General features: G+C 37.1%; 1 protein-coding gene, 1 non-coding gene and 1 pseudogene across 3 annotated transcripts; 2 read left to right on the forward strand and 1 right to left on the reverse strand.

The window, feature by feature from the left end:
• Positions 1-4,466: 4,466 nt before the first annotated feature.
• LOC140853497 (small nucleolar RNA R71) lies at positions 4,467-4,573 on the forward strand. Its single transcript, XR_012136567.1, has one exon. It is a non-coding gene; the product is annotated as a small nucleolar RNA R71 (small nucleolar RNA).
• Positions 4,574-12,540: 7,967 nt separating this feature from the next.
• On the reverse strand, positions 12,541-49,770 carry LOC105056381 (putative 3,4-dihydroxy-2-butanone kinase). 2 transcript variants are annotated; one of them, XM_010938556.2, is made up of 20 exons: positions 49,575-49,770; positions 48,292-48,365; positions 48,137-48,200; positions 42,711-42,823; positions 42,587-42,634; positions 42,216-42,287; positions 42,041-42,130; positions 38,855-39,028; positions 38,549-38,632; positions 35,955-36,010; positions 19,533-19,663; positions 19,370-19,462; positions 18,844-18,908; positions 15,075-15,218; positions 14,939-14,982; positions 13,948-14,031; positions 13,706-13,773; positions 13,497-13,609; positions 13,326-13,421; positions 12,541-12,911 (listed from the first exon to the last, which is right to left on the reverse strand). In XM_010938556.2, exons 1-20 carry the CDS (start codon positions 49,612-49,614, stop codon positions 12,780-12,782), a joined length of 1,785 nt encoding a protein of 594 aa, XP_010936858.1. In that variant the 5' UTR covers positions 49,615-49,770; the 3' UTR covers positions 12,541-12,779. The 2 variants fall into 2 exon arrangements, with proteins under 2 accessions (XP_010936858.1, XP_073103491.1); XM_073247390.1 differs by lacking the exon at positions 49,575-49,770 and adding an exon at positions 48,474-48,542.
• On the forward strand, positions 28,879-32,482 carry LOC140853342 (uncharacterized; annotated as a pseudogene).
• Positions 49,771-72,089: the final 22,319 nt, after the last annotated feature.

Genomic DNA, 72,089 nt, shown 5'->3' on the forward strand with positions numbered 1-72,089 from the left:
TCCTTGTATATCTTTGCATTTTCATAGGCTTCATTTCTAAGTTCTTCTAATTCATTCAACTGAAGCTTTCTATGGTTTCCAGCGTCGTTCAAATTTGTATTTAGTTGTTTGATGGCCCACATGGCTTTGTGTTCTATCTCAATAGGCAAGTGACATGGTTTACCAAACACAATCCTATAAGGAGACATTCCTAGATTGGTCTTGAAAGCGGTTCGGTATGCCCAAAGTGCATCAATTAATTTCAAAGACCAATCCTTTCTATTGGCACTAACAGTTTTTTCAGAATTTGTTTGATTTGTCGGTTTGACACTTCAACTTGTCCACTAGTTTGAGGATGATATGGTGTGGTCAATTTGTGGGTGACATTATACTTTTTCATCAATGTTGCAAAAGGTCGGTTACAAAAATGGGTTCCCCGATCACTAATGATTGCCCTAAGAATACCGAAACGGGAGAGAATATTTTCTTTAAGAAACTTAATGACCATTTTGCTATCGGATGTTCTACATGCAATTGCTTCTACCCACTTTGAAACATAATCAACTGCTACTAGAATATATTTATTTCCAAAGGAATTTGGAAATGGTCCCATGAAATCGATTCCCCAAACATCAAAAACTTCAACTACCAAGATTGGGTTGAGTGGCATCATGTGTCGCTTGGTGATTCGACCCATTTTCTGACATTGAGCACAACTTTTACAATATTCATAAGCATCCTTAAACAAATTGGGCCAATAAAAACCACATTGGAGAACCTTAGCAGCAGTTTTCTTAGACGCGAAGTGACCCCCACATGCTTGATCATGACAAAAAGATAAAATATTCATGACTTCGTTATCTGGGATACATCTTCTAATAATTTGATCAGGACATTGTTTAAAAAGATAAGGATCATCCCAAATGAAATACTTCACTTGGGCAAAGAATTTATATTTATCCTGCTTAGTCCAATGAGAAGGTATCTTGCCTATGGCTAAATAATTTACAATATCAGCAAACCAAGGTTCAGTAGACACAGACATGAGTTGCTCATCTGGAAAAGATTCATTGATGGGTGGTTCACTAGATGGTGCAACTGGAATTCGGGACAAATGATCTGCTACAACGTTCTCAGTGCCTTTCTTGTCCCTAATTTCTAGGTCAAATTCTTGAAGGAGCAAAATCCATCTGATTAAACGTGCCTTGGCATCCTTCTTTGCTAGGAGATGTCTAATGGCTGAGTGATCGGTGTAAACAATGGTGTGGGTCCCAACCAAATAAGATCTAAATTTCTCTAAAGCAAAGACAACGGCAAGGAACTCCTTCTCAGTTGTGGTGTAGTTAAGCTGCGCATCATTTAAGGTTTTACTTGCATAATATATCACTCTAGGCAGCTTATTTATTCGTTGACCTAAGATTGCGCCCACAACATGATCGGACGCATCACACATTAATTCAAATGGTTCAGACCAGACAGGAGGATGAATGATTGGAGCCGATACAAGTGCATTTTTTAGAAATTCAAAGGATTCCAAGCACTCATGAGTAAATTCAAATTTGGTATCCTTTGCCAAAAGATTAGTCAGTGGACGTGCTACTTTGCTAAAGTTGGCAATAAACCTTCTATAGAATCCAGCATGACCTAAAAATGAACGTATTTCTTTCACAGATTTAGGTGGTGGAAGACTTGCAATTAGATCTATTTTGGCCTTGTCCACTTCAATCCCCTTTTTAGAAATGACATGGCCAAGAACTATTCCCTGTTTGACCATAAACTGACATTTTTCCCAGTTGAGAACTAGGTGCTTCTCCTTACATCGTTCTAGAACTAATTGCAGGTGATTCAGACACTCGGAGAAGGTTAGACCAAAAATAGAAAAGTCATCCATAAAAATTTCTAGAAATCGTTCTATCATATCTGAAAACATGTTGATCATGCATCTCTGAAAGGTTGCCGGTGCATTACATAGTCCAAAGGGCATTCGTCTATAGGCAAAAGTACCAAATGGACAGGTGAATGTAGTCTTTTCTTGATCTTCAGCGGCTATGGGGATCTGGTTGTAACCGGAGTATCCATCAAGAAAACAGTAAAACTCTTGTCCGGCTAGTCTTTCCAACATTTGATCAATAAATGGCAAAGGAAAGTGATCTTTCCTTGTCGCAGCATTCAACTTTCTATAGTCTATACAGACCCTCCATCCCGTTTGGGTCCTAGTTGGGATAAGTTCGTTTGCATCATTTTGGACCACTGTTACCCCAGATTTCTTGGGTACTACTTGAACTGGGCTTACCCAAGAGCTATCAGAAATAGGATAAATTATTTCACTATCTAGGAGTTTCAGAATCTCCTTTTTAACTACATCCTTCATAACTGGATTAAGCCTTCTTTGGGCTTCTCTTGTTGGTTTAGCCTCTTCCTCTAAGTATATTCTATGTTGAACTATAGAAGGGCTTATTCCTTTGATATCTGCTATGGTCCAACCTATTGCTTCCTGATTTGCTTTTAGAACTGACACTAACTCCTCCTCTTGCTTGGGATCTAGGTCTGATGCAATAATTACAGGCAAAGTTTCTTTGGGTCCTAGATATGCATACTTGAGATGTTCTGGGAGGGGTTTCAGTTCTAAAATGGGTGCTTCCTCTATCGATGGTTTAGGTGATGGTTTCACCATCTCAATGATTGGTTCAGTAGGAAGTGTCGATTCTTGATTAATCTTATTTTCTTTAAGTATTTCATTGACATCCTCAGACTCATGGATTAACCAGGGGTTAGACTCTAGGTCGACTTCATCATCACTAATGTCAATGGATTCATAAATACCATCTTGGACTACATTGACATCAGCATGAGAAGAGGATTCCTGTTCTAAGTTAAAAACATTAAGCTCAATGGTCATATTCCCAAAGGATAACTTCATTAGACCATTTCGACAATTGATTTCAGCATTGGCCGTAGCTAAGAATGGTCTTCCTAAAATGACAGGTATATGTCCTTTAGGATTCGCAACTGGCTAAGTCTCTAAAACAATAAAATCTACAGGAAAAATAAAATTTTCAACCTTTATCAGAACATCCTCGACCATTCCCTTAGGGATCCTGAGAGATCTATCGGCTAACTGTAATGTGATCCCAGTAGGTTGAAGTTTTTCTAATCCTAGTTGTTCATACACCGAATATGGAAGGATATTCACACTAGCTCCTAGATCTAGCAAGGCCTTTTTTATATTGGTTTCTCCAATAACACAAGAAATTGTTGGAGCTCCAGGGTCCTTATATTTAATTGGCACATGGCTAGATAGGTATGAACTGACACTTGCAGCCAAAAATGCTTTCTTTGGTACATTAGTGATCCTTTTCCTAGTGCAGAGATCTTTTAAAAATTTGGCATAAGTTGGAACCTGATGGATTATATCTAAAAGAGGAATATTAACTTGGACTTGTTTAAATACCTCTAAAATTTTATCTAAATGTTCAGATTTATTGGATTTCAGTCTGTTTGAAAAAGGAGCTCTAGGACTTTTAAGTACTGGACTAGGTGAATTTTCAGTTTCTGGTGCTTGAGGTTGAAAGGTAGTAGTTTTAGAAGGTGACTCGGCAGATGAGTCATCTATATCATCAAGTACAACTACCTTATTGTCTATTTGTTTTCCTGATCTTAAGGTATGAATGGCATTTACACCATTAACTTGGTTTCCTTGTTGGGGTCGTGGACCATTTTGGTTCCTAGGATTTGGCTCAGGTTGGCTAGGTAACCTACCATGTTCTCGTTCACTAATGGTCGAAGCCAGCTGACTTACTTGCATTTCCAGACGGGCTATAGCTTGGGTGTTATTATTTATGAGTTGACCCGTGGTTTGCATAAAGCTGGTATGTGTCTTCATCATGGCTTCTAGGCTTTTCTCTAAAGAGGTAATTTTCTTGTCATTATCATGGAAGCCTGGCGGGTTGTTCATTACTGGGTTGGACCTTAGATTTTGCTGATTGAAATTTGGATTGCCTACATTAGGATTCTGGGACCATGAGAAATTTGGGTGATTCCTCCAACCTGGGTTATATGTGGGTGCATAAAGATTGTTCAATGGTCCTTGATAGGTGGCATTCACCTGTGCACACTCATTCGAGTAGGAACATTCTTCTAAGACATGGTCTGGTGCATTGTACCCTTTACACATGGGTGCAGATATTTGATTTACATTGGCTGGTCTCTGTAATTCTAAGGCTTCCAATCTACGTGTTAAGGTTGCAATCTTGGCCTCTGATGCTAGGGTTGGTTGAATTTGATGCATTCCTCCTCTTGAAGGTGTAGCTTTATCAGGTTCCCTAGTTGTTTCCCACTGTAAATTTTTCTCGGCTAGGTCTTCTAAGAATTGCCAAGCTTCAGTAGTTTCTTTGTCCATAAATTGGCCTTGGCACATGGACTCTAGCATGGTTCTTGAGTTTGAATCTAACCCCTCATAGATGATCTGGCATAGTCTTCAAGTTTCTATTCCATGGTGTGGGCATTGGGTCAAAAGATTCTTGAAACGATCAAAGTACTTCCAAAATGATTCACCAGCTAGTTGGTAAAATTGATTTATTTCATTCCTAATCCTAACTGTTTTATGATGGGGGAAATACTTTTTTAAAAATGTTCTCACAAAGCCCTCCCAGGTAGTGACAGAATAGTTTGGCAGACTATAAAGCCACTTCTTAGCATTGTCCTTAAGGGCAAAGTTGATTAATCTAAGTTTGACCTCATCCTCTGTTAATTGCAGTTTCATGGTTGCACATACCTCCTCAAATTCTCTAATAAATATATAAGCATCCTCTAATCCTGTGAATTTTGGAAGCATATTTATGATTTGAGGTTTGATTTCAAAATTGTTAGCTGTGGGTTGTGGCAACCTGATACAAGATGGTTGGATGGAGCCAACTGGATAACACAAATCCTTAAGGGTCATGGGTTGGATTGGTTCAGCCATTGGAACAACAGGAATTGACTCAATTCTAACTAGACGACCCGACACTCTTCTCCACACACGAAGTGTACGGTTCTCGATGTTTATACAAATTTTTTTTTTTAATAAAATTTTTATGTATAAGGAAAAGAAAGAAAAGAGAAAAAGTTCTAAAGAGAAGATCCTAAGGAGTCCTAAATTTAAAGAAAAGTAACCAAATTAATTTAAATTTTAATTTTTTTTTTTTTTTTCAAACAAGTGAATCAATAAATTAAACTCAATCTATCCTAGGGTTAACCTAAATCTAGACAGCTCCTAACTGTTCCAAGATGACCCTTCAAACCTTCCAAGTGGAGATTGATCAACTAGTTAGCCAGGTAAGTATAAGAGGTGGGAGGTTCACTCATCGTTGCCTTTCTAGACACCAAACGAGTTGGCCAGGCCAGCAACTGAACCAATTTAACAAACCACTCTCAGGGACTTGCCTAGACACCAACTAATCAAACAACTCAAACTTGGTAGAACTCTTAGGGTTCCTTGTCCTATTGAGCTCGAATTCCTTAAGGTTGACGTCTAATTGATTTTAAGATTAAAAGTCTAGGTAATGCAATATGATGGAGATGGTTTTTGGGCTAAGGAAGGGTAATGAAATCCCCACCTTATCTTGTTAATGGGTTGATGCCCTTAGATTAATTATGAAAATGCAAATACAAATAAACAAGATGACCAAGAATGTAAAAGATTTTAATTTAGAATTTTTTTTTTTATTTTGATATTTTACTTCACGATTATGAAATGTCTTTTGTTTTGTTTTTTTTTTTTTGTGATTAAGTAAATTCAAATGATTAGGTCTAAAAGCAAAAGTAATTAACTAAAAATAATAAAAAAAAAATTAGAAGCGTACCTGAGTTTTCCAGCAATCACCAACTAAATATAGAAACCTAAAGAAAAAAGAAAGAGAGTTATAACGCACGAAGAACAAATATTTGAAAACAATTTAAAACGCCAAATCCCCGACAACGGCGCCAAAAACTTGATGTTCAAATCTTAAAATTTGTAAATAAAACCGCAAGCACACGGTGTGCAGAGTAGCACGACCAGCGAGTACGGGTCGATCCCACAGAGACTTGATTTTAAAAATGATTTTCAAATCTATGCTCAAGCGAGCTTTAACAAAAATCGAAAGTCGAAAGTTGTTTGCTAAAGACAATAAGACTAAGGATCTAGGATTTTTGAATCCACTAGATCTAGATTAGGAAATTCTACCTAGAATTTTTCTTATTGATCCTAACGACTACTCCTCTTGTCTTTCCCAAGCATAGATTATGAAGGGACTAAGGCCCAACGATAACCCATCAAGATTCTTTACAAGGGAGTAGTAACTAGGATCCCTTAGGGTTTTCTCCTCCTATGCACTGAATCAAGCATGAACTATGAAGGAACTCTGACCCAACTGTAGTTCATCAAAAATTCTTGGCAAAAGAGGAAGAAAAAGAAATCCTAAGAAAAAGAAAGAACCCTATGTAAAATCCCTACTCATGATCTAGCTTCATCGCAAACCCTAGAAGGGATGCTTAGCTAGACATGATCTAAATCTTCTTGCAAAATTTAAATACAAAAAAATAAACTACCCTAATTTCATAAATTAAACTATCCTAATTGCATAAATTTAAACTGCATAATTTAAACTAACCTAATTGCATAAAATTAAATTGCATAAATTAAACTATCCTAATTGCAAGAAAAATAAATTGCATAATGTAAAGAGATGAAATTGCATAAAAATAAGATTTTATATATAAAAAAAAATTTATTACAAAAATCTCAAAGCTCGAGGCTTGAAAAGAGAGCTAAAAACCCCACTATCTAGGGTTACAAGCTTGATCGGAAGGAAGAATACATAAAACAAGGGCCTTTGGGGGCTTTTTGTAGGCATTTGGGGGTTATAAGGTTTTCAAAACTTTCGATGTGGGACTAAGAGGTTTTAGAGAGTTGTTAGGGAGGTTTATGGTGCGCCGATGGGTCCATGGTCCACGCGCCTGTTGCTGTGGACCAGGCGGCTAATCAGATCACCAAATCAGTTGATTTTTTGATCAATTTTGATCTGATTTGACTCGGGTTTGACCCAATTGAGTCTTCTTTCTTCATTCTTCAATTCCTGGGTCAATTTAACTCCGTTTTGCATAAAATTTGCGCCGTTGGAATCCTCTTTCCTTGTTCTTTCTATTGATGATCTCTTCTTCTGCAAAATATAATAACAAGTATCAATTTCTTAATAAAGTTAGATAATTTAGATATTAATTGATACTTTTTATGTCAATTTGTGACATAAATCAGAAACCATTCTAGATCAAAATTCAGATCTATGCATGCTTTCATATATCAACTATATATTGTAAAATCAAACCTAAAATTAAATTTTAGATTCAAAATATTCATCTATACATCTCATGTATCAAGAAAAAATCAGATTTTGAAACTCTTTTCAAAATATGTATGTCAATTTCATGCATATAAAATCCGTAGCTCTGATACCACTGTTGGAATTCGTATGTAGGGGCATGCATATATGTTTCAAATTTTTATTTTCTAAACACTGCAGTGCAAAAGTAGATTAAAATATTTTTAATCTATATCATGCATGAATAAAAATATAAACCATAAGGATCTACTTCATATGCTGAAATTGTACATATTCTGAAATTTAACATGTGATCGAATCACATACCGTTTCGTAATTTCTTTCTTCAAATCTGGATCTGAAAGAGAAGAGACTTTCTCTTAGCCGCACAAGTATCCGACCTCTATGGATATCCACTCGAGATCAGCCTTTAACAGTCTTCTTAAGATTGAATTTTCTTCACTAAGAAAATTCAGCCTGCGAATCTGAACGAAATCTGGATCACGATCAACTCTTTAATTTTTTTCCTTGATCTTCTTCTTCTCTTCTTCTCTTGCCTTTCTTTCTTTGTATATGCTGCTACCAAACATCAGAAACCAGCACTCAAAGGGGGACGCCAAAGCCCTTATGGGCGTGTGGATTTGGGATGCCCAAAGGTGGGGCGTGTGGGATGCGCAAGGGAGAAGAGAGGGAGAGAGGAAGAGAGGGCGTAGGAGCTTCTAAAGGGGCATGGGGCTTGCTGGTTTGGATGCCTAGGGACCTTAGGGGAGGTCCCTTTAAACACACATAGGGATTGAATCATATTCAATTTCATAATATAAATCCTACTTGCATTAGATTTTCTAATAACTTAAGTTATTTAACTTTCTTTAGGAATCCTTTTAGGTGCTAACTCTTAGAGCCCTTGCACCCATATAAACACATCCCAAAGTGCACCCATACGACGCCCCAATTAGGATCCACATACCCTCTAAAGGTGGGACACGTCCAACTTGATCAAATCAAGGTGGCGCCCTAACTAAACTATCAAGGAATTGAATTAAGGACTTGCACTCTTAATTCAATTGATCCAAAACTTTAGACACCCAACAATTGGAGTTCAATGAATCTAATTCATTTAGGTTATTAGCAGATAATTAAGTTTGAATTATCTTATCAAATAAGAAATCCAAACGTAAAGAGAAAATTAGATCCAATCATGTGCTAGCAAGGTTACCTTAAACCTAATCGGATTTCTCTAAACCCAATTGATACTTCATAAGTCCAATTGCTAATTCCAAACCTAATCCCTTTGTTGTGTGACCTCAAAGGTTCAATTCTATTTGGTAGTAAGGTATACAATGATCTCTATCAAAGTATCATTAAAACTCTTTTCAATGGATCGGAATAATTTCACTCTAACTTATCAAGGATTGTCGATCCAGAATAATTCTAGTGAGCTCTCATAATCTACCAGTGATACCTAGTAGTATATAGTGGCAATTCAGTAGAACCGAAAATAAATCTCAAGGTGTAGTTAGCGTGTGATTCAATCCCTCTATCGTGAGTCCCGACTAGATGGCAGGTCATGGATAAATCGTCAAACCTCAACATCAGTCATATGATAGATTCGGTCAGCTTAAGTCCAATTATGATTTCTATGAAAATTTTTTTCCATCAATCATACTACTGTGGTCACAGATTTTTGGATTTAGCTTCTCAAATTTCATAGGACTACTCTTCTCTATCAAAGTCTATAGATCCCATCTTGATGCGTACTCTACTCCTACAGTGGACCAACTGTCCCTCACATCCACTACAAGAGCTCATTGAGATCTATGTTTATGTGACAGTCAAACTCCAGCAGTCTCACTACAAGTAGTAGTATAATTTTAGGTCAGAGGACTATTCACACAACTACAGCATCAAGACAATCACTGATGATTGAATAGAAATCCAAGTGATCTCTCGTATGGTCACGCTTAATACTAGTTATTCTCTAACAACTACCCACACTCATCATCCAGTGTCTCTATACTGTAGACTAGAGACTCATCTATCTCGAAAAAAATGATCTATGCGTCGGTCTATCTGGATCAATCACCATCCTCATGATGATCTTATGATCGGAAGCATTTAAGAATTAAATATATGTCTCTAATTTTCAATACTTTGAGAATATGTATCGAAAGTTAATTCCATGAACGATTCAAGGACACATCACACTTGAATAAAGAATAAATTTATTCTTTTATTAATCAAATCAATATATTAAGTACAAAATTATGTCCTAGATTTATTACAATGTATCAGCTATATTAGCTTCTAGGACATATATCTAACACTATTTATAGACGTACTTAATGGCTCAAATTAACACTAAGAGTCCCATCACTACTGCCGATATCGATGCGTGGCAAAATCTTGGTCGATCATTTCTTCGGCCGTTCAACACACTACTGCCATGATCCGGCCACGTCAGTTGGATCCACGATCATTATTCTGACAATTCGATCTTCTGTACTCATTATAGAAGATCTTTTCGAGCAGCAGGCGGCAACAATTATGATGCATATTGCGAAACGACAAATGGTTGGTACAACTTTTCGAGACAACAATTGCTACGGTAATTAATTCAGATGGTAAAGAATACGGCGCAACGAGCACACACCCCAAAGACCACACTTAAAGGTTGAAATCCCAAATTACTTTCTTCTCCCGACTTATTAAAATAAAGTCAGACTTGAGAGTAGGGGACAAGTGTTGGGATGAATATCTGAAGCGACTAGAATGGCCGATGATGATATCAACCGACAATCCTCTGAAAGATCGACTAGAATAGTCGATGAAGATATCGACCGACAGTTTTACTTGGAGTATAACCGAGTAAGTCAGGAGACAATTCATATAGCCCAACTATTCTATAATTTAGCATTCTATAGACTATCTTATTCGATATTCAGTTGGGACACCTCATCTGCAAATGCTTGAATATTTGGAATCGTGATTCTCGGCCCCAAGAAAGTAGGAAATGAAAGATGGTTGCTCAACGTGGGTATTAACTGTCGATAATTATCAAATCATGGGCAAGGCTAACCATCCACTAATAGTCCATTACTCATCTATAACTCCCATGTTCGGGAGTAACGATTGATGACTATCAGATAACCGCACCTCCATCCTATAAAAGGGAGGTAAGAGGGGGATCAGGGTAAGTAATTTTTTAAATAATTTTGATCTTCATTTCTGTGTCATCATCGCTATAATTCTTTCACTGTTCTCTTTCTTCAGCTGACTTAAACATCAGAGGGTTTCATATCGGATAAACTCCGATAAGTAGACTTCCTGTGCAGGTCTATTCTATGTTCATCGATCAGGTGCCTTCTCCTTCGCGGCAGTCCGAGTACCTCGCAAGAATTTAGCGGCAACAGGAAGGAAGATATAATTTTGGAAGGAGGTTTACTTGAAAGGTGCGGACAAGGAAATCCAGCAAATCATGCTGCAGGGCGAAGGGCAAAGACAACTACATCTCACATCTCCATTTCCATCTCCCTCTCTCTTTCTTCTATCTTGTTGGCGGGAAAGATGGGCATTCCTTCTTGTTTATTTATTTAAAAGTACCTCAAATTCTTTATTTCACGGTGTATATAGTTAGTTTTTAAGATAAATTATATATCTAGTTTTTTATTGTTCAGTTGTACTCCATGCAATAATTCTTCAAGTATGGATTTTCATGGTGCAAAACACATGAATTTGCTCTAAACTAAGAGGTTGCATCAGCGATGGAACAAAGTATTATCTAAAGACACCAAACGTGCAATAAGCCTAGTTAGGTAACTAGCCTTGGCAGCCTCAAAAAATACAATTTCTTGTACCTGGTTATGTGGAGAATTTTGAAAAGTGGCGACAGATGTAGTTTTTGGGGTGATAAATGTATGACCAGGGGGGATGGTTGGCAAAGATACAATGCAGCCAGAGGCAGTTCAAGCGGTGCGGTGAAAGAGTGCAAATTATGGCCAGATTGGAGCCTGTGCATGCTCAAGCACACCAAGCTGAGGCAGTGCTGGATTCGACGGTCTTGTACGACCTCAATAGCGCTCCGTTATCTCAAAAAAAGCACACGCACGTGCACGCACCCACAGGAATACGCCGTGCACACACTTTCAAGCGACTACCGGTGGATCCATGTGAAAGTCTTCTGATTGGACGACCATTAGACTTTAACCCAAAGCAGCTAAGCTAGTTTCGGAAGCACGACGATAAAAAAATTAACAGAATACCGTGCTCCTACGCTCAACTTCTCGCTTTGCCACCACAACCATCACCTCCTTGATCATGAGTGTAAAAGAGTTTCGCCTTTACATACGGACCATGTCCATTGCAAAGGAGTTACGATAAAGGTAGCGACAGGTTACCGATGAACTGCTAACATGAAGGCTCAGTGGATCGATGGTTATTGCAAATTTGTTTGGCTGACTCGGAAGAGATTCTTTTACTGATATACAAATGATACCAGCATACTCGGATGCTCTCCAGTCCTGACTTGGCCCGGAAAGGATTCGTCTTCCCATCACCATACCGGACTGTAGAAGATTTGACTTCCAGTCACCATCACAAAAAGTAACAAGGTGTTTGAACCCTTCCCGATCCGACTTGACCAGAGAGAGCCTGTCTTCCGATCACAACCGTCTATGTTAAGATGTTCTTTCACTAATGCACCAAGGGTATTTTCGTCAAAATACATATGCGTGTACATATAAAAATATATATACCAAGGGTGCCAACGGACACGGATGATCCTTGGTTCCAGCTTGGAATTGAAATCGTGATCGGTTGCCAAATCATCAAACAAAGTCCCAACAGAGTCAACTCCTCTCAAATCCCAGCTTGGACTAAAGAGAGCCTGTGCACCAATCACAAACGCACGACCGGCCACGTGGATAAAACCCAAAGATGCTGCCTCCCGTGCAATGATAAGCCTTATCCAAACATGACCAACGTGCAAGCCCGTTCCAGTCCAAGTCAGCACGCGTGAGGTTCTCAATCCAGGTGCCGACTACTACAGTTGGCAGTCATTAATGCCATCGGTAGTCTCTAAAGATTGATATCACGGATGTAGATTCTCTGTAGCCTTCACCTATATTTTAGATAGGAATTCTTTTATCCTAGTCTCTAAAAAAAAAAACAAATTAAAATAAATTTAAAAAAAAATCCATCAGGGAAAAAAGATACAAGAGCATCGTAGTTTTAACAAGATCCTATTTAATTGCCTCAATGAAAACCACAAATTCAAATCTTTATTACCATAACGGACTCTCACGGTATATTACACTAACCAGCCACCGGACTTGACAAAACTCTAGCTTTCTCAGCTCATGCATGGCACAAGCGGAAAACAAATGAGCTAAAAACGGAAAATTTGTGAAGAACCACTCTGTAAGGTATGAAATTGAGATTCTGAAGTAATACCCATAGTTACTGTTAGCTCTGCGATGGCTGCAACTTATCCTTGACGGCAAGCGCTGCTGCTCTGTACCATGCTGCTGCAGCCATTGCTCCAGGGTCAGGAACCAAAGCTTGAAGATCAGCAGCTACATATGTGGACCGCCCAGCCTGCATAAAAGATGTAAAATGAAATGCTTGCATATACACATATAATACATAGCAAGCACTGTAAGTTGTAGACTGCCACATAAAGAACTAATTTCATAAACCATTCTTATCTTTAAGCGATGCTTTTGATAAAATCATCTTTAAACTTTGATGGATGCTTCATGCGGTGCACCAAAATCATACTTCTCACCTTATTATTAAATGCAATGGCCAAAAAACTAAAATCATGGATCAAAATTATATGGACCCTTTTTTCTGTAGGAGTATATCGGCCTTTTCATAAAAAGTCTCGATAGATGTGAGCAAAGGTCAAGTTTGCTGGTGTATTCAGTGCATATTGAAGCTCATTCATGATGCTCATTAGCCATGCATAAAATTCAACAAAATCCAAAAACATTAAGAAACTTGAATTACTTGTGCATGCATATCTTTTGTCGACTCTGCCCCATTCATAGCTGCTTCCGATGACAGGAGAAAAGAAGTCAATGGATCATTCCCTGCATCCAGCTTCTGTTCATGTGGCAAAAAAAAAAAAAGCATTACTTAAGTGAAAAGAAAGCTAGGGTGAAGCAAACTTTTGCTTACCTCTTTTAGGACTGTTAATGCTGGAATTAGAGCATCTAACATTGTGCGGTACCCTGCACTGGCACCACCATATTTGCTGATTGCAGCAATTGATGCCTCCAGAGCACTGACCCCTATAATGGAAGGAAGGATGATCATTCCAACCAGTTACCAAGAAGATTATTTCCCATGATTCCCATCATACGTATAAACAAATAGCATCACCATACATTGTTCTGATGTGACAACTGGGCTTCCCTTTAAGCTTGTGTATGCAGCCTTGCAGAATATGTCATATCTGTTGACCCATAAATTAAAGCATTACTCTTACAAGAATATTGAAATCATGACGCTGGTGAAACAAGAAGCAGGAAAGTGCCAAATTATTTATTTCGACATCATAAATTACAGGGGCTAATAGTAAGCCTATATTTCAAGGTAAGACTGAATAGGAGAAAAGATGGATAAGTACAAAATCCCACTCGTTCCACCCATCACCCTTCGGATTGAGGCCCCAATCTCATTTACAGTTTCCGCAGCATCATTCAGAGGGTAACTGCAAAGCAGAAAACTCTGCTTAGTGATCAAGAGACGATTGAAAACCTAGTTGGAGTTATTAGCCAATCCAGAAATTAGATCATTTGTTACAACCAAATCACCAACATAAATATGTGGGTTTCACATTACTGTCTCAAGTAGGAATCACAAATGCTTATTAAAGCATGAACCTTTATAATGTGCTCTTCCAGCTGAATTGACACCAATTTGAGGAAGAAAAAAACCTATTAATTAAGATCAATACCTTGACTGCAAGATAGATATCCACATATTTGATACAATACTTAGACTTGATTGAGAAAGATATTCATTAAAAAGTGGTGACTCAGCCAACAAGCGAAGCAGCTGGATGTCCTCAGCTTTGTTGGTACAGTGATTAAAATTAATATCTGAATCTTCGCTTATCATAAAATTTTCAGAAAACAAAATTAGCAGTTCAAAAAGTCATGCCGCTTGTCCAACTTATATTTAACTCAGAATGTCAATGGCTAGGCTTATCCTCCTAGGCTCGCTTTCCTCTGGCAGCATGTGTTTTCTCACCCACCAGTTTGGGAAGCCATCTAAATGCATTACATGCTAGTTCAAGTATAAATCTTCCAGAAGTAGAAGCTGAAGTTAAATCTATAATTGGAATGAAAAGTTAGTAACATATAATAAAGTTAAATCTTCCAAAATGAAATAATGGATGGCTCAACAATTAATTTATTATTATCAGAAATTGACATCAAAACAAGTTTGCAAAAAAAAAAAAAGGTATTACAATATGCAATTTGTGTCATGGTTGTGCCAGGGCTTTGAAATCAACAAAATGAAGCACATGTATTCACCAGACATGAGGGGGTGCATGGAATGAGATTCAGTAAACCCTACTGTTCATATGAAAATTAATTAAAAGTGATCTTTACCATTTCTTCATGTCTTCAAGAACAGCTGTTGCACCTTTATACATCTGTAAAAGACAAACATAGCATAATCACGAGCGATAAGAAACAAACCATAGTTATATGAACTTCAGTGATGTGATTTGAGAAGTGAACTCACAGTAGTTCCACAATCACCATCACCCACTTTACTATCCCACTCATTTAACTTGTCCCGAATATTGATGATTTCATTTGCAGCTGCTTGAATAGCAGCCTCCAGTATGCAGCCTTGTTCATTTAGCTCTTGTGGTTGAGTGAATGCCTGCCGAAGAATAGATAAGTTAGCATAACCAGAAAGGAGCTGTCTGAGCAACATGAAATGGATAATATGACCACAATATGCATAACATATTAATTCCTTGATGCAGAAAAGTTTAGTAATGAAAGAAAAGGTTAAAGCTACTTATCAAACAAAAGTAGTCTCATCATCCATATACAAGAGAAAAAAACGTGGGCATTTCTTGGCTACCATTAAAATCCCGAAACTTAGAGAGAGAGAGAGAGAGAAAGATGAATTTTAATTGTCAATCACTTGGTCTCCCTAAGACAAATTTTCAATCCTTTGTTCTTTGCAAGAGCTAATTCTGATATTATAAGGTAAAATCTGAAGTCAAAGTATATGCAGAGACACCCTTGAGCAAGAACAACAGAATCCCTCATCATCTCAGTTTTTAAGAAATTGCCAACAATAAATAAGCAAGACAGAAGTAACACCCACTGAGGATTATCCTGATTTCCTTAATTACAAGTTGCTGACATCAAGAGTCTATGCGTCAACCACAAACAGAGTACATCTAAAACACAGCCATCACTCTGAAGTTCTTGGTGCATGCTAAAGAAACTTTCTAGAGGCCTAAAACCAACTACTCTTATATGTGAAAAACCTTTACATAGTATGGAGACAGTACATTTGCAATGAACTTTTTAACATCTCATTTTTCATTAAGGACTAAGTTCAGTATTACTTAACATATGATAAAATAGAACCACAGACAGGATATCATTCATGGTTTTCCTCCGTAGGCCGTTAACAAATGTAATTTTCATTCCTTGCTTCAATTTTGAACAGTCTCTTCCACTACAAGAAATTTCCGGACTCGAAAATATATAATCCGCAAAAATCTGTAAATTCTCAATTTCTTGCACCAGCCTGTCACTGTTAAGCAACATAAAAGAAAAATACACTATATTGCAAGGATTCAAATCCTACAGTACAGGGCCATCCTAGTTTTCTCATTAAACAGTATGCCCCACAAGCATTTGCGATACTCAAGATTGAGTGGCATCCCATGCGAGTTCGTGGACTGCAAGGGGCTAAAATGGCCATCAAATCCCTGGATAAATCACATAACCTCATATATGGCACACAAATACCAGTTTATACGGGGCTGGGTGCGTAAAGCAAAAGCGGCAAAACCCTAAATCTCCCTCTCTCTCCTTCAACCATTGCCGCTCCCCCCACCCCTCCCCCACCCCAAAAAAAAAGAAAAAAAAAGGCCCCCCCTCCCTTTCCTCATGCACCCATCGCCTCCCCCCTCTTGGCCCAGAGGGGGGAGGCAATGGCAGAGCGGCGCGTATAGCTCCTTTGCCTTCCCCCCTGCGAATGCTATGAACTGGTGCACTAGAGGCCACTACCCATCCACCGCCTTCAGCACTGCCCTGCCCCATCATTTCAGCATCCAAGTGCCCATACTGGTCCCCATTTTTTGTTGTAATGGTATCGTACTGATAATACTGTCCCATTCTAATGGTATGTCAACCCTAGCAATTTATGTTATGACATTCCACTGTTTAATATGTAACTGGAAGCTTTCTATTGTGGATGACCTATAACATTTAACTTGGCTTACAAACACCTGTGCGAGACATGCAGTGTCTAACAACATACACATGTATTTTATTTTAGCAAAGGGTGACCCATAATATTTCAGTTGGCTTACAAATATCTGTGCAAGACACACTGTCTAACAACATTCACGTATTTTATTTTAGCAAACGTTTGCACAGCAAAGAGAACTAAATGGCATATTCCAATCCCCTGGTGCATTCATCATGTATGAAAGGTTCAAAACCTTGGATGCCCCATTTATATTCCCTGTCAAGCTGCATCCTATATCATACATGATGTCTACCAATTTCTTATAATATAATATTCTAGATTCTGTATAGCATTATCAGATCTAGGTGCTGATCTGAAAAACATAATCCATTAGAGGTTTACATTAGACTTCAATCCTTGATGTCATTTCACTTGCTGACCAAATCAATGATCAGGGCACACAAAGTCCAACCACATTTATTTGGGCTATCTTTATGATCAGGTTCTTAAACCATCCAAACCCGAAGTGTAAAAACCATTGCTCTAGTTTGGGTTTTTTGATGTCTCCACTAGCTTAACAAAATGAAGAATTAATCATAACTTCAGACTACATATACGTATGATCTTCTTGGCATCATCTCATTCTGGTCTGACACCTCCACATGCTTTGACCAATTTGTACTATGTGACTTGGATGGCAATATACATACATTACTAATAGGGCAAAGCTTATACAATTTGAGATATCGGTCATCTAAGTGGTTTTAGATATTGAATTTGAAATATTTTAATTAAAAAATCGAATTGAGGAAATACAAAGGTGATTGATAAATATCAGTTGACATGTTTGCATTGTATCAGTCCAGATCTCAGGATTTTTCAGTTTTTATCGACTGAGATAATAGGAGCCTAGATTTTCTATATATTGTATAAGGGGATGTCACATACCAACAGAAATCGAGATCTTGGGGGAGATGAAAACTTTGCCAAGGTACAATAGGGCATAAAGTTTCGAACCACAAGCTCCTGGTCCTTCCTATGTATTGTGCTCAACTTAAGAGTCATCCATGTCTATACTTGGTCCAAAAAGGTGCCCTTGGTTGTGACAAAAAGAGTGACTAAAAATTTCCAAACCAAGACTTGTAACTTTTACAGACTAGAAAACAGCCGTAAAAGTGCAATATACATGATATGGAGGATGAAACAAAGCAAGATGTCTCCAAGTATAAATTTATTTAGTCAATCAGAGATGTTCCACCACTAAATCAAAGTATGCCTTTAGAAGATCCACCTAAACTTATTGTAGATCCATGGAACATCATAACACAACGACTTAAATACTCAAGTTACAGTATAAAAATGTATTAGAACAGGGTAAGATGAGCTCCCATTAATCAACAAAACAATAGGCCATAAAAATAAAGGGAGCTAACTGGAAAAAGGAAAGGGATATAATTATACCTCCATCAAGGAAGAATCATATATTTTTCTTTTTCCATATTAAAGGAAATGCAAGATGGCCTAAGCGGAATAGTTAACTTCATATGTTCTATACAAAGAAAATATCCATGCTACTCTCCGCTAGATTGAACCCTAATAGCACTTGCAGCAAAAAATTGAAGACTATAAGAAACTGTTTATCTCAACAACTAATCGTGACACGATACTAGTTCCTCAGTTCAAACAACCAATCAAGAAAATTCATCAATCGGACATCAAGACCTTGGTCCATTCAGATTGAAAAGTCCAGCGGTTGTCTGAGTCTACAGAAATTTTGAAATTTCAGTATATTTTTAGAGTATGGAAAGTTCGACAAACAAAAACTTTAAAATTTCTTTAATAATTAAGTGATCAAAATCAGACAACTTCTCCAGCATCTAATGCATTACACCATCAGGTTAAGTATCTTCCACTGAAATTATTATAGAATACTCTATACAATTGTTATCAAATAATTAAAGACTTGAGGAAAATGTAGAAACCAAAGCTAGTACCATTCAATAACGAAGGAAATGATACTCATTCTATGATGTGAAAATCAGCAGTGCAAAATGGGTTTACTTCTAACCTCATTATTCCTTGAAGAAGAAGATGGTGGCACTGGAACAGGAATTTTAGCTGGTGGGCGATCACCTACAGGTCAAAAAGGACCTATTATCATCTCAACAGCAAAAGGCATGAATCATCAACAAATCTCACAAAAAACCAAAAAACCAAATCAATATATTTCAGGTTTCAAAATTTGTATGACCAGGTAGAATGATTTAATGCCAAAGAACTGAAGAATGTTTTACGGTAATGATGTCTCCATCACATTTATCTCAACAAAAAGCAAGGATTTTGTAAAAATAAATTACATCGACCAAGATAGTTAAGACATCTTGTCCACATCACCAAGCTAAAAGCACTATAAAACATGCAAAAGCTAAAAGCACTATAAAAGCATGCAAAAAGCAAAGCATACACACGCATAATTTAAGCCCTTTTATCTAAAAGAGCAACATGCCATGCATCATGTGTGCGTGCGCACACACAGAGACACACACACAGAGAGAGAGAGAGAGAGAGAGAGTTTCCTTATTGATATTTGTTACCTTCAGCAGCAACAGGCCAGTATGGAGCTTTAGTCGGGGCATCCAGACGCTGCAAAATTTCTGGATCTGCCTTCATAACAGTTATGGAGAAACCTGCAGAAACAATTTATGATCAGCCAGCATCACTAATTCAAGTACACCAAAGCCTCTTGCATGAACTAACCAGCCATATCGAGAGAAGTCATGAAAGATCCAGTATAAACTCTGTCAACAGCCAGTCCATACTCCAGTTGCAGCTGTGGAACTGCCTTTCTTGCTGCAATCATCAGCTCCATTATGGGAGTGGCGCCCAACCTGTATTATAACAAATTAAATCGAGCAATCATTTCGTGGGACCTGTTTTCTTACAATGTCCTGTAATCAAAGATAAGATGCCCACCTAGTCAATAAGCAATAGATAAGGTCAAACGAATGAATGTTATCACTTTATACTTGTTAGAAAGTGTCCTTACTCCTTGAAGCATGATTGGTTTGAGAACTGAAATAGATTCATTTTTATTTTATAAAAAGAGTTTGCATGATGTACTGATACTCCATTTCATCTCTATGATTTAAAATTTTATTTCAACTTTTCAAATGCTATTATTTCATCAAGAAACTCTGAGAAAGATGTAAAGAACTTCACAAGGTTTAGTAGTTTTATAAATGAAAAACATATTTACAGAAGTATCTTCACACTGTGCGTATTATATTTATTCAAACAAAATCATGAATAGATACAACAACATGAGGACGCATGAAAATACTAATCAAGGTATGCAACAATCTAGACAGTACAAAATTGATGTTACTAGAGATGCTATTGATTAGTCTTATGCCTGACTACAACTATGTTTTTAACTGCAAGAATAGGTTGTTGAAGCAATAGACAAGGTCAAACAAATGAATGTTATTACTTTATGCATGTTAGAAAGTGCCCTTATTCCTTGAAGCATGATGGTGTGAGAACTGAAATAGATTCATGTTTTATTATATAAAAAGGGTTTGCATGATGTACTGATATTCCGTTTCATCACCACCATGAAAATTTTATTTCAACTTTTCAAATGCTATTATTTCATCAAGAAACTTTGAGAACATGTGAATAACTTCACAAGGTTTAGTAGTTTTATAAATAAAATACATGTTTAAAGAAGCATCTTCACATTGTGCATATTATATTTATTCAAACATCATAAATAAATATAACAACGCAACGATGCATGAAAATATTGATCAAGGTATCCAACAATCTAGACAATACAAAAGTGATGCTACCAGAGATGCTATTGATTAGTCATATGCCTGACCATAACTATATTTTTAACTGCAATAATAGTGTGAAGGACCCATGCAGACGTGTATTTAGTCTCACATTGGTGCAGACGTGTATTTAGTATCACATTGATTATTCGTTGGGAAATCTTAGATATTTATATAGGACCAAAGAACCTAAATAATACCTTCCGACTAGTCTTTTTAGATAAAGTCCTGGATTGTTACAAATGATATCAGAGCCGATCTAACCCATAACTTATGTGGACTAGGAGATACTGTAGCACAGAATTGAGACTAACCATGAGCCATTGTGGATTTATGAATGAATGCATAAATTTAGACCTTTAGCCTGATGGGGACTTCAGGACTTAAACGGGGGAAATATGTGAGGACCAAGGCGAGTGTGTATGTGTCCCACATCGATTATTCATTCGAAAGATTTTGAATACTTATTCAAGATCAAAGAATCCAAATAATACATTCCGACTAGTCTTTTTTTATGAGATCCTAAATTGTTCATTGGGGCTGACCACAAGCCAATCGTGGTGTTTATGAATGAATGCATGGATTTAGACTCTTAATCTGATGAGAACGTCAGAACTTAAATGGAGAAAGTACGTGAGAACCCATGCGAATGTATATTTAATCCCACATCAGTTATTTGCTACGAAGATCTTGGATACTTATACAGGATCAAGAAATCTAAATAATACCTTCTGGGTAGCCTTTTTGGATGAGATTTTGGATTGTGATAAATGATATCAGAGAAAACTTAACCTATAACTCATGTGGAATAGGGGATACTGCAGCATGGATTCAGTGGATTGACCACGGACCGATCATGTTGTTTATGAATGGATGTATGGATTTGACCTTTAACCTAGTGAGGATGCCAGAACTTAAATAGGAGTATATGAGGATCCATACGAGCGTGTATTTAGTCCCACATCGATTATTTGCTGGAAAATCTTGGATACTTATACAGGACTAAAGAACCCAAATAATATCTTTCGGCTAGCTTTTTTGGTGAGGTCTTGGGTTGTAACTAAAAGATTATCAACAATTATGAAAGCATTGGTCATGTAGCATCTTTCTATTGCTAGTTGATGTTATAATCATTACATCATAGCTATCATTGGTCAACACTATGATGACAACCTATTACTATAGGTCAAGGGAGTCAATTACAAAAAGGTGTTGTCATTATAAATTTGCTGGCCTAGCTAGAAGACTCTAGCTACTACGTCTCCACCTAATGTTCTCAAAATAATTTGTTTTAAATTACAAACATCGAAAATTACTTAAACACTTCCTCCCCTTAAGTTTTAAAAGTTCCGATGTGGTCACTCAAGTTGGTTAAGTGGTTCAATATGGTCCCAAGCCCCATCCGACATCCAACATCGTTAAGACGCCATTATAAAGAACAATTTTGCCCTCATAGGAATGGTTTATTTACCCAAAAAATACCCTCCCTTCTCCTTTTCTCATCTCACAACACACCCACCACCTCCTCCTCTAAGCCGCCCTTATGCATTTACACTAGACATGGGTGCAAATCCAGATTTGATTAGGATTTCCTCATATTGACGATTTGATTTGAAATCATGATTTGATTAGAATTTCCTTATTGCTGATTTGATTTGAAATTCTAATTTGATTAGGATTTCCTCAAATTACTTTTTTGATTTGCAATCTTGATTTGATTAGGATTTTCTCAAATTGTTGATTTGATTTGAAATCCTGATTTGGTTAGGATTTTTCTTGATTGCTGATTTGATTTGCTTTAATTTTTCTTATTTATAGGATTCTATATATATTTTCTTATTTTGTTAAGATGTGTTGCTTAATTTTGCTACTTCCAATTATGAGATCGTAAGCTTATAAATATGTACTTATAAGACATCACCAACATGTTATGAATGATCGAGAATTAAAGTATTTTGCAAAAGTTTCTATCTTCTCTGAGTGCTCCTAAATTTTCTCTTATCTTTGCTCTACCATCTATCTTCTTCCTTTTTTTCTTCTGTCTTAATTCTGCATCAATTGGTATCAGAGCAAACTACGATCCACAACCATTATTTGCTTCACATAAACAACTTACCACCATGGCTGCCACAGAACTTCGAAGCCCTTGTCACCATCAAAATCATCAATAGCCCTCGCCCTCGCCATCACCATCATCAATTTCAGGTGTCCATCGTTCCTTCGCCCCAGAATCCAAGCCTCCACTACTGATCATCAACGTCTTCGACCCTTATTGCACCCAGAAGACCCACTCTCTTCCCTCTACTGCTATCATTTCTCATCGGGCCAACCCAAACTTAGATCCAGATCTGTACCCACAACCAGATCCAGATCTAACCTAGTTTAAGGCTTCAGATCCAAATCCGACCGACAAAAAAAAAACTGTTTCAAGAAAATACGCACTTTTGGATCTTTGGAACTTCGACGGAAGGTACATTTTCTCCATACTTGAGGTCAGTGACTAATTCCATATTAATTGGTAAACTTGCAAATTGCAGAAGGGTCCAAGTAAACCACTAAAACTTATTTGTCTCTCTTTTTATTCAAATTTCTGCTTGCTTGCACCATATTCACTTAGATTTTTAAGATTCTTTCCTTCTACTTGTTTGCAGAAAAAAAATCGTATATCACTTCACATAGTTGCAGTCATTAATTTCATAATTTTTGCAAAAACAACATAGCAGTTGGAAATTATTGCTCATTGCAATTTGAGTCTAAAATCCAGCCTTCATCCTTTTATCCAAACTTCTTAAACCATATATTATTGAGATTACCATGACCATTCGAGACCTCTTCGATGCCCAAGATGTATTGGACAAACAGATCGATACCCTTGAACATAAAGTCGATACTTTCCAAGCAACCATGGACCAATTTTGAGAGGAGATGACTAAATAATTTTCCTAATTACAAGTTGCTTTAGGCAAACGTCATTCTAAGGGTAACTCTCCAATTTCTCCAAATGTTGAGTATGTTGGCAGCACAAGTAACTGACATCACCCCATAGGGACTTCATATGATAACCCAGACTTGCTACCTACTCCTATCGTTCCTCCATTGCATCATGTTAGGACTCCTACTATTGGAGGGGTAGAACACCACACATTGGAAGGAGATTTGTCCCTACTGCAAATCTCCCTCAAGTTGCTTATCACAAGGGACTCTCACCTGAGTTAGAACACATAGAAGAGAAACCTTATCTAGAGGATGACCTAGGAGCCTACCCCAGGCCTTCAAATTTTCATGTTAGACACCATGATGGAAATCATGAGAGACCACAAAGACACTTCCCTCCTCGATACCACCACAACCAGCAGGGATATTACCTTGATAATTCAGGGATATCACTAAAAGAGTAAAAATTAAGGCCCCTAGTTTTGATAGCAAACTAGATCCCAATATATTCTTAGATTGGTTAGCAGACATGGAAGATTTCTTTGAGTGATACGATATAACCAATAGTCAGCGAGCTCGTTTTGCCAAAATAAAGCTCATTGGCTCTATCAAGAGGTATTGACGTGAAGTGTAGATGAACCTAGTACATCTAGGACGAGATCCTATAGACTCGTGGGTTGAAATAAAAGAGAGATTGAGAGATAAATACATTCTCACATATTACAGAGCTCAACTGATAGAACAAATGCTCACGCTTAGATAACTATCTTCCAGTGTGACTGAATACTTATCTAGATTTGAGGAGCTACTCACCAGATGTGATATCAATGAACAACCATGGGTATTGGTCACTCGATTTATCATTAGACTAAGGCCAGAAATCAAAAAAGAGATTAGTCTTTATTCACCTGATTCTGATTCTCTTGAGAAGGCCTATCACAAGACTTTAGAGATTGAGAAGTTCCACAAAATATCCATTCAGAGGCACACGGCTTCCCAAGCCGAGGAGTCATCTCAATCTAGAGTCACTAGGAGTACTTTCCCTGATCCCGTTGCTTCTAGAAAAAATAAGTCTTGCTCAGAGGACCTCACCATATCCAGATAGAGATGTTAGTGTTACTAACCTTCGCCACAATATCTCTGACATTGAGTGTCATAACTGTCATGGTAAGGATCATATCGCAGCCCAATGTCCACATCGTACACTGACTTTAGATCATGATACTAGAAACATACCAACTGAGGATGACATCTAAGATTTTGAGGCTGAAGAGCATCTATCCGAGTACGAGGATGACAATGAGGAAGGACAAGGAAATGATGACAAATTTTGTGGGGCCGTGAGATGTATTTTGTCTACCATAATAAGCATCAATGAATGAAAGCACACTTGCATTTTTCACACTTATATGAAATGTGGAGATGCAGTGTGCAAAGTCATTATTGATGGAGGGAGTTGCTGTTGGATAGGATCCGATACCAATTATTACAGAAAAAAGAAGAAATAAAAATAAGAAAACAATCAAATACGTGGATCAGTCAAAAAGCTCGCCTCCACGGGGCATGCAAAGCTTCACTATGAAAAAGAAAAATTAATTACAAGAAGAGACCTCACTTGCTCAACTCTCAAATCTTTATCTCTCTCTCAACAAGAAGCACTCACCCTTGCAAAGCTCTCAAAATCACCCAAAGAAGCCTCCCTATCGCTCACTAGGACTCCAAGACCTCTTACGGTGTTCACTACTGCTTCTGTCTCTCGGTTGCACCTTTTTGCGCTCTGTTCGTCCATAGGAGCTTTTTTTTAAAAGACCTAAGATTAAGTCCAGATTGGAGTTTAGATCTCCTAATAGCACCCAACAACCCATCGAACCGTCATATCACGCCCGACACACTCCAGTTGCCGTCCGATCGCACAATTGCGCAAAGCCGATCCACAAAAACACCATAAATCGCAAGAAACTCTCCAAAAAATGCTGTCGATCCATCGTAGACCATGCGAAACGCCCTGAAAAATGGGGCCTGGTCCACGCGGCCCCCCATGGACCATGCCAGCCTGATGGACTGTGATACGCCGCGTCCCACGCGCGCCCACTGGGCCGGCCCGCGTGCCCCCACGTGGGGCCTGGGCCGCGCCCTCGGCCGACCCATGCACTGCCGGCCTGCACCAGCCCGTGGGCCCCCTCCGACGACCTGTGGGCCATACCAGCTTGCTGTTTGCCTTCTCTCATGCGTATCTTCTTCATCCGGACTCCGTTTGGCTGTTCTTGGGCTCGTTGGATTCCGTTCGTCATCCTGGATCTCGTTCTAGATTTATTATGGACCGAATCTTGAGATATTTTTCTCAATAGTTTCATGAATATAGTTTCAAAGTCAGCTCTTGAAAAGCTGAAGTTGTAGCCTAAACGCCACCCCCAGCCATTTAGACTGGCATAGGTTGACAAGACTTTCTTGCTAGTTACTAAGCGATGTTTAGTTCCCTTACAGATGGGTGATTACTCGGATAAAGTTTGGTGTGATGTCCTTTCAATGGATGTATCCCATGTTTTGTTAGATCGACCTTGGCTACATGATCTAAATGTTACTCATTATGGGCGAGACAACACTTATGTGTTGAGGTTTAAAGGTAAAACCATACGGCTTCAGTCCACCAAATCCTCTAAATTGGATAAGAAGATGGCATGTAGGACTCAAATTCCCAGTAGCTCTTCGAGTTCTCCTAGTGCACATGATTTGAGTCCTTCCTCTTCTCAGCGAGTTGAAAAGAAACGCCTCCATCTTCTGACTCAGAGAAAATTTGAGAAAGAGGACAAGAGATTGAAAATTGTTTTAGCTTTGATAGCCAAAGAGATTCACAAGGACTGTTTCAATCACGAGTTGACCTTCCCTCAAGGGTCAACCAGTTATCGCATGAATTTGAAGACGTGACACCCAATGAACTTCCTAATGAGTTACCACCTACGAGGGACATACAGCATGCCATTGATATGGTCCCAGGATCCGAGTTGCTCAATTTGCCTTATCATACGATGAATCCCAAAAAAAGAGCAGAGATCAATCGGCAAGTTGATGAACTTTTGGAGAGGCTTTGTTCAGCCTAGCCTTAGTCCCTGTGTCATTCTCACTCTATTGACTCCTAAAAAGAATGGCTCTTAGAGAACGTGTTGATAGTCGCACCATCAATAAGATCACCATCAAGTACAGGTAGGATATGCTGGACCTTTTGGTCAAGGCTAAATGGTTCACCAAGATTGATTTGCGCCAGAGATACCACCAAATCCAGATTAGATCGAGAGATAAATGAAAGACTGCCTTCAAAACTCAAGATGGATTGTATAAGTGGTTAGTCATGTCTTTTGGATTATCTAATGCTCCTAATACTTTCATGAGGGTTATGACTTAGGTTTTAAAGCCACTCATAAGCAAGTTCTTGATAGTATATTTTGATGACATCCTGATCCATAGTGAAATCCAAGAAGAGCATTTGAGTAACATTCATCAGGTTTTCTTGACATTAAGAGCAGAAAAATTATATGTCAATCTCAAGAAATGCTCTTTCATGCATACGCAGATTGTCTTTTTAGGATTCATTGTCACGGTGCAAGATATTGCAGCTGACTCCGAGAAAGTGAGCTATTAGAAAGTGGCCGGAACTAAACTCTTGCTGAGGTTCATAGTTTTCATGGGTTGGCCACCTTCTATAGGTGATTCATTAAAGATTTTAGTACCATTATGGCTTCCATCACTGATAGTATGAAGAAAGGAGAATTTAAATGGACTAACGCTGCACACACAGCCTTTAGGGTGAACAAACAAAAGATGATTGAGCCATCCATTTTGAGACATCCTGACTTTTCTAAACTCTTTGAGATTGCCTGTGATGTATCTAGAGTAGGCATCGGAGGTGTTTTAAGTCAAAAGGGACATCCAGTTGTATATTTCAATGAAAAACTCAATGAAGCTAAGCAGAGGTATTCCACCTATGACAAGGAGTTTTATGCTGTTGTGTAGTCCTAAGGCACTAGAGGTATTACTTGTTATCCCAAGAATTTGTGTTGTACTCTGATCAGGGTTCGCCGTACTGGGCTGAACCGCCCGGTACGGGGCATATCGAGCCGGACCGGTGCTCAAACGATCCGTTTCGGACCTTTTTTTCGAGAAACACCCCGAACCGGTACCGAACCGAGCGGTTCGGTCTGGTTCGCTTCCATACCATCCAAAATCGGACGATATGGTCCGATTCGGTCCGGTTCGGTGTGAACCGAACCGTATCGACACCCCATGTGCCTAAAGTGACGAGGGGGGAGGGGGGGTGGGGTCGGAGATCACATGCATAAAAGAACCCTTACTCTGCTTTGGAGTTCTCTGAGATGTCTCAGAGAACTCCCGAGAGTCCGAAGGTCTCAACGAAATCGTTGAGACCTCCGAAAAATTAGAAAAAAAGAAAAAAACTCCATCAAATGCAGGAGTGGTTCGAGGAGAGGCTGATCTTTGATCGGAGATAAGATAATGTGTTATTTTCTTAATAAATATTTTTTTTTAATTTTTGATGTTAAAAATAGGATAAGAATGAGAAAGAATGAAAATAAGAGAAAATCATGCCAAAATCTTGTGATTTTGGGATGATTTAATTATATGTGATAGATCTTTGGAAGATCTACACGATGACATCAAAATTATTAATTTTTGTTAATTATATATTTTTTAAATATTTTTAAATATTTATTTATTTAAAAATCAAAAAAAAAATTAAATTTTAAAAAAAAAATCAGAGTTTGAGAATCATGTTTAGAATGATTCAAACTACTTAAATCTAATTTCTAATTTTTTTCAAATATTTGAAATTAAAAAATTATTTTTTTAATTATTTAAATTTTAAAATTTAATTATAAAATAAAAAATATATAAAAATAGTGTTATATTTTAGTTAATTTAAAAATATTATTTGAAACATATAACATATTTATTTTAAATTTATAAGTTTTAAAATAATTATTAAAATTATTTTAAAATTATATATAATTATTTTAATTATCGTTAAACTATCGTGTTTTGTTATACTTGCATATATTTATAAGAAAAAAATTTAGAGCATAACGTTCGTTCACTTTAATTAATCAACTATTTTATAGTATATATTTATTTATATAAAAATTATTAAAAAAATAAAAAAATAAAAAATCAGTGTTAGTTTTGAAATTGAGAATAATGTTTAGAATGATTCAAAACAATTAAAATATTTGAATCTAACTTGAGATTTTTTTAAATTTTTTTTTGTAAATATTTAAATAGTAAAAAATATTATCAAATAAAAAATATATGTAATTAGTGTTATATTACAGGTAATTCGAAATAATTAGTATTTTGTTATATCTGCAGAAATGAGTAAGAAGAAGATCAAGAGCGTGACATCGGTTGGGATCATGGCGAGATGCTCTCAGCTCGGCATCATTGGAGATGCAAATGATGCAACACAGAGTTCAAGGGAGGAGTGACTAGGTTGAAGCAGCATCTAGCTGGTAGTTATCCTGATGTGTCGATGTGTTGGAAATATCCGCAAGAAGTCCGACAATTGATAAAAAAGTACTTTGCTGATTCGAAAGCAGCGAAGGAAAGGGCAAAGCAGAAAAAGACCGAAGTAGACCATCGAGCTGCAGAGCCACCTGCTTATCACTCTAGAGAGTCAGAGGAGACTTCTGCTCCAGATGATGAGGCACAGATTGAGGCTGCCATTCATGAAAGCTTGGCGGATCAGTCCAGCAGGAGGAGATGGCCCGGTACAGAGACCGATTCGGACCATCATACTACGAATCAGGATCTGGATCGACTGGTAGAGGAGAATTCGAGTTCAGGAGGACTACCTCAGTCAGAGAGCCTGGTGGTAGAGGGAACAGACGCAGCATGTCTTCTTTGTTGGGAGCTTTTGACAGTAGGAGGAGGTCCTCCAGAGATATTCCAGCAGGAGCCAGCATTCAGGATTTGGATCCACATGCTTTGTCCAGCAAGGATTCAAAGCAGCAGAGAATTGATAGTATGCTGAAAAAAGATAAGAAGAAGGATATGTGACGAGCTATTGGATCATGGTTTCATTTCAGCCATATTCCAGCAAATGCAACAGCCAATCCTTACTACCGATCTGCTATTTCAGTCATAGAGGCTGCCGGTCAGGGTGTAGATCCTCCAGGACCTAAGGACATCTATGGTCAGCTTCTTGACAGCAATAAGGAGGATCTGCAGAGATGGATTGCTTCTTACAAAAATAAATGGCCTATATACGGTCTGACAGTGATGTGTGATGGTTGGACAAGTCCTATTAGGCGAAGCATCATTAATTTTTTGACATACTGTGATGAAAAAATATTTTTTTACAAATCAATCGATACTTCAGATAAGATACACGATGCCACATATATCCTTGGTCTGATGGAGGAGATGATTGATTCAGTGGGTGAGCAGCATGTCGTGCAGGTCATCACAGATAACGGACCACAATATAAGGCTGCCGGAGAGTTGCTGATGGAGCAGCGATCGCAGATATACTGGACCCCATGTGCTGCACATTGCATTGATCTTATATTGATGGATATCGGAAAGATTCGCAGGGTGCAGCAGGTAGTGGAGATTGCCCAAACCATTACTAGATTCATTTACAACCACACATGGGTTCTTTCATTGATGCGGACATATACTGAGGGGGAGATCTTACGACCGGGTATCACACGGTTTGCTACCAACTACATAGCACTTGATAGTCTTCTTCAGAAGAAAATAGCCCTACGTCAGATGTTTGTCAGTGCCGAGTGGCAGGAGAGTAGATATGCGAGGGCCGACACTGATGGAAGTCGTGTGGAGAACTTGATGATGAGTCAGTCATTTTGGCAGGGAGCTGAGAAGATAGTGAAGGCTATTAAGCCTTTATATGAGGTGCTTCGCGCCGTGGACAGCGAGAGATACCCCCAGATGGGCTTTCTATATTACATGATGGAGAGGACAAAGAAACAAATCAGTGAGAATGATCCCAAGCATGCTCAAGAATTCATTAACATTATTGAGCGCCGTTGGGACTATCAGATGGGCAGAGATTTGCATCTAGCTGGTAAGTTTGAATTCAAGAATGTTTTAAAATATTTTTTCAAAGCATGAAAATAAAATTGTGCTTAATCAGTCTTGAAATTTATCTGCAGCTTATTACTTCAATCCGAGATTTCAGTATACTATTCCGGGGATAGATATGGATAGCGAGCTTCTTGCTGCTCTTCACAATGTCATATATAAGATGGTGCCCGATCCAGAAATCGCATCGTTGTGTCTGCAAGAGATATGCTAGTTTAAAAAAGATATAATTATTCAACTGAATTAGATCTGATATATTTATAAATAATAAATATATTTTAATTCAGACGAAATAGTTTAGAGAGGAATCAGATAGTTTTAGAGTCCCATCAGCTGTAGAAAGCAAAAATCAGATGAATCCAGATAAATTACATATCAATAATGAGCAATGTAGATTGATATGTAATTTTGCTTAATAATATCATCAAATTTGATATATAATTTTACTTTTGTAGCTGAATGGTGGATTCATTTTGAAACGTCAGCAGAAAATTTGAGACATATGGCTGTCCATATTCTTTCTCAAACGGCCTTTGCTAGTGGCTGTGAGCGTAATTGGTCCACTTTCGCCCTTATCCACAGCAAACAGAGAAATCATCTGACACAAAAACACCTCGACGATCTTGTATATGTTCACTACAATCTAAGGTTGAGGCTAAAATGTATTCAGGAGGAAGTTCAGTTAAAATACACTGATCCGACGCTGGATGATTATGCCGACGAGGATGACGATCCGATCATCGGATGGCTTGCAGGTCAGCAGCAGGAGCCAGAGCTTGATGAGCCAGGATCCCCTCCACGACCAGCCAGTGTGGTGGCAAGGGAGATCAAGGTGGATCCAGGGCAATGGGCAGAAAAAAATATTCCACAGAGTTCCAGCTGATCAGCCACAGTCTGAGGGGACACAAGGGACTCATTCATCACATGACTCGCTATCCGATATATCTTCCCAGAGATTCGAGCGAGAAATATATAGACGTTCCTCCCGACAGCCAGTAAGAAGGCATCCATCCTCCCAATCACAGAAAACTCAGTCACAGAGGGGCATAAGGGGGAAGGAAAAGACAGTTGCACGTGCACCACTCTCGAGAGTACAGGAGCGATCTGGTTCAGATACGGACACTAGAGAGAGTGATGATGATACTGGTAGTAGTAGCCATGGATCTGATGATCAGGGAGGAACTGGAGGATAGGAGACCACCGTTTATGAGACAGCCACAGTGATATTCGATTCACCGGTGAGTCTCAGTTGACGCATGTCACACAGGATAGGGATCATGGTGGATGAGTCGGTAGAGATCGTGGGGAGCCGATTTCATATAGACGACGGGCTCCTAGAGGTCGTCCAGCACATGATGCAGCTGCGGACGATCTTGCATGTGGAGTAGGATCCATGGATGTATCTGGATCATCCTCGCATTATGGATCCTATTATCCACAGCCACCTTATGATCCATATGCATATGGTGCATCCGAGGCATCATCTTCTAGTGGTTACTACCCTATGCAGCCTGGAGCAGCTCCAGGATCAGATTTTGCTACTGGCATATTTGGATGGACTCCTCCACAACCGTACCATCATCTCGAGGATACTTCTCAGAGTCAGAATTTTAGCGAGAGGTCTGAGATGTCTTACAATCCAGAGAGGATGCCTTATGGGATGATGAATATTCGAGAGTACGGTGCAGCTTGACTAGAGGGTTAGACTGATGTCCCTTCAGACTATGTTGATGATCCAGATATCTACGAGCGTCACAAACACTCGACAAGAAATTAAATGCAGAGTACATCTTAAGGTTCGTATATCAGTTATTGCGCTTTGTACTTAAATATTTAGATATATTTTAATGCGTATTTTATATATATTTTTTAGTTTTAAGATGACATAGTTGAAATATAATGTAAATAAATATATATTTGAAATTTTGGATCAAGAGTCTTTGAACCACAACCTAACTCCAAATTGAATCCAAATATGTCAATAATATGCAATATAATGCCATATTGAGGTTGTATTTATCAATTATTAACTTTAAAAATTAAAAAAAAAATAAAAATCAAAAAAAATTATGTACCGGTACCGGACCGGTACGTCCGGACATATCGTGTGTCGGTATGGTACGATACCAGTACCGTACCGGTCCGATACCGACACGCCGTCCGGTACCGGTACAGCAAACCTTGACTCTGACCATCATGCTCTCAAGTCCTTGAAATCAAAAAAAAGTTGAGTGCCAGACATGTCCGATGGATTGAGTTTCTTCAGGAGTATACATTCGTTCTTAACCATCGTCCAGGAGTTGAAAACAAGCCATCTGATGCACTTAATCGAGAGGTACATCTCTTGCATACTATGAGTACTCGGGTGGTAGGATTTGAGAGATTGAGAGATAAGTACACCACTTGTCCTGATTTTAGACTTATATATCAAGAAATCATGGATGGTAATCATTGTGACTAAGTAGATTTTCTCATCCAACATGGTTACTTGTTTAGGGATCTTAGACTATGCATTCCTTGCACTTCATTTAGACATTTTATTGTTTAGGAATTGCATGTTGATGGCGTTGCTAGTCATTTTGGACGTGATAAGACTGTAGCCATATTAGAGGATTGATTTTATGGACCCTTTTTTAAAAAAAATGTTGCTCGGATTGTGTCCCAGTATCGCACTTGTCAATTAGCTAAGACTAGAAAAAAAACACTAGTTGTACACACCATTGTCTGTTCCATACACACCTTGGCAAGACCTTAGCAATGACTTTATTCCCGAATTGCCTAGGATTGTTAGAGGTCATGGTTCCATCTTAGTTATTGTGGATAGGTTTTCTAAGATGGCCCATTTCATGCCTTGTGCGAAGACAACTGACACCTCACATGTGGCCAAGCTATTCTTCCACGAGATTGTTCAATTGGATAGCTTACCTTCTTTCATAGTATCTGATAGGAATGTCAAGTTTGTAAGCTATTTTTAAAAGACACTTTGAAAGTTGTTTGGGACAACTTTAAAGTTTTCATTTGCTTTCCATCCCAGATTGATGGACAGACTGAGATTGTTAATCGTAGTCTGGAAGATTTGCTTAGATGCCTTGTGGAAAAAAAATTTGAAAACTAGGGCTTGTTGTTACCTACTGCTGAGTTTGCCTATAACAACTCTGTTAGTAGGACCACTAATAAGTCTCCTTTTCAAATTATCCATGATTTAGCCCCTCACCAGCCCATTGACCTTGTGCCCTTACCCCATGGTTTTTGACCTTCTGAATCTGCAGAATCCTTTATTCATCATATTCGAGACCAAGTTGAAATCAGACGTAAAATTGCAATGAGTAATGAGACTTATAAACTTGCCATAAATGTTCACCGTAGCAATCAAAATTTTAATGAGGATGATTATGTAATGGTGCGCATGCGTCTTGAGCGTTATCCTAAATATTCTTTCAAAAAATTACATGCTAAAACTTCTCATTACTTACAAACTTGCCATTGATGTTTACCGCAGAAATCAGGATTTTAATGAGGATGATTATGTAATGGTGCGTGTGCGTCCTAAGCGTTATCCTAAATATTCTTTTAAGAAATTACATGCCACAGCTTCTAGATCTTTTCGTATCATTCATAAACTGAGACCTAATGCTTATTTACTTGATTTACCTTCTAATATGACTATTAGTCATGTTTTCAATGTGAAGGATTTGTTTCCTTATTGAGATACTTTCGAGCCTCCCAAAGTGTCTGCAGGTATTCCTATAGGTAGAGGTTGGACTTCTTCTGTGCCTGTGCCCATCCCCAAGCTTCCGCCAGTTCATCAGTCAGTCCGAAAGCAGATTGAGGGTGTCATTAAGGATGAGATTATGGGTCCAACATATGGTGGATTCCAATGCTATCTGATGCACTGGAAGGGACGTCTTATCTCTGATGCTACTTGGATTACTGAAGAGAAGTTTTGTTATCTCGATCCTGATCTTTTGGAGTCATACCAGCATCGTCAGAGTCGAGTTCTCTTCAGTCGAAGACGTGGGCGCCTTTACGCGTTTACACTAGACGTGGGCGCAAATCCATATTTGATTAGGATTTCCTCATATTGGCCATTTGATTTGAAATCCAAATTTGATTAGAATTTTCTTATATTAGTGATTTGATTTGAAATCCTGATTTGATTATGATTTTTTCAAATTGCTGATTTGATTTGCAATCCTGATTTAATTAAGATTTCCTTAAATTGCTGATTTGATTTGAAATCCTTATTTGATTAGGATTTCCTTAGATTGCTAATTCGATTTGCTTTGGTTTTCCTTATTTATAGGATTCTATATATATATTCTTATTTTGTTAAGATGTGTTGCCTAATTTTGCTACTTCCAATTGTGGGATTGTAAGCCTATAAATAGGGCTTGTAAGACATCACCAGCATGTTATGAATGATTGAGAATTAAAGTATTTTGTAAAAGTTTCTATCTTCTCTGAGTGCTCCTAAATTTCTTCTCTTATCTTTGCTCTGCTATATATCTTCTTCCCCTTCTTCTTCTGTCTTGGTTCTGCATCACCCCTCCTCTCTAACATGGTCCTACTCGAGGCCCATCCACTCCCACCACCTCCTCTTCCAACCCTCCTTCCTCCTCTTTAAACTTTGTCATTGTCCTCATTCCTCCTGTCCATCCAACTTGGTCTCAAGCCTCACCCACTCCCATCACCTCCTCTTCCAACACCTCCGCCCCCTCCTCTCTAAATCCTACCATCGCCCTCATCCCTCCTTTCCATCTAACGGGGTCCCAAGCCTCACCTATTCCCACCACCTCCTCATTAAAGCTCCTCATCCCTCCTCTCTCTGTCCCTCCTCATGCCTCCTCTCCATCTAAACTACTACTCAAAATGGTATTTCAGTGCTAAAGGTCACACATGACCGTCAAATTATGGAATCTCATAAGACTAGGTAAATGAAGATGGACGGTGGGACCACACTGAACCACCTAACCTGAATGACCACTCTAGCAACAAGATTGAGAGGGTGTCTATACGTAATTTTTCCTATAAAAAATTCTGACACCATGCTCTCCTTCTAGCAATAAGATTTTATATTGTCAGAACTTGATATTGTTGAAAACATGTGATCGCTTGTTGTTTTAGTTGAGCAATCTTTGTCAGTGCTAGGCATAGTAGTGAAGTTCCATGGTAGTTGCACCAAAGAATCTTGCCCAAGTAGCCCAATTATTTTAACAAAAAGAAATAAAAAGTTGACCAAGGCATAAAACTAATCAAAAAGTAAATCTACAAAGATAAAGAGTCATAAAACAGTATTTACCCATTAATCATGAGAACCACTCTACTCCCCCTTGTGATAGGAACGTATTGAGTTTCCTGCAAGTAATTGAACAATTACATGTAGAAGATGGAGTTTTTGTGAAAGTAGAAAAATCATTTCTAGTAATGCATAGCATTCTGATAATAGGAAGTATAGACATAAGTTGTCACTGAAAGTATCTCTATTTGAACTTAAGTTAAAAATATGATGTGATTATAAAGAAACTCTACTGCTCATAATGACAAGTAGAGTCATTCAATTTTAGATAGAAAATTCCTGCCTAGAAGTTCTTACGAGCTGAAACAATTGGTAATTGCAATAGAAGCACATTTCATTGAACAACCTTTTGATCCACAAAATAACTGTATTCAAACATGTAAAAGTCATATAGTAGACTAGCAGACCTTACCACTCAACAAGAAGGCTAAAGTCCAATTGATTCATATATGAACAAAATTACCGATCCTCAAAATTAAAATCTAGATACTTAGTGATGAAAGTAAAAGGAGATAGTATAATTGAGTCTGATACATGACTTAGAATCTTCGATAAAAAGTCTACGTCTTAAAAATGAGGGGAAAATAAGAGAGTATTCTGCAAAATAGAGCCCAAGCAAACATGAAGAGGAAAGCAGGCATTGCAACTGAATAAAATCATCTATCATCAGAATCAAACATTATTAGACTTAGGGACAAATAAAAGGCGGAAGAATCATAAACAGTATGATACTGGGTCTAAGAATCTTCGTGAAGAAGTCTGCTGGAACATTAGGGCAAAAAGAAGCATATACATTATTCTGCTCATAGGACCAAAGCAAACATGTACTGCAAAGAAGACATTGCATCTGAATAAAGTTACCTTAGAATCAAACACATTTAGGTTTATGGATAAAAGGGAAAAAATAATACATAATCTGATAATGGATTTGGAATCTCATGAAATGTAGCCTATGCTGCAAAAATTATGCCAAAAAAAAAAAAAAACTGATTTTGTAGCCTACAAATAGCACCAAGAAATGCATGCTGAAAAGCAGGATTAGTGCAGGGCAAATTGGGTATGGTCTGCAATGCATTGAAGGGCCTAGACAATGGACTCAGTTAGGGTTTGGGTCAACAAGTCTCCTAGCTGTCCTGTCACAGAAAACAGAGCAGAGAAGGTATTTTAGTGACTATAAAATTCAAGAATACCAAAAAAAAAATCCAGTTTTAAATCTTTCTGAGATAGAGGGTGAGCTTTGGCTGATGGTAATGTTACTCAATTATAACCTGGAGGTGAGGGGTTCAAAACATGGAAACTATAGATAGACAAGAGAAAGGAGAGAGAGAGAGAGAGAGAGAGAGAGAGAGAGAGTAAATAAAGAAGATAAAAGGGATAGAAGGGCCTAAAGAAATCCTTTTCTTTAAGAGGAGGAGGATTATCCAAATAAAGTTCCAAAAAATATTAAATTATCCAAATAAAGTTCCAAAAATATTAAAAAATTCTGAACAATAACTTTTTTAACCGCCATCACATTGCATCTTAATATGGTATCCCCAGTTGGAACCTTCTTTTGACATCCAGGCACTGTCATCAATCTCACCTTTTCAGAAGATCTCCTCAGATAAATGACAATTCATGCCCCCCCCGACTTGTTAGGATTATTCGTGTTCCCAGTTACCAACCAAAGAGAGAAACACCGGTTAATAGAATTTTTATCCACTAAGACAATAAAAATGTCTAAGGTTTTAGTGGGAAACTACTAGGTGGCTAGGCTCACCCAGCAACCGAAGTGGCCACCCACGACAATGCTGTCAGTCACCACTAACACTATTCTCCTTGACTCAAATTTTTAAGCATCATGTTGTCCAATAATGTTAGAGTTGGATGATATCATGAAGAACTTGTCAAAGTCCACTAGATTCGTAGGCTACTCAAATTCAGATATGCCATAACAAATCATGAGATGATCAAAATATTTGTGCACTCCTTGAAATGAGCAGCTGGTTGAAGATGAATTTTAAGGAAACTATCTCAGTAATAGTTTGTGTGGACCAAGTATACAACCCTGCCAATCTTCAAAGGACTCAAGAAATTTAAAAAAAAAAAAATTCTAGATTGTGAAAGTAAATTCAACGTATTGAATCATAAGGATTTTCCAGCATATTGGTTCAGATTTTATGCAAACAGAAACCATTTTCATACTACTCTAGGCACCTAATTGATGTCTCATGCAATTCAATATCTCTGGCAATACAAGGATTCAGAATTTATGCTTGAAATGAAAGGTGGCCTGAGGCTTTTACATTCTCCACATCCAGACTGGAAAACTAACACCACCTTATACTTCTATGTTGTTGTGACATACCCCTTTTCAGGAACCATACCAGTTTAGGATGATATGATGACAAAAAAATCAAGAACACAAGTTATGCTGGCAAGTAGCTGATGAAAATAAACTTGGTTAGTTTGCATCAATGGGTTTAGCAGGTAGCTAAGCACTTGCATTTGAATAATAAATAAAAGATCTTACCCAAAAAAGGGGAAAAAGAATCTGGCACATGAAGGAAAATAATGAACTGGAGAATAAACTTAAATATTAGTCAAATGAAGTATACCGTTGACAAAATCTGCTTGAGAACATGAGATACTACTACATCAACAGGCTGGAGGTCAGCAACAGCAGCCCCAGGCTCCCCATGCTGAAAAAATGAACAGTGAAACTAGGCCTTTTAGTTCTGGAATAAATACCAGGATGCCTATATAATTTTGATCCACATTTCCAGCTGATACGCATTGGCAGATAAAGTAATGCAACATCATATACCAAGTCAGAGAAACAAGATACATATACAAGTGATGGTGTAATGAAGGCTTGTAATTGAAGCCGATTTGTCAACAAAATTTGTTTAAGTCAAACTTACAATTCCAAGACCAAGCTCCATCAGTCCTGGACCTAAACGATCAGATGTGACGTGGCCAGGCAGTGTACATACGGACAAGGCAACTCCCATTGTTCCCACCATTTCAGATGCACACTTTGCCTCTGCAGCAACATCAGCAAGGGACAGACCAGCATCTGCAGCTGCCCCAGCAACCTATCAATTACAGAAGCATGTATAAGTTTGAAAGTATGAGGGAAAAAAGACCACAAAAATATATTCTTCAAAGGATTTCCAAAATATCTAACAGTGAGCTCTGACACTTGACATGCATGTTTGATAACTGGGTCGAGAATGTGAAAAGATCACAACTTTAATCATAATGACCTAGCTAAATAGTCCTCTAAGGGGTCACACTTTTTTCCAGTAGCAGATTCTGAACATCCTTACTCCTCTTGAACTCAATATTATCCAAATGACAAAGCATCAAACTAATGTACAGTCATGACCAGACTATCACCATGTAGAATGGCACATTCTTATCATCTTTGTTGGATAGAAGCAGGATGAATTGACTATGAATTTAACATCTAAAACACAAAGATGAATCTGGAGAACTGTTTCAATGCAGCCATAATGTTATTAGTATGCACCATGGCAGCTAGCATGTTGCCAGACCTTAACAGAATATAAAGGACACAATTATTAAGCCCAACATAATTATATTTTTCCAAGCAACCCCAAATGATTTCATTGTAAACTAGTAGAGAATGATGGCTGCCAATAGGAAAAGAAAATAAGGTGGTTCACTTATCTGGAGTTTCCATGTGCTTCCCAATCACTTCTCCTTCTATCTGTCTTCTTTTCATTTGCTTGCTTAAGTTTCAGCTATTCTATTTCTGTTTTCTACAGATTTGAGGCTGAACTGCATCCATATACTAGTTCTAAGCCCTTAAGGTACAAGGAGTGCGTTATTCAAATTTGAGTTTCAAGAATCTTTATTACTCCTTTTGTTCAAGGTATTACTGCGAATATGACTACTGTCCCATCTAATAAGGAATGTTAAAGAAAAATTCAAGATCTGTCATCTCTTTTGCCATCTTTCTCAACCTCAAAAACAGCATTTATTGCTAACCCTATACCTAGATCTACATAACCTAACCAAAACTCCATCACGTTCTCCATATAATCGCAGTAAGTGACAATGAGAATAGGAGCAATAGTTCTTATTCTTTTAGAACCACAACCCCATCATATAACCTAACCAAAACCCCATCAGATTTCCCATAAAATTGCGCTACCAGAAAGCAATGGTTCCTTTAGAAACTGATAAGCGGGAGAGCACAGGATACATTCTCATAACATAGGAGTATACCTACTAGATAATAGTATTCTTAAAGTAAAGGTCTTCTCTATGCAAAATATTTAACATGTGCAATCTAAAATGTGCAAAAATATGCATTGCATCAGACTAATAGCAGTGAGTTTTCAAGAGCTCAGAGATGCCCGGTAATAAGAGCAACTCCAATATTTCAGAATACAAGCTGAACCCACACTTTTTCATGTCTTTCGACTAGAGTGACTGTTTCACACCGAATAGCAAATTGGCTTTTATATTTTCCCATCAAGTTCACCATAGTCTAACCAGTACTCTGAACTTCATGCCTAAGAACTTGTAGACATGGAATAGGCATTCCATCACCATGTGCCTCCCCCACTTTTTAGCACCCTAGATGCCATTATGCCACTATAACACTGTCTTAAATCAGCAATTGAATTAGCTGATAAGGACGTGCTCATTAATCAATGTACTGTACTGGATCTCAACTGGTCCAGCAATAACAGGCATAACAAAGAGCATTAGTTGCTTGATTTGGGGATTGACTCATATTTTTCTTTTTCTATTTAATTGCTCAGGACTATGGTTTAGATATGGGGTCAGAGGATTGTAATTTATGTGAAGACTTGATCTGCTTTAACCAAAGATAACTACTATTGATTGTCAAAATGCATTCTATCTTCATCAAGGCACATGGCCTGCTGCTTGCATCAAAGGCACAAGTGATGACACTTCTTGCCAAGACATGACCCAAACTACATGTTTGTTCTTTGAACTCTTGCAACACTGAAACCAGAAACTAATCATGTGTGCCTATAAAAGAACTGTTTATACATCATGATGGTGTGAATGAAGGCAGAATACTATTAGTTCTACTCTCCAACTCCTTAAGTTTGGGCTGCATAGAAGCAGAATCTTAGAAAGCAAAACATATTATGAAGCAAGCACATATGCCTATACACAAAGACATACACATATGTCATTTCACAGGGAAATAGTCTAAAACCATTTTTTTTCCTTTTCTCACATCATTTCTGCATGTGAAATTGATAACATAAAGCATTCACTGTTTATACATACATACATCCATACATAGGTACGTACGTACACACATTATGTATGCATGCATGTATGTATCTATATATGTATGTATGTATGTATATACATACATACATATACATATACATACATATGCATATACATATACATACATATGCATATACATATATGTATACATGCATATGCATATATACATATATATACATATACATACATATGCATATACATATATGTATATGTACCACATACATATATATATCTATATGTATATACATACATATGCATATACATATATGTATATGTACCATACACACACACACACACACACACACACACATATACATATACATACATATGCATATATGTATATGTACCATATACATACATACATACATACATACATACATACATATATATATATATATATATATATATATATATATATATATATAGACACACATATACATACACACACCATGATAAAATTAGGGAGAAATGTGTACGACAAAATCCTTATAATTACTCTAAAAAAATTGTCCTGCTTGTGCAGCTGAGGCCAGCAAGTTGTATAAGATCTACATGGTCAGATGCACTATTTCAATCTCTATATATGATTGTCTGGTACACATATTTAAGCAAGCTTTCAGGCTTCCCGAATAGAAAATATAAACATTTGGATAACATTTAAAATTTTAAATAAAAGCCAATTTTGGTGTTGATGAGCAATAAGGATAGCATATATTTGTTTAGAATCAATCCATGTTATCCAACATAAAACAACTGCCATAGCTCATACACAAGATGGAAAAAAAGAACCTAAGGGAAAATACCTTGTTAACTAGTATGGTTCCTGCTAAACCTCTTCGCCCAGCTACACCTCTACGTGGTGGGAGAGCACAGTCATCTCCAACAATAACCATCTGCAGAAATAAAAACTTACTGGAATTTGCAGAATCCATCCCCAAGATTACATATGATTTCTGGAAATAGTATATAATTTTATACCTCTACTTTATAGCCTTCAGATTTAGCTTGCTCAGCTGCCAGACCAAAATTAAGTCGATCACCAGTATAATTCTGTCAATGTGCAAAACACTGTCCTCTTAGAAAAAAAACACCATGGCAAAGATAAAGTACAATATTTACTAGGGCAGTGGAGATGAGAGAGTAATCACTTAGTATTCTTCTTTAATTCAAACAATAAATTTAAAAAATGTTAATATTTCACATGATGTGCAGAAATCCAAATAAATGACAAATCAAACAACTAAGAGGCAACAAGATACAAATTACAAAAGGATATAAAGTTCTAATGTACAGATATGTTACTATGATAACATTTCCCGTGATATATAATCAAGGTAATACTACAATACCGTGACTATTAGAAGGCATCCTTTAGGACCTGTGACAGCTCGAATGCCCTATAAGATCAGATCAAGTAAGTCTGACTTACACCAAACAGTAAGAATGAGGTAAATCATGCCAAAGAAGTCATACAGCTAAGATAGAAGTAACATGTGGAGAAGTGAAAACATCCCCACAAATGGCTGCTGTCAGCATCCCTGCTCCAACATATCCAGACTGAGCAGGTTCATGGCCACTTCCACCCCCTGTACAGAAGGCAGTATCATTTAAACAAATAGAAAACTACCTATTAAATGATGTCATTGATAATCATTACACCAGAACTAGGTGAATCATTACACCAGAACTAGGTGAACTGACAACTAGGTGGATTAAACTGTTAGACTTAGAAGTATATGAAGCTCAACAGTATCATACGTATATATTAGAAACCATTGATGCAGACATACACATTTTGAAACAAGGGCCAATATTAAACTAATGGCTAAAAGACACCTTGAAATTAATGTCATTCATTATCATTAATCTATAGCATAATATGAATGCTGGACATCTTTGGTGGAGTTAAAGGTTCGAGGCAAGGTTGATGAGGTTGAGAAGCTTTTAGTGCATTGAGTGGTCACGACACCCCAGGTAGACTACATAGATAATTTCACTGAAAAATACTAAGGGTGGCACAAAATTATATGTAGACACAGAAGATGGCTATTGGTGAAATAAGATATGGAAGTGGGGAATGCTATAAGCCTATAGCCAAGACAGGCAATAGTAGAACTTTTTACAAATAATGTTAGCCTAGACACAACCAATTAAGATGATCCTGTGCAACAAATAGCAGAATAGATCAAGATTACTAAATGATGGTGTTAGACCAAGGATTTACGTCTCACCAAAACAAACCAGAATCTTCAATGCAATATTGTTCTGTAGGAACGAGATCAGGATGGGTAAAGGATAGAAGTTCTCTCTTGGATTAGAGACATCTTGACTGTCCTAATCCATCCCAATCATCCCAGTTATGCCCGGCCCTGACACTTGGAAAGCACCAGGACAGTCGAGAGCTACCAGAATGCAAAATTTTTCCATTTTATTTTTATTGTTAGTCACTGTTTCATCATCCAAAGTCCAAACATCCCATCCCGTCTTGATACCAACACCATCTTAGGAGCAAACCATGACATAACTGACACCAATATTTACACCCTTGCATTAGACCATTTCAAGTCCTCAGATTCACTCTACAGCTCTTGTTCCTCATGCCACACTAGTGAACAATGTAAAATTTGCCACTTATGCAACCCTTCTTGCTTTTACTGTTCATTCCAGGACAGGACAGGACAGCATAGTTGGGATAGATCAAAACAGTCATTAAGAACAATAAAAAAGAAAAATAAAATTTGTTGTGTTTAACTATGCTGGCCATCTCATGCATTCCAAGTGTTGGGAGGCAACCGGGACAATCAAGATGAGCTAGGATGATCAGGACATCTCAGCTCAAGAGAGAGCAGGTGTCCCTCACACATCTTGGTCCCTGTCAAAATGTTACAATGTCGAGGATCTTGGTAGAATCAAATTCTTAAAGTTTCAAGTTGCCGGAACGTAATTTTATTTCTTAGTTTTTCCATAATTATTCTGTTTTATTGGGTCAAAATTTGTAAGGTATTCCTTACGGGTACTATTCATGCTATAGTACCATGAACTGTAACTGTGTCTACTTTTGGGGTGCTTCAGGCACTTTTTAGTCTCTTTTCTTGGCTATGAGTCCTAATGGGAGTCAAATATGTCCATATTTAGTAGGTTGTTTAAGATTAATTTATTTCCTTTTATGGGCCTGTTTGGATATTCCTACGGGATTAGGCTGAAAATCCTGCAGAAATTGGGCACATCGGCCTATCCAACTCACATTTTCTAAGGACCTGCCCAAATCCTAGCTTTTGGACTGCAAGAAGAAAAAGGGATCCATGGAGGTCTTTTTTTTCTTCCCATAAGATTTGGACTGGGAGGTGTTTGGTTGATAAAGTCATGCATAAATGGGCAGCCCAGTCCACGAATACTACAGGATTTTGAGCCCAACCTCGTAGGAATATCCAAACAGGTCCTAAAAGAGTCCAACTAGAGTCAAGAAAGTTGGCTTCTTGAGGCTACTGAAATGGTATAACTGATGATTTTGAAAAAAAGAGCATGTGGATTTATTTTGAGACTAAGATGTGAACTTAGGCCTTCTTCCTCCACTGTCTTCTTCCTTTTCGTTAGTTCTATTCTTCTTACACTCTCTCCTACTCTCTTCCATGCTCTACTCCCTAGTTTCCATTCTTTCTATAAAAATTTAAAAAAAAAAATCCAAAAGATCGCTTCTCTTTTTAGAACTTAATTTGGATCTGAATCTATATACTTGGCTGTTAGTCTTTTGATCCCGAATTCCAGAGGGGGGGTTATTCAAATAATATTCCATTCAGGTAGGACCTAAATTCTCGCTCTAAAACTTTCTTTGTTCCTTCATGTTTCCATTTTTGTCAATTTATATATAGGATGTGCTTTTTTGTAAATTTACAACACCCATGCTTAATTGACGTATATCATCACCATCACCTCAATGCCTTTAGGAAGAATGAATAGCTAAATTGGAACAAAACATGGATAACATCATGTTATATGTTGTCATACTTATGGTAATATACTCTAATGAGTAATGACTTTAGATCTTAGAAGATTTTAGTCAAGATACCCATCATGATTTAACATAGTTCTAGATCTAATAGTTTATTCATAAAATCACATCTATGATGAATGGGGAGAAAATGTGACCTTTCGGAAGAATCAAAAGAAAATAGAGAACTAGAGCAAAAGGAGAAAAAATATGCCCCTCCAACATAATTGCACTCTTTTGAACTCTAAAATCCAACAAAGCCGAGGCTAGTCGCAAGCCTAGATGAGAAAAGTGGAGAGTTGACATTAGGTTGATAGCCAATTGTAGAAAACTATAGCAAAGTACGGGATTTGTTATATAAAATAATGGAGAGATAGATGAAGACATAAGTAATAGAATTAGAGTTGGTTGGATGAAGTGGAGAGGTGCCTCCAGGTGAGATCAATGCACACTTTGGAGACCTAAGGGAAAATTATATAAAACTATAAGCACTGCGGTGCTGTAGAGCATAGAATTTTGGGCAATTGACTGGGGTCAAGGAATCAAGTTAGGTATGGAAGAATTAATAATATTAAGATGGACATGTGGAACAATCAGAATGGATAGATTGAGAAATGAATAAACCAAAGATGTAAGAGTTGGACAACTTAAGGTCAACAAGATAGAAATTTGAACGAGATGATATGGGAACATGCAACGAAGAGCTCAGGGTACTCCAACAAAGATGTACCGAGCTGTGCAAAAAAGGTTATAGGAAAAATGAATGAAAGACATAAGTTACATTGATGGAGGTCCTAAGGAAAAGGATGGAAAGCTTGAAATAATACTAGACATGGCCTTAAACAAGAATACTTGGTGAACAAAGATACATAAGGCCAACCTAAATCATTGCGAAAAGCTTAGATAGCTATGGTGATGCAGCACAAGGTGCAGTCAGCATCTACTATGACCAACCAGACCACGCCAAGCTTCACAAGGGCTAATGGATTCATGGGAGAAGACTTCAAATTGAGACTTTATCAAATTTTAGTCAAGTTTGTATACTTGTAATTGAATAATCCTAGCATGTATCCTTAGCATCGAGTCTTATTTCAAGTATCATTTTGCAGTGATTTAATGCCCATATTAGGGTCAAGGGTCTTGTCCTATATATAATTCCAATATATTGTATGAAAGTGGCCTTTTGGCATATTAATAAAATTTTTCAAAAAGAACTTCCTTCACTGAATGAAGGGTTCTTTGATCCAACTTGTTTCAATTGTGTATTGATCTTTGAAGTGTAATCCCAGCGATCAAATTGCTCTTCATCCGACTCATTGTCTCATATGGTTATGATTGAACTGTAAAATCACCTTAAAATCTCTCTGTCTCTAGATCATGATTTTCCTAGGCTCCCTATAAAAGCAGAAGCAAGAAAAGAACAAATCCATCATACAACAAGCAAAAAGGAAGTTTGTGTTTTCTATGTTTGGGAGTGGGAGGTCAACATTTCACACCTTCCAATGCTGATCACCTCCTAATCATTATCAAACCCTCATGTTCTGATCTCTTGCTGTCCTCCTTTCTCTCTTTTTATCAAAATGTAGGGACCTCACTTCTAGTGATCAAATATATTAGGCACCTCCCGAAGTTGCAGGCTCTCACAATTTACAAGGGGCTACAACATAAGCCTAGGATCCACCATTACTGGAACAATGAACTTTCAAACCCAGGTTGCGAAAGCTGACCTATTATGGAACTTCCACCAACACATGAATCAAGCTTGTAAATGATCCCATAAACCACAAAACTTGATTTAGAGCTCTCCATTGAAAAAAAATACAGCAAAATATCAGACTAAGGCCTAATTAACCCATTTTGGTTCTCTTGGCAAGACATTAGGTATGCATAAGCTATTTAATTCCCATAGTGACAGGAAGAACTCAATTATCCATAAAAGAGTTGATAGAGACAAACTTCTTGGATGAATATATATCCTAAGCCATAACAAACATGAGGACTTATATCATTTTCACTCTAAGAAATAGTGGTCTATAGTGATTCTTCTATGAAACCGATGAAAGAATTAGGATGTGTCTTCTGATATTAAAGATACCATTGATTAACAGCCAGCAAAGCTGACTGTTGGGGCAAACTGAAGTGTGTGTTTGCGTGTTGCAAAGTGCACAAAGGACAATAACCAAATTGGTAATCAATTATTTCTAGTCAGTGATTGTTAGTCAGTGTTGTATTTGATCCTTGGCAATAACAACAAGAAAGTTGGGCCACATTTAAAATTTTTAGGCTTGTTATACTGCACATGAGATGTGTAAAGAAAGAAGCAAAAACATACAATGCAAATTGGTAGTTTTATCCTATAAGAAAGATAGAAAAGATTGTTACCGCACAAGTGCCAGTTACATGGTCACTATATGCTACCCTCTGTTAGGAAAGCATAAGAACAATGCATGTAGAGGCAAAGGAATAGGTTACAAGAATAAGGAAGTAAAAAGAGACATAAGGAACATTTCCAGAGGCATATAGAAGCATAGAAGAAATCATGTAATGGGGAATGACTATTATAACATATTTCTCAAGATTGTTTCTGGTGTTTTTTTTACAGTTATTTTATTCAAAGGTTATCTTTTTCAGTAGATTTTAAGGGTTATCATTTTGTTTATTCTTTGTAGTTTACCACGGAAAGATGCGCATATCCATACCACAATCCATGATGGATTTTAAGAAGTCCAAAATCATTACTCTTCAACAAGGTAAAATATCCCAAAGCTTTCAAAACCATTACTATGCAACTATGCTCAGCATATATGATTATCAGGCATGAAATAAGTTTCATAAAAGATCTATTGTAGCAGATGAAAAATGGGTTGGGAATTGCCAGAAAGAAAGAAAGCTTGATTGCAAATCTACGCACCAGATATGACTGCAACCTTGTCGTTAGTTGTGCTCGAGACATCAGCACGCAATACAACCTTAATCTGCCTCCAAAACAAAATTTCGCTTCAAGATCAAGGCTACAAGTTCATAAGACAATCACTTAAAACTAGCACATATTCATATAACTGTCACCTGTGGGAAGCCATCTAAGTATTGCAAACCAGGATAAGTTTCAACAAGGCCCTCAATGAACTCAGTCACCACATCTGCACCCACAACAGTCAAAACTTTACTCCTCAATCCCAACTTAATTTGTATATCTTACGAAAGATGTATGCCATTAAAATGGCAACAAAAAAAAAAAAAAAGATCACCCGATATCCACATGACATGCTCCTCAAATTTAATTCATCAGCATATTCAAAGCAATCCACATTAAAGTTAGTATTTGACAACAAAATAGGAAGGAACGAAAGCATTAGAATAGTAGATATAGGAAGCTAACCTTTGGAGGGAAAAAAACAAAATAAACAAAATAAAGCAAAACTTTCAGAACAAAAGAAAAGAAAAGCACATCTGAAGAACATTTCAGAGATAAATACCAATGCAAAATCTCCCAAAAAAAAAAAAAAAAGACTGGAATCAAAATGAAAACAAAATTTTCAGAAAGGGCGGAGGATAACCAATCTCCACTCAGTATTATCCATAATCTAACATCATAAAAAAGATTTCCAAGAAACACTATATAGTAAAAGAAAAGGAAAATTAATGGGCATTTGAGAGCATGCAAAATCTTTACAAAGTTAATGATCGCTCAGGAGATGGATGCTTTCAAGAAAAGGTTGGAGAATGATATATCTCCACACAGCACCATTCACAATATAGAGTTGAGAGAAAGACATCCAAGAAACCATATGCAATAAAAGATAGAAAATGGCAAATTCCCCGGAAATAATGAGAGTTCGAGAGATGAACACGGCATGCTTCCAGAAAATCAAAATAGAGCGAAATTTCGAAAAAAGAAAAATGTTGGAGAACAACCAACATTCGATATCATCCACAATCCACAATAATAGGAAAGAATGCCGAGTAACAATCATTTAGTACGAGAAAAGAACAAAAAAATTCCATCGAGCATTTCATAGATGGACCTAGTATGCAGAAGTCTCCCAAAAAAGAAAAATCAAAAAAAGAAAACATGGAGGGATACCCATTTCCGGCCAACATTATCCACAAAATGAAGACTTCCAATAACCATTATATAACGAAGAAATGGAATGAGCCTCCCTATAGTTGCATACTTTCAGAAAGAAATAACCACAAATCCAACACCTAAAGCCCTCGAATCAGATCAGACACACAACCAAGGTAAGAAATCGCCAAGAACCATAAGAAGATAGTGATCGAGATCGACAAAATCGAAGGAAAAAAATCAAGAAAGCACTAGGGTTGATTAAGAGTGAATCGGGACAAACCCTTGGGGTCATTGATGAGCTTCTTCCCCTGGTACGACATGGTGGAGAATCCGATGCGAATCGCGGTGCTACTCTTCGATCAGGCGAGGCCTCCGAGCACTCCACCGCGGGGGATTGGAGAATCCGGGGGATTTCTCCTCCTCGATCGCTCGGCGAGAAGAAACCCTAGACTTCGAGAGAGAGAGAGGGGAAGAGGAGGGGGGGGGGGGGGGGGGGGAGGGGGGTAGGGGAGAGAGTGCGGGGGTTGGGCGGTCTTCTGTTGCCTATCGGACTTCGGTTTTCTCTCGTTGAGCCCTTCTCTATTTAAAAGATATTCTTATCTATTTAAAAGATATTTAAAAAAAAGAGCGTTGTTAGCCAGCATCCTGTCCGAATTAAAAAATAAAGTTACGCAAATACCCCTAGTCGGTGCTCGAATCTACAGTTCTGTCCGCGTTGGGGGGCAACCAACCGTCTGAATAACACCGCCCTACATAACAGCAGCCGTTGCCTTATAGCAGATTGCATCACTAGATTATATTATTATATTCTCTAATAAGGTTAAAATTTAAATCTTATCTTTATTCTCCTCTCTTTACATTAGGAGCCTTTTGTAATGGGTTGATGGCTAGATAGCGATGGACTTTGGGACGTGGCCTAACAACCGTTAAGCTACCGTTGGGTGGCAGCCAAATGGAAGATTAGATATTTAGTGGCATCTTACGTAATTAACTCCAAAAGTTAATGGTTAATAATATTGGATGGTAGTTTTCTCCCTTCCGGAAACAAGCGGCATTCATGGGGAGAGGATTTTGCTGTTCCGCTTAGAACAGGGCAATTTGGAGATGGACAGATCTTGGCCGTTCATCAATATGATATGCGGGCCCCGCCGACCTTGTGGATAAAAGACGACGGACGTTGGAATGTTCGATGGAAACAGCGGACAGCCTTTTCCCCAGCTGGGTGCTCCAGACGGTGCCGGCGGGTTGCGAAAGGATATCCGCGGACACCCTTGCTTACACTCGTGGAAACTTGCCACGTATCCCGAGCTTCATCGAACTACGGGCGATGTGGGACCTGCTTGAAAATGCAATTCCTGTTGGTGACTGTGCAGCAAAAGGGAGGAGCATTTTTTTTTTTTTTTTTTTGGTAGGGAGGAGCATTCGAAGTCCCGTGCATTTGGCGTGACGTAGCTCACCAAAGAGGAATTCCCCTTCCTCCGCGCTTAGCTCCCGACACACGGATGTCAAAGCCCTCCGAACTCATCATTTCATCCATTTGCATTGGATCTTAATCAGTAGACTATCCTACGGTGGATCTGCGCCAAGAAACACGAATCCTTCTTTCGTATAAAAGATACGACCTCGATCCTATCTTGACTTGGCTTGTAGCTTAAGAGTAGCTATTGACTTAAATTTCGTTGCCACTTACATGGTGAATAAGAGGAGGTTATTAACCAAACTAGCCAAAAAATGTAAGGAAAAAAATGGAAGGTAAAATGATTAGTGAAAGACTCAAAGGAAAAATAAGCCACGTAACTTCAGTAATTTTATGTTATAAGAGAGACCAAAATAAATTAACCACCCAATTTTATTTTTCCACTTCTTCACAACTTTACCTATCTAATGGGAGAATATCAACCAAACGGTAAATAATTTCAATCAAAATTTTGTTACAGTACTCTTTTATAATATTTTATTATAAAAAATATTTAAAATATTTTTTATATATTTTATTATTTTTTAAAAAAATAATTTTTTATTATTATTTTTTTTTTCTTCTTCCTCTTTCTGCTGCAGCATTCGCCCCTCGACACCACTCGTAGCTCCTCTGTGCCCCCCGGTCCCCCTTCTGTGGCTCCTCCGCCCTCGTCTCCCCCACACACCTCTCCTCCGACTGCCTTGGCTCTTCCACCCTCTATACCCCCAACCACCGATCCTGACGCTCATAACTTCTGCACTGCCCTCTCCCACACTTGCTCGTGGTTTCCGCCAACCCCCCCATCCTGAGCACCCGTGGCTCCTCCATCCTCAGGCTCCCCAATGCATCCTCCATCTCGGTATCCGCCCATATCTTCTGTGCTGCTCCCCAACACCCCCCATATCCCCCCTAAGGCCCGTCCTCGACTTCTGTGCCACCCTACAACTCCACCCCCACTAGCCCATGATTTCTCCATGCTGCCGCAAATTGCCCCCTCACCTCGCACTACTCTCTCCCATGCATACTCGCCCTACCTTCTGTGTCGCTCCCTAACACCCCCAATCCCCTTCTCCCTTGGCCCACCCCCAACTTCTACACCGTTTCACAACCCTACCCACACCGACTCATGGCTTCTCTGCATTGTCGCAAACCGCCCCCTCACCCCATGCCACCATAGCTTCTGCACATCCCATTGTCCGTCCTATAATTTCTTCACGCCACCGCCTCCCGAAATATGAAAAAAAATTTTGAAAAAAAATAATAAATTTGATTGTGGTATGAAATAATTCTAAACTTTAAAATATTTACTACACCAGTTATACATATTGGCATTTTAATTGGTTGAAATTCGAATGGTCCATGTTTAATCTGATGGTTAGAAATAGACAAATAAAAAAAATTAAAAATTCTATTGAAATACTGTAGCAAAATTCTTTCAGTCACTAATGTGCTGGCCAAGAATGATTAATTTATTCACCTCTGCTTAGCTATTTGGCATGCTTAAGTACACTAAAAAGATCTAAAAGTTCTAGCTTACAGTGGGTTGGTGACTAAACAACAAATTAGTATTTACCAAAAAAAACAAATTAGGAATATTGAAAGTCTAATGCCTTTCGGTATTGTGATGCCATCTCTAATCCATGAGCTGATTTAGGCTTAAGCCACATGGTTGTATCTCATTGTTTTTTCAAAGTTTTTATTTGCTAGTGGACTTCATCCACTTTTGGCATGCAATAAGCAAGGTTGTCTCGCTTCGCCACGGCAACTTAGCGCCCCAACTCATGGCACGTGGCATGAATCATGATTATCTATACCCTGGGGATTTTTTGGTAATATCCAGACCCTGGGTTTGATTGTTAACATTTTAACTTTTTCCCTAGTTGTATGCTCAAGTCAGTGGGCTGCACAAAAAACTCTGTAGGCCATGCCTTGTCCATAAATTGTTTTACACCAATTAGTGCTAATTGACAAATACCACAATCTACGCTTCGTTACGTGTCTCTAAGATTTATTATCCTATGTTTGGCATGGGATCCGCTTGAAAGCAAGCCTCCAATTGGCCAATGAAAAGCAAATCAAGACCATGGCAGTTGGTTTGGCTTGCAACTTACTTTTGTTTATAATAATTGAGGTGCATGCTTTGGTTTCTTCCCAAAAAAATTTTCGGTATTAATACCTTAACACATGGCATGCGGTACCTAGGGATGGCAATCGGATTGGATCAAGTCATATACATATCGGATTAATGCAGGTCAGATCAGAAAATCATCAATCCAATCTCAATCTATTTATTAAACGGATCAAAAAACTCAAATCTAAATCCAACCTTATTAAACAGGTAACTCGATCCGACTCATTTAACCCATTTATTAAACAAGTCAAATTAGGTTAAACGAATTAAATGGGTTAAACGGATTAAATAAATTAAATAGGTCGGATTAAATGGATCAAAAATAAATTAAATAAATTTTAAACATATTAAATAGATCTGAAACGGATTAAACATGTCAGATTAAATGGATTAGAAATATATTAAACAGATTAAATGGGTTATCTGACTCAATTCAATCTAAATATTAAATAGATTAAATAGATCCGATATCTAAAATTCAAATCCGATCCAAATATTAAACAGATTAATTAAATAGATCGATTTATTTATGATTCAAATCTGTTTAGTTTAAATCCAAATATATTTATGACAGATCAAATATGGATCAAATTGATAGATCAAATTATATTTTACCGGCTCAATGATATTTTAATTATCCATATCCCAAGCATAACTCTTAATCTTTATTCTTAAACTGAAGTATCATCCTTTGGGCAAAGCAACGAGAGTGGCATGCAATCTGCCACTTTTTTTTTACCTAATTCTGTACTATTTCCTTTTTGAGAGAGAGACTTGGTTTCCATGGATCTCATGGTGGTGAGCAATGTGGGGCAAGTGCCTTTTGCTTTTGTATCCTGGGATGTTGACTTTTCAATTCCTTGTGGTAAGCATTCCAAGGATATTCCATCCATATAAATCTAGCTGTGGTGTTTGTCATGCGAATATCCAAAAGCTTGTCGTGGAATCCGTTACCCATAGAACTTATTAACACATCACAAAAGATACTCTGCAAAAGAATTAAAGAAGAAAAAAAAAGTTGCCTCTTGCCTCGTCTACTTAGGGCCCATTATTTGAAGGATAAAAAACTCATCTAAAAGTTTATATTTTTTGAGATAAATATTTTTTAAATAATATTTAGATAAAAAAAATTTTCAAACGATAATCTGGAAACATATATTTTTTTAGATAAATATTTTTTAAGTAACATTTAAATAAAAATTAATATTTTTATATTTTTTTATATATTAAAAAATAGCTTTGGAATTTATTTTTTGTATCCTTATGTTTCACCAAGATCCGGTACCACACGGTACAGCAAGAAGAAAGAAGAAATAAAATAAGAAACACCATATAAATATGTGGATCGGCCTCAAGTCTACCTTCACGAGACGTACAAGCTTCACTATGAGAGAATAAAACAAAATCAATATAAGAGGAACTCACTACTCAATCATTGTACAAAATTTTCTCAACAAGAAGTCTCAAAATTTTCATAAAAACTCTCTGAAACCTCTCTTGAAATCTTTCTGCACCTTCAGGACATCACCAGCTCTCCAACACAACTGATGGCTCGTCAATCGGAGTTTTATAGACTTCAAAAACTTCGAAATACTATTATACTAGGAAATAAAATCCCATCAAGCCTAGAATCATCTGTGGCCATTCGATCGTAATCGACTCGCACCAGAGCCATCCGATCACGCACATTAGGGCCATAGATCATCTGATCAAATTCGAAATCAACCTCAGCCGTTCGATCGTAACTGGCTACAATCTGGGCTGTCAGATCGCGCAAAAAATAATCTGAACTGCGTGTGGACCACATGTTCAGTCCATGCGATCCCATGGACCGCCCAACACCCCCGCGGTCCATGATGGACCGCACAGGGAAGCTGGGCCTGGGCACCCGCATGCACTGGGCTGGCCCATTCACGCATGCCCGTGCTGGGCTCGCCCACGTGCTGGGCCGAGCGCGCATCTCCACCGAGCCGGGCTACATCACCGCCAGCCGCCTCGTGCACCATGCCACCGCTCTGAATATTCTTTTGCATGTATCTTCTCCATTTGGATTTTGTTTGGACTGTTCTTGGACTCGTTGGACTCTATTCGTCATCTTGGACCTCGCTATAGGCTCAATATAGACTGAATCTTGAGGTATATTTTCTAACAATCTCTACATCAACTCGATATTCAACCTCTATCTATCTTTGAGAGTCTGTGATCTGTCTTACCCCCATGCCCTAAGGCATACCTGCTGTCTTATAGATGGACAAACGTGGGAGACAAGCCAGGTCGCTCGATCCCACTTCCGTTATAGGCTGTGTCCACTCTTACCAAAGATTTACTTGGGATATCACCCTGTAGCAATAGAAATCTCATCCTGTGACGTCACCTCTCGTCCTCTCGAGTCTCCAGTCTAGTATCCGATCTACCTCCAACTGGAGCTCCACCTTGCTCTAGTCTCTTTCTGGCTTCTAAAGCTCCACCTCGCACTGGGCTCCCTGTTGGATGTATGCCCTAGAAGCCAATCTTGGTTGACACATATTATATTATCAGGACATGATTTTGTACTTATTGGGCATTTATATTACCATTCATGTTTTATATGTCCATGAATTATCCAAGGGATTAACAAGTTGATGACACATATTTTCAAAGAGTTAAAAATTTGAGATATATGTCATTGATAGTTAATTTCTAAATTGCTCCTGATCATAGGATCATCATAAGGATGGTGCTTGATCCAGATAAATCAGTGCACAAATTGCTTTCTTCGTGTAGATGAGTCTCGAGTCTACAGTGTAGTGACACTGGAGCGAGAGTGCAAGTGGTTGATAGAGAACAACTAGCACTGAGCGTGACCAACACGAGAAGTCACATGGATGTCTGCTCACTCGTTAGTGACTTTCTTGATGCTGCAGTAGTATGACTAGTCCTTTGATCTGCAGTGCTACAGCTGCTTGCAGTGAAGCTGCTGGAGTTTGATTACACATAAACATTAACTCAATAAGTCCTTGTAGTAGATGTTGGCAAAAATTGATGCACTGTAGGAGTAGGGTGTGCACCTAGATAGGATTTATCGATCCTAGCAGAAGAGAGTAGTCCTATGGGATTTAAGAAACTGAGTCTTTAAGTCTATGGCCGTAGCAATGTGATTAATAAAAAAGAATTTTATGAGAATCATACATGGACTCGAGCTAATTGAATCTATCATATGATCGATAATGAGATTTGATGATTCATTCATGACTTACTATCTGGTCGGGACTCACAATAGAGGGACTGTATCATACATTAACTGCACCTAGAGGTTCATCATATTTTATTCTGCTAGATTGTCACTACATACTACTAGGTGTCACTTGTGGATTGTGAGATCCACGCGCATCATCTTGATGATCGATAATCCTTGATGGATAGAGTTGGAATATTTCCAACCTATTGAAAGGAGTTTTGATGATATTGTGATAGGGATCACAATATATCTCACTACTAGATAGAATAGAACCTATGGGGTCACACACAAAGAGACTTTTGACTGATCAGATGATTGAATTACGATTATGAATCATGATAGGATTTAATTATTAATTTGATTGATAATTAATCCAATGTAAAAATTATAATTAAGTAACTTGTCAAAGAGTTAGTGAATTATAGGAGGATTAATTAGCAATTGGATTGCTAATTAACTCAATTTGATTGAACAATGAGGCTTATATCAAGTTTAATTAAATTAAATTTAATTTGACTTGATATGGATTTGATTTGATCAAGCCTAATTAGGTTATGAGATAACCAAATTGCATGGGAGAATGATTTCTTGTTTGATTAAGATTTGAGTTTGACTTAATTCTTAATTAGATTAGGATCTAATCAAGAATATTTGAGTTTCTATTTGGACTAAAAATTCTTATCTTCATGGGTGTACTAAATCCTAATTGGATTAGGATTAAATTGAGTTTGACTCAAGCATCAAGAGAGAGTCCAAAAGGACAGGACTCCTCCTCTAATTAAATGACATCTAATCTAAATAGTTTGGGCTCCTAATCAAATTTGAATTTTAATCTATTTTGATCTAATCAATTTTTAATATGATTAAAATTGGTTAGAGTTTAAATTAGTTTAAATCAGCCACCTAAAGAAGAGTCTCATATAGATTAAACTCTTCTCTCCATGCGCCACATAACAACCCCACACCCAACTAGATTTGGATGCCACAAATACCCCATGTCCTTCCTCTCTTTTTAGCATATAAGAATGCTTGCAAAATCCTTCTTTCCGTGAGATATGAAGGCACAAAAATTAGATAGGGTGGGCGGCATAAAAATTGTAGGGTCCAAGGGAGTTTGGACTCTTATCTCTTCACCTAAACCCTATCCTCTCTTCTTATTTAAACATGGAACTTATGAGGCATTAGATGGCTGATGTGATCACATTTTGAGATGCCAAAAATTAGAGGATATGTGCGTGAAAAAATCCTAGGGAGAGGGTGCAGCATGGAGGTGAAGGGCGTGAGATAAGTTGGTTGCTTCTATCTCTTCTTTCTTACCAACAACCAAAGGTTGGTTGTTAGGACCATATCTCTCTTTTTTTGTCTTAGTTTGGACATGGGTTTTTTCTCTTCTCCTTATCTAAAAATTGGATAAAATTTTTACGTCTCTAACATAGAGATTTGGTGCATGAGTTTTAGGAAGAAAAAAGAAGAAAAGATTCTTCTCATGATCTCTAGCATAGAGATTATCATCCTCCTTTTTTCTTCTTCTTCTCTAAGAGTGTCTTGAGAGAAAAGAAGATTTTTCAACCATCAAGATACGATCTCTGTAAGAGAGCTAGCACCACAGTGAGATTAAAAAATTTCTGATCAGATCAAAGTCTCGTATGGATATCTGTAGAGGTCGGACACTTATAGATTTCAAGGGACCTTCGGATGATATCCATGATCATCAGTTCGTAGTGTAGATCAATTCGTGCCAAAGTATGAAGTTTATTTATTTATTTTTATTTGATTTATATATCTGAATCCTATCTCACATATGTAGATCCTGTTTATAGTTTTAAGATTTGATCTTATGCATGCTTAGATTAAATTAGATTTAATCTGATTTTTAAATGTTCACTACGTCTTCATTTTAAAAATTTTTGTATGCATAAAATCATAAAACTCCAATAGTGGTATCAGCGCCATATCATATACATGAGATTAAAATTTAGATCTGAAATTTGTAGAAAAAAAATTCATATCTAAAAATTTTTGATGTCATTTTGACATAAGATTGCCCTAGCATAACTTGTTATACTGTATGGTTGTCCTAGAATGATATTAAAATTTTTGATTAAAATAAAATTTTAGATCTAATTTTTCATCATATATATGATATATGTTTTATTATTTAGATCTGAAAAGATTTTTGAGATCTATTTTGATTCGTATATATGATATATAAAAGCATGTTTAGGGCTAAAATTATTTCTATAACCTGAACTTTATTCATGTATATGATATATGTTTGTCAGTATGATCTGAAAAATTATTTCGAGATCAAAACTTATTTTCATGCAAAAAATTTAGATCTAAAAATTTAGATTTAAGATCTGAAATTAGTGTTTGTGCATGAAGGATTGGTCATGGATAGATTAAATTAGGTCATGTAATTGGATTACATCTAGAATTTTTGATTTGATCATAATGGGTCTAAATCAATTTAACAAATTAATCAAATCGAGTCAAGTATTGATTAAGATTAAATCAATAGAGCTTAAGATCATATAATTATTGTTGATCGAATCGATTGATATATATATGTAGAATCGATTAACCTCAGGACCTAATTCGGCTCTATGGCTCGAATCTGATTCACCTAAGCTAATCTATTTGGACCAATTAACCAATTGATATCTAAGATAAATAATTGAAAGGTAGTTATTTAATTGATTCCATTCGTTGAGCTAGCCAATTTATTGGTGTCTAAAGAAAGCAATAGGGGGACCCCATCAATCTCTACTTATCTGATCAATTTGGAAGATTGAGTTTCAAATATGGTTGCTTGACGGTTTGATTTAGCCCATACCAATTAGGTCAGTCATGTGATGACTGATTAAATGATATCCAAATCTAAAATCTCTCTATAAATATTAAATCTCGATTGGTCACAATGGTTCAATTGCATCGAAAACATGTAACCACTCTATTAGTAAAGAGTAGCTCCCGAATAAAGATAGGGTTAGGTCCAATAACTGTTAGGTGAGGGATCTAATAACAGCTTTGCACCTGCTTGTGAACGGTGTGTCTGACTTAACTAAGAAGTGTGGGCAATAATTTTTGGGTGAGCCCACATGACTTAGAGACCAACTAGCTGCAACATGCTTAAAAAAGTATCTGGATAAAGAGTTGTCCATGCATCGATGTATGTGTTATCAATAACTATTAGGTGAGGTGCACAACATCGGTGGGACCGCAGTACTTACTAGAAATCCAGTTGTCGCGTTAGGATTTTTGTTTCTTCATTCAGAGAGTATGGAAGATCTGATAAAATAATGAGAGTCTTTTTTGTATCTAAAAATTTGTAGAGTAAATTATAAAATAAATACAAATATCTAACTAGAATTTTTGCTCTCTACTGTTCATTATCTCAGCTTCTAATCTTCTAGCTCAAATCCTAGATATCAATCAATTAATCAAAATCAATTACATAGACTGACTCATAAAACTAAGAATCATTCTTAATTTTAAAAATTAAATAATATTTTCTATCCAATTATTCTAATATTAACAGCTTGTTCAACCCAAAGTCAACGAGCTATACTTGATGAGTGAATGGATAATGACAATAAAGATAGGTGCTATATGTTGAAATCCATGCTAGATAAACTCTAACATATATATGAGCACATGTTCACTGCCAACGACATATTGATTCATCTACAAGTATTGTGAGGTGATCAGAGTCGCACAGCGCATGAGATGTGCGATGGGCAGTCAGTCTATGATCATTATTTGATGATGATCAAAGATATTAAGGAGCTTAAAAGGCTCGACATGATCTTGCACAAGAAATTACTTGTAGATTTGATCATGCGATCCCTTTTTAGTTTATATAGATAGTTTATGGTAAACTACCATATGAATGACATTATTAGCGTCTTATCTGAATTGGTCAAAATATTGGCAACAAAAAAATCTTGAAAAGTTCAGAGGTACATACCTGGAGAGCCTAAAGAAATAAGGACACACCTTGAGTAGGCATGTCGAATTTACTCAATACTATCCTTATAATTTTTTTTTCTCTCAGTTGAATTTTAGACTCTAGTATTTTTTTATAGAGTCTATGGGAAGATAGAGGACTGAGGAAGTACCCTTTAAAATGGTAATAGAACAAGAGTTGCTCTGTGGCCATGGGCATCTATCCTTTGTAATTATCATTTAGATTTAGTTCTTAGAGACAATCTCTATCATTTGTATGGTGATGCATCTGTGAACTTAATTGAGCAAGCAGTGAATGTCATTAGATCTGAGAGATCCAGAGTTGAGATAAATCTTAAGTATATGTGAAACCTTAGGCTCGATCGTATAGGAGAAGAAATGATTAACAAACTGGAGAAATATGAACTTTTGGACTCATTGACTATGGAGTCATATCTAGTTTGTGCATCATCTCTTTGAGAAAAAATGACCAAGCTACTCTTATGGGACAAGAGGAAAAAGACCATTGAGATACTTATCATAGTACATATTTGATGTGTGTAGCCCATTTGATGTGCTAACAAAGGAAGTTATCTCTACTTCATTACCTTTATCGATGATCAATCATGGTATGGGTAAGTATATGAGATACAAATCTAAAATTTTTGAAAGGTTCAAAGAATTCAGATGTAAAATAGAGAAACAAATCAAAATTTTTTAAAGATACTTCGATCAGATCGAGGATGCGATACTAAAATTTTTTTTTTTTGATTATCTCATAAAATGGTACAGTTTTATATTGGACCCTTCTTAGTACATCTCAGCTCAACGAGATAATTAAGAAGAGTCATGAGATTATTTGAGGTATGGTCCGGTCCATGATGGACTTCACTGATTTATTTTATTTATTTAGGGACATACTTTATTTTTATAGAATTGGGTTCTCTCTAAATATTTTTACCACACCGTATGAGATATGGCATGGTGATAACTGAATCTTGATTATTTCGATGTCCAAAGATGTCCAGCTTGTGTCGAGGATAGTAGGTAGATATGTTAAAGGATAGGTCTGTAAAAGTCATTCTAAAAGAGTTTGGGATACTACTTTTTTTCTGAAAAGATTACAATGTGATTGTGACTCGATATGCTATCTTCTTGAAAAATTATTTAACCAGATGAAGCAGTAGGAGGAAAGTTAAGTCTGAAGAGAGTGTCTCTGAAGAGCAGTGAGCCATAGGACCTAAAGAATCTATTCATTATGAGCCAGTATACATATATTCTTTCTCTACCTCATATATATAGTAGGTTCTTCCATCCTCTCGAAAGGTACTTAGGTATGCTTAATAGAAGATATAGAGAAAAATCATTTCTCATGAGAGATAAAAAATATAAAGATGATCTCAAAATCTACAACGAGACGATATTAGACATCGACTCCAAAAAAAAAATATGAAATAATTTTTCTAACTAGATATCTTTTGAAGATTTCTATATGAAATAGCTTATGAATTTCACTTCTCGTGATAGAAGATCATAAAGTCTGCGATAATTTTGGAGTTGAAACATTCATCTAAATGATATGATCAAATTGTTTGATCAGAAATGAAGAATTATGTGTTTCCAAAAGGATCAGTAGGAGTGTCTAATATTGACATTGGTTAAAATATGGTTGTATATAGAATTCTCCATGATAGACATGAAGCAAGCGTCTAATATTCTGAGAATATAAAGATCTATGAAGATAGATATAATTGGATGCTTGTATTTTCATAGATAAAGTACAGAGAGTAGATGCTGAAAGGGTTTAGCATAGAAATCTCAAAGAGGGGCCTGCTATCCTCTTGGGCATAGATGTATGCCATATAATGTACTTAAACTAATATAGTCAATACTGTGAATGTCACGAGTAAATATCAGTTGTATCCAGACTGCGAGCACTGGATTGCTGTGAAAATATCCTTAAGTACTTGAGAAGAATTGAAGGATTTGTTCTTAATTTTTAAAGAAGGATCAAAGTTAGGAGTGGGAGGATACATCAATTCAGATTTTATGTCTATCATTAATAGTAGAATGTCTACATCATAGGCGTAATCATGTCGATATCTTGGAAGAGTTTCAAGCAATCAATCGATGGAAGCTGAGTACACTGTAGATGTATAGGATGCATTCTGATTCTAATGTTAGTTGTAGAACTAGATATCATACCATCAAATGCCATGACACTGTACTGCAAAGACAATGGCACCATAGCCCTTGCTAAAGAGCCTAGATCTCACCAGATATCCAAGCACATAGGGCAACAGAACACGTGACTACCTCCAGTAGAAATACATAGAGGTGCAGAAAGCAAACTCTACATCAGATATGGATAACTCACTAGTAAGTCACTTAGCTAACTGAAAACTAAAGCCTGTCTTGAGAAGATAGGATTTGGTATAGGCAGATTGGCTTTAGTGCAAGTAGGAGATTGTTGGATGTATACCTTAGAAGCTAATCTTGACTGATGCATATCATATTACTAGGACATGATTTTATATTTATTTGATATTTATATTACCATTCATATTTTATGTGTCCATGAATCATTCAAGGGATTAACAAGATGATGACACATATTCTCAAAGAGTTGAGAATTTGAGACATATGTCATTGATAGTTAATTTCTAAATTTTTTCTGATCATAGGATCATCATGGGGATAGTGATTAATCTAGATAAATCAGTGCATGGATCACTTTCTTCATGCAGATGAGTCTCGAGTCTGCGGTGTAGTGACACTAGAGCGAGAATGTTCGTGGTTGTTAGAGAGCAACAAGCACTGAGCGTGACCAACATGAAAAGTCACATTGATGTCTGCTCACTCGTTAGTGACTTTCTCGATGCCGCAGTAGTATGATTGATCTTTTGACATGTGGTGCTACAGCTGCTCGTAGTGAAGCTGTTGGAGTTTGACTACACATAAATATTAACTTAATAAGTTCTTATATTAGATGTTGACGATAGTTGATCCACTGTAGGAATAAGGTGTGTACCTAGATGAGATCTATCAACTCTAACAGAAGAAAATAGTCCTATAACTTTAAGTCTATGGCCATAGCAGCGTGATTAATGAAAATTTTTTTTTATGATAATCATACATGGACTCGAGTTAATTGAATATATCATATGACTGATGATGAGATTTGACGATTCATCCATGACCTGCTATCTGATCGAGACTCATGATAGAGGAATTGTATCATACGTTAACTGCACCTAGAGATTCATCACATTTTATTCTACTAGATTGTCATTACATACTGTTAGGTGTCACTGATGGGTTGTGAGACCCACAAGCATCATCTTGATGATCGATGATCTTGATAGACAGAGTTGGAATGGTTCCAACCCATTGAATGGAGTTTTGATGATATTGTGATAGAGATCACAATATATCTCACTACTAGACAGAATAGAACCTATGAGGTTACACACAAAGAGATTTTTGACTGATCAGATGGTTGAATTACAATTATGAATCGTGATAAGATTTAATTATCAATTTAATTGATGATTAATCCAATGCAAAAGTTATAATTAAGTAACTCGCTAAAGAGTTACTGAGTTATAGGAAGATTAATTAGCAATTGAATAGCTAATTGGCTTAATTTGATTGAGTAATGGGGCTTGAATCAAGTCTAATTAAATTGAATTTAATTTGATGTGAGATGGGTTTGATTTGATCAAGCCTAATTGGGTTATGAGATAATCAAATTACATGGAAGAATGATTCCTTATTTGATTAAGATTTGGATTTGACTTAATTCCTAATTAGATTAGGATCTAATCAAGAATGTTTGAGTTCTTATTTGGAATAGAAATTCTCATCTTCATGGGTGCACTAAATTCTAATTGGATTAAGATTAAATTGAGTTTGACTCAAGCAATAAGAGAGAGTCCAAAAGGATTAGGACTCCTCTTCTAATTAGGTGACATCTAATCTAAATGATTTGAGCTCCTAATCAGATTTGGATTTTAATCTATTTATGTCTAATCAATTCCTAATATGATTAGAATTGATTTGAGTTTAAATTGATTTAAATCAGCTACCTAAAGAGGAGTCCCATGTGGATTAAACTCTCCTCTCCATGCGCCATAAAACAACCCCATGCTCAACCAAATTTGGATGCCACAAATACCCCATGTCCTTCCTCTTTTTTAGCATGTAAAAATCCATGCAAAATCCTTCTTTCCATGAGATATGAGGGTGCAAAAATCTGATAGGGTGGGCGGCATAAAAATTGTAGAGTCCAAGGGAGTTTGGACCCTTATCTCTTCACCTAAACCCTATCCTCTCTTCCTATTTAAACATAGGACTTATGAGGTGTTAGATGGATGATGTGATCACTTTTTAAGATGCCAAAAATCATAGGATATGTGCGTGAAAAAATCCTAGGGAGAGGGCATAGCATGAAGCTGAAGGGCATGAGGTAAGGTGGTTGCTTCTATCTCTTTTTTCTTACCAACAACCAAAGGTTGGTTGTTAGGACCATATCTCTCTCTTTTTGTCCTAGTTTGGACATGAGTTTTTTCTCTTCTCTTTGTTCAAAAGTTGGATAAAATTCTTACATCTCTAGCATAGAGATTTGGTGCATGAATTTTAGGAAGAAAAAAGAAGAAAAGGTTCTTCTCATGATCTCTAGTGTAGAGATCATCATCCTCCTATTTTCTTCTTCTTCTCTAAGAGTGTCTTGAGAGAAAAAAAGATTTTTCAACCATCAAGATGTGATCTCTACAAGGGAGCTAGCATGCCGGTGAGATCGAGAAGCTTTTGATCAGATCGAAATCTCATGTAGATACCCATAGAGGTCAGATACTTATGCAATTTCAAGAGACCTTCAGATGACATCCATGATTATCAGTTCATGGTATAGATCGACCTGTGCCAAAGTATAAAGTTTATGTATTTTTCTCTATTTAATTTCTATATCTGAATCTTATCTCACAAATGTAGATCATGTTTATGATTTTAAGTTTGATCTTATGCATACTTAGATTAAATTAGATTTAATCTGATTTTTTAATTTTCGCTGTGTATTCGTTTTAAAAATTTTTGCATGCATGAAACCATGAAACTCCAACATTCTCCGTCAGGTAGTAATATCCTCTCGTCCTCTTCTTCTCCTTTAGAATAATCCTATCATCGCACAATACCTTCAGAATTTCTCCATCAGTTACCGTCTTATAGCCTCTCGAATCCAGTCTACTTAGTGAGTAAGATTCTGTCTGAAATCGGATATGTATCGGACCTCTCTGAATCTCCTCACTGCACTACATGTATCCTCCAGCTGAGCATCCCGATGCCTTTGATCGCACAGTTCGATCCATCCGACAGATAAATAGTACCCTCACTGCTCTCCAAGGAGTCAAACTGCTTCTCTTTGTAATATACATAATAGGTGCATACAGAATCTAAAATCCACTATTGGGAAGAAATAGATACCTCATCAGATATCTCCAGGGCATCATCCTTTGAGTCGTTATTGACTGTCACTACAGTAGCCCTCGTCTGATCCCTGAGTTGAGAGCAGTCTTTGGCTAGATGCCCCAACTCATCACACCGATAACATCTGGTCTTGCTCAAGTCCCTCATCCTGGACTTGGACCGCCCTCGCCATGATCTCCTGTTGCCCTGTTTGCCGCCTTTTGCTTCTCCAAAAATCACCAAAGCTGAGATGTCATCTGAGCTTGAAGCTGGATTCTCCTTCCTGAGAATCTTGTTCTGGAGAATCACCGTAGTGATCTCATCCATCTTGATGGTGCTCTTTCCCACTAGAAGAGTAGTCATCAAAGACTCATATGAAGGCAAAAGTGATGCTACCAAGATCAATGCCCTGATCTTCTCCTCAACTTTCTCACCAACGCTGAGGTGGTTGATGAGGATCTTCTGAAAGTGACTGAGATACTCCTGCACGCTTTGTCTTTCAATCATCTACAGTTGGTAGAACTACCTCCAGAGGAAGAGGGTGTTGATGAGAGATTTTGTCATGTATAACTTCTCGAGCTTCGACCACAGCATCGTCGGAAATGTCTCGTCAAGCACATGGATCATCACCTCATCTACTAGGTACAAGCGAATCATATTCATCATCTGCATCTGGAGCCATCTCCAATCCTGTACCTCCATGGTAGTCAGCTTCTTATCGTACAAGAGAGTATCGATCAATCTTTGCTAGATAAGCACGTCTTTCACCCTTGCCTGCCATAAGGAGAAATTACTCTTTCTATCAAATTTGTTGATCTCCATCTTGATTGTACTTGTCTTCTCTATCTTCTATCTCGATCACCACCGCTGCAACCTACGCTCTGGCACCACATTGCTCTGATACCAATTATTTCACCAGGATCTGGTACCACACGGTGTAGCAGGAAGAAAGAAGATATAAAATAAGAAACACAATAAAAATACGTGGATCAACCTCAAGCCTACCTCCATGGGACATGCTAGCTTCACTATGAGAGAATAAAATAAAATCAATATAAGAAAAACTCATCACTCAACCTTTGTACAAGAGTCTCTCAATAAAAAATCCTAAAATCTATATAAAAGCTCTTTGAAATCACTTTTGAAATCTTACTGTACCTTCAAAACGTCACCAGCTCTCCAACGCAACTGACGGCTCATGAATCGGAGTTTTATAGACTCTAGAAACTCTAAAATACTTTTATACTAAGAAATAGAGTCCTAATCAAGCCTAGAATCATCCGTAGCCGTTCGATCGTAATCGGCTCGCACCAGAGCCATCCGATTGTGCACATCAAGCCATAGATCACCTGATCAAATTCGGATCAACCTCAACCATTCAATCATGATCGACTGTAATCTAGATCGTCGGATCGTAAAAAAAATAGCCGGAACTGCATGTGGACCGTGTGTTTGGTCCATGCGATCCTATGGACCACCCAGCGCCCCGCGGTCCATGATAGACCGTGCAAGGATGCTAGGTCTGGGTGCCCATGCGCACTGGGCCAGCCCGCGCATGCGCCCGCGCTGGGCTTGCCAGCACACGCATCTCCATCGGACCCTACCGTGCCACCACCGACCGTCGCCACCTTGTGCACCGTGCCGCCGCTCCGATCCTTCTTTTGCGAGTATCTTCTTCATTTGGACTCTGTTTGGACTGTTCTTGGGCTCGTTGGACTCCGTTCGTCATCTTGGACCTCACTGTGGGTTCAATGTGAACCGAATCTTGAGACGTATTTCTTAACACCTTCTGCATTAATATTTTTTCAAACAAATTATTAAGATCTATTTATATTTTTTGTAATATTTTTTATTATATAAATTGTCACGCCCCAAACCCAACACCTGATTTGGATACGTGATGGCTGCACACTCCTTAGAGCAAGCCCTAAAGAATATGCAAGGCCTAAAATAATTCATTACAACCTCAACATCTATAATATCTAATTTCAATAAATATAGTAAAACTTGCATAATTATAATTAAAATTCTTTCAATCTTCTGATCAGATATCATGACATTCTATCAATTCATCTGCTCACCCATAATCCAAACCATAGCCAATCATAAACATCCTGTAACTCTGAAAAGAAAAAAAAAATGAAGTGTGAGCTTTACAGCCCAGTAAGAATTCCCAAATCACAATAATATAATAATATAATCTGAAAATAAAAATAAGCAATAAAACATAAAATCTCATTTTCAATATCTGAAATAATTCAAATATCTATAAATTATCTGTCTGGTCAAAAGATATGCATCATCATATATTAACAGGTGAAACACTTTTGTTCAATAATTGTTTCATGTCTTATCTTTCATTTCTCTTTTCATAATCACATGATTTTTAACATGTTCTTTCTGACTCTGGACTAACCAAGTCTATACCTCAGTCATCATCCGAATCAATTTCTACTAAAAAGCCTTTCAAGGTTGTTCCAGGATGAGCTTCTGGCCGGCTGTCCCATGTACGAAAGTCCGTGGGGGGCTGTCCTAGGCATAAGCTCTTGACAGACTATCCCAAGCATAAGCTCCTGACCGGCTGATCTATGTATAAGCCAGTGGAGGTTGTCCCAAGTATAAGCTCCTGACGGACTGTTCCATATGACAAGACTAGTCCATACCATGTCTCTCTTTTTCATTTAATCATTATGTGTTGATTTCATCAAATCAATTTCGACTTACATTATGATCAATTTAGATATGTCATATCCATATAATCATGCCAGCAATCTCTGATACATATATATTGACATAATATACTCATGCTCAAAATCAAATAACAGTATCTCAGATATAATAAATTCATCGATCTCAAATCCGACGATGCAAAATCAATGATGCAAGACCAACAGTAAAATAGCATATATATAATGGTGATCATGTACAGAGATTCTTACCTTTATCAGTGACTAATCCAAACACAGAAATCAATATTCTTTTTTGATTTATGAATTTCTCTAATAAGATATTCCACTTGACATCTTATATAGACAATCATATATCTTCATAACTCTGATCAAATATAAAAATCATATATGGAAAAAATTACCGATAATCGATCCTAATAACATAAATATAGGATTTCTTTTAGGATTAATCAAAATTAGGATTTGTCCAAGTATTTGGATCCTCTATTAGTTCACAAGACTTTTAGAGAGAGAAAGTTCATGAAGAGAGAGAAAATTTTAGAGAGAGAAAGTTTTAGAGAGAGAAAATAGAGAGAAAATCTTTATATCCTTCAAATGAGGCAATCATGATAGAGATTATCAGAGATCATATCAAGGTGACTCAATATGGATTAACTATGATATGTTATAAATTTCAAATAAGGACCAAGCTGAAATCTAATCTACTGCACGAATTTTGGAGCAATCTCAGATCATCATATTTTTTTATCTCAAGTTTATCCTAGGGTCTGTGATGCAATCAGAGAATGAGAGAAAGATCCTAGAGAGACAAAATCCATAAAGAGAGAAAAAAGTCTAGAGAGAGAAAATAGAGAGAGAATCTAGAGAGAGAAAATAGAGAGAGAAGGTAGAGAGAGGAGAGAGAAAAGAGAGAGAAAGGAGAGAGAAAATTTTTTCTTTTTTTTCTATTTTTCTTTTTCTTTTTCTCTTTCTCTTTTTCTTTTTCTTTTTCTCTTTTTCTTTTTCTTTTTCTTTTTTTTCTTTTCTTCTTCTTTTCATGTTTTCTTCTTTTTTTCCCCTTCCTTGGTCGAACAGGGGAAGGACCAGAGGGAGGAGCTCGATGGCTTGAGCTCTGTTGAGGGGGGGCAGCGTCTGATCGATGGCGACAGAGCAAGGGGAGGCGGGCGGTGAGGTTCGACCGATGAGAAACTTAGAAAAAATCAGAAAAATAGGGGATTCGCCGGCGGTCATGACCTTCGAAGAAGAAAGTTAGGGAGGTGGGGGTCACGCTACAGGGGTGCAGCACCACGAGCAGCAGCGTCGGTGGTCAGAATCAAAAAGGAAAAGGCTCGATCAAACAGAGCAAAAATAGAGCTTTATGCTTTTGTAAATTTTTTGACGAATCTGACGGTTGATGAGGGTGCACGAAGCCATGAGAAGGAGGGGAAGGAAGAGAGAAAGGAGGAGAAGGGTTTACCTCAAGCTTCAGCAATGTCGTCGGCTCCAATTTTCGACGAGCACGGGTATGAGAGGTCACGGCTTTAATAAAAAAAATCAAGAGGAAAGGAGAGGGAGGATGGCCGGTGGAGAGTCATGAGGGAGAGGAGAGTCTTATTTATAGAGGGCCCTGGAGCTCTAAGGGTCCTAGAATTCTTCTCCGTCTGGGATTCATCGGAGAAGAAGACTCCCATCGAGAGTCTTCTTCCCATTTCCTTTTTTTTTTGTATGGGCTTGCTTTTATATGGGTCTGGTCCAAGGCCCAAATGGGCCGGATGTTACATTCTTCCTCCTTCAAATAATTTCATCCTCGAAATTAAGTTATATCATTGGAGATACATATTTCAAAGTATACATTCTTCATATCATTCTCAAGCTTTTAATAGTCTGCTTTACATAATACTTGTTTCACAAGATTTTGATATAATAAAATTATGTGAGGTCTCAAACTTATTCTCTTCATATTGATTTTTTTTTTTGAAGAACAGTAACATTTTAGACTTGTATTAACATACTATAGTTATTTGTTCCAATATATTTCACTCAAAATTTATAATTATCTTAGACTACCTATGATGGAAAAATAAAGGAAGTTCTTCACAATCATCGATTTCTTTCTTCTCTGGACCTTCCAACAAATTTAACAACTGGACTGCCATCTTAGAAAAATCTCAACCTTCTACATCAGTTTGAGTAACAATAATAAATCTCAAAAAAATGAGATCTGTGTCAAGATATTCTAGGTTTGAACTAATAAAAAATTATCAAACTGTAACAATAAACTTGAGATGTCTAGGATTCTTCTTGGCATGGCAAAAATTATCTGGCTATGATCAGATTAGATCAAGATCTATAGCATCCTTTCATTATCAATAAAATATTTCCTTATTTACAACTAATATATTCTGTAATAATATCTTTTGAATCAAGAAATTAATATTTTTAATCAATTTAATCCATCATGCTTTTACTGCGTACTCTTGTCTTAATTTATCAAATTATATAGGTTTATCAAAAGATAAGAATATATTTGTATGTTAAATCAATCAAAGATAAATCCAACTTTCAAATTTCATATAAAACTTAGAGCAAAACTTTAAGTTTCTTTATCTTTACTACCTTTGGGTATGGCATATCAAAATTAAATCTTGATCCACTTCCTATGTTTGAAATCATTGCATAAGTTTCATCACTCTTCAAGAATCTAACATATCTAGAATCAATTAGAGTTAACCTTAGATTTACCTTACAATCATTTAGATAATTTTCAAATCAATCTTTCTTTTTAAAAAAACTAATTCTAACTTGAACAAACTAGAAGAACTCAAGCCAATATCCTTATAAGTAAAATCAACTTGATTATTTTTTGTAAAGCTCTCTTCATCACAACCCTTAATATTAATCGATAAATCCATACAAAATCTTATCCCTTATATCAGTCGTTCAAAATTTAACACTAGCAAGATATCTTAGTTCAATTCAAAAATTCAAACTCTGACTTGAATAATTAATACACTCCACTATCATCAATAATTATAAAAAAAATTAAAGAATCTAATCCAAAGATGAAAATATAAATTATTAAAGATTTCATCATAATCTGTATATCATACTCTAACAAAATAAATTTTCTTTTTCAATTTAACAACAATATCAAAATACCTTTGATCCACTTAGAAAAGTAAACTTTTAACTTAAAATTCAATGCAACTTGAAAGATCAAAAAAATCACATCCGAATATGATAGTTTGAATAACTAAAGATTTCACCAAGATGTATATCTCATATTCTCATAATAAAGTCCAAGTATATTTTTCCTCTAAAATTGAGTTTCATATATGACCTCTTATAGGTTCAATGCTCAAAAATATTTCTCTCTCATATGATATAATTTCTTCTTAGACCATACCCTAACTAACTTCCTTTTGATAAGTCCAAAATTTATAATGCTCAGATAATTATCATCGAAATTAGAAAAAGTATCATAATCTTCAATCATATAAGTTTAACATTCTAAAATCATCTAATATACTCAACATAACTTATCAATACTTTGTACTTCATTCCAGAGTCAACTCTTCTCATACTTAGGTCAACCTTACTAATTGAAATCCAAGATATAACTCGTCAATTTTATTATGAACATCATATGTCACTTATGCATAAATTTCATCATAGTGTCTATTGATTTGAAATCCAATTATTGAATCTTTTTTTTAATATCTATCATATTCCTCATTATCATAGTCTCAAGTTCAAATATCATTAAAGTCACAATCTCGAATAATTATAACTTTAAGCTCAAATACCACTTAATTCATATTCTCTAGTGATCATAACCTAAACTCTAATATCATTCTATCACATGCTTAATGATCATAATCTTAAACTATGATATTATCTATCATACT

This window comes from Elaeis guineensis, chromosome 13 (genome assembly GCF_000442705.2).
Source record: "Elaeis guineensis isolate ETL-2024a chromosome 13, EG11, whole genome shotgun sequence".
Lineage (NCBI taxonomy): Eukaryota > Viridiplantae > Streptophyta > Magnoliopsida > Arecales > Arecaceae > Elaeis > Elaeis guineensis.

Bases quoted from the DNA above. Each gene is read 5' to 3' on its own strand.
- LOC105056381 (XM_010938556.2), bottom strand. From the start codon at position 49,614: ATGTCGTACCAGGGGAAGAAGCTCATCAATGACCCCAAGG. The intron at 18,909-19,369 runs GTAACAAATATC...TTTGACCTGTAG, and splicing joins CTGGCCTGTTGCTGCTGAAG to GTGATCGCCCACCAGCTAAA. The intron at 13,774-13,947 runs GTACTTATCCAT...ATGGGTCAACAG, and splicing joins GGTGGAACGAGTGGGATTTT to ATATGACATATTCTGCAAGG.